The following is a 72,089-nucleotide window of genomic DNA, read 5'->3' on the forward strand; positions in this document are numbered from 1 at the left end:
CCTTTGAAGACCATGTGCTGTCCTACAAGGAGGAACTCTCCAGGACCAAGATCAATTACTACTCCACCCTTATTGACTCTCAGCAAAACCACCCCAGAACACTATTCACCTCCATTAACTGTCTGCTCCGCCCCCTTGCTGCCTCCCATACTGCCGAAGCCCCTGACCTCTGCACCAAGTTCCTCGACTTTTTCCAGGCAAAAGTGGACACCATTCACCAACAACTCCTGGTTCCTGCCCCCTCTCCTCCCAACATGTCCCAGACACTGGGGAGTGTGCCCTCAGCTGCCCCCCTCTGCCCCCAATTCTCTCTCTCTTCCTTCTCCCTCGTGGATGCTCCACTAGTATCGAGATTGGTGACCAAAGCCAAAGGCTCCACCTGCTCCCTGGACCCTATGCCAACGGTGTTGGTGAAAGCCTGCCTTCCTACCCCCTGCCCCTCCATCACAGACATAATCAACTCCTCCCTAGCATCTGGTACAGTTCCCCCCAGTCTCAAAATAGCCTCCATCACTCCCATCCTCAAGAACTCTGGTCTAGAACCTGACGATCTTAACAATTACCGGCCGAACTCCAACCTTCCAATCCTCAGTGAGGTCCTGGAAAGAGCAATGGCCGCCCAGCTCAACATCTGTCCAACCATGAGCTCTACGAACCACTGTAGTCAGCCTACAGAGCACACCACAGCACAGAGACCGCCCTAATCAAGATCACTAACGACCTCCTCCTCGCTGCACACTCCAGTAACATCGGTATCTTCATCCTACTGGACCTCTCGGTTGCTTTTGACACAGTTTCCCACACAATCCTCCTCAAACGGCTATCCAACCTCCTTGGCATCAGCGGTTCAGCTCTCTCATGGTTTAAATCATATCTATCAAACAGAACTCCGTTTGTCAACATCAACGGCTTCTCCTCCCCCCATGCCCCAGTCAACCATGGCGTCCCTCAAGGCTCTGTGCTTGGTCCAACACTCTTTATCATCTACCTGCTCCCCCTCAGCCAGATCATTTGTCACCATGGTCTCAACTTCCACTGCTACGCTGATGATACACAGCTTTATCTCAGCACCTCACCATCCACTCAATTCCCCCCACAGTCTCTGGTCAACTGCCTTCATGCCATAAAAACCTAGATGACAACAAACCTACTCCAACTCAACAGCAAAAAGTCAGAGCTCATGGTTGTGGCCCCAAAGCTGCTGCTCTGGAAGGTTGGAGATCTCCTCCTCCTCGTCGACAGCTATACGATCAAAACATCTCCCGAGGTTCGCAACCTGGTTGTTATCCTGGACTCCACCCTCTCCTTTCAGTCTCACATCAGATCCATCACCAAGTCTGCCTTCTATCACCTCAAAAACATCTCCTGTCTCCGTCCCTCACTCTCAGACTCCATGGCAGAAACCCTCACCCATACTCTTATCACCTCCCGGTTGGACTACTGTAATGGAGACTTGTCCAGGGTTTCCACCAAAGCCCTGGACAGGCTCCAATATATGCAAAATTTGGCTGCCAGGATTCTCACTCAAACCAAGCCCCGGCAGCACATCACCCCCACCCTCATCCACCTCCACTGGCTCCCGGTCAAATTCCGCATCTCTTACAAACTCCTGCTCCTCACATACAAATCCCTTCACGCATTCGCCCCCCAATACCTGTCCGACCTCCTCCACCAGCACACTCCATCCCAGCACTTGTGGTCCTCAGACATGGGTCTGCCATCCATCCCCTGTACCAGATTACGAACTTTCGGGGACAGAGCTTTCAGCGTGGCAGCCCCCACCCTCTGGAACTCTCTCCCTCCTGTAATTCGTAACGCCCTGACCCTGGACACTTTCAAAACAACCGTCAAGACCCTTAAAACCGCAGAAATAAAACACTGAATAGACGGGTTGGTTAATATTCATCAATACACAATTACAACATTAATTGATTCAAAAGATATTTTCACGTTTAAACCTTAAATTTTGGAATGCCAAAATTAAAATACATTGAATAAATACATTTCACATTTATTTTAGTGTTTCAATTTTTAGAATGCGAACACACACATTCCATTCCCTCTCCAGTGAACATGACAAAAGAAATCCCTCTTTGTTATCCTATTTGCTAAGTTTTATACTGTATATCAACTGCTACCTTATTCAATGTCCGGTCGAGATCATTTCTAGAGAAAGAATAAAATAATCATACTGGTCACTTCTCGTTTTTTGTCTTGGCTAAGGCTTAGTGGGTACTGTCTTATTCTAAACAGGTTTTTATCACGTGGGTTAGCCAGTCAGTTGAATAATCGGGAGCTATGCGGTGGGGCCTCTGACCTTCTTCTATTTATTTCCCTTTTTTTGGTTTCATTTCCCTGGCTCCCTATTATTCTACTTCACTATCTTTCGTATTACTCTAACCGTTTGTTGGTGATTGCTTCCCTCTAGTCTGAAGCAACTAGGCACTTCCCTTTCTTTAGCTCTTTTCTCTGCCCTGTTGTAACCTGTGTCTTTGGCTTTGTGATGTTTTATGTTCGAGTCTCCATCTGGTTAAGCTCCACTTGGGACCCTTGCCATCTGCCCTTGAGAGCCGCATATCCCTTTGCCCCTCCCTTGGCGAGCCCCCATACATCCTTGTCGCGCGCTCCTTGATAGAGACCAAAGTATTAGGTATATGTCCAGCTCCCTTGTTCAAATTAGTACAATTATTTTCCCTGTGGTGACTCCGGCTTTGAATTCATTCCTTCCCTTGGGGTTATATTCTAACCATACTGACCCGTCTCCTTTGGGGTGTCTGACTATGCGTGCCCACTTGCCCGTCTCCCACCTAACCCGCCTGAGAGTGACAGTGAGACTCAGTTGGTAGGCGTTACGCAAGTCCAGCTTGCTGAAGACTATGTCACCATGCAGGGGTTCAAAGGCAGAACTGATGAGAGGATACTTGTTTTTAACTGTGATGTTATTGAGTCCTTGATAATCAATACAGGGTCGTGGGCACTTGTCCTTCTTAGCCACAAAGAAGAATCCTGCTCCCACGGGGGAAGAAGAAGTTGAGATGAAACCTGTAGAGAGTGACTCTGTGATGTACCTCTCCATGGTTTCACACTCAGGACAGGACAGGTTGTAGAGATGGCTGGAGGGCAGGGAGGCATCAGGCAGTAGATCAATCGCACAGTCGTACGGGCAATGAGGAGGCAGAGAGAGCTCCCACTCCTTACAGAACAGGAAAAAAACAAATGTATTGGTGGCTCCCAGACAATATGAGCAGTGGGGGTTTGGTCTGTTGTGTGACCTGCTCCAGAAAGCTACCATCCAGTGCACCAACGTTCAAGGGGCTCCACAGAGATGCCGACTGTGAGACTAAACGCAAGTCGAGAAAAATACAATAATAGAAGGGCTAGTAGGTTGTGGCACAGGGTGGCTTGGACCTGCAACCGACGGGGTGGGGTCTGAGGTTCAGTAGTTTCGCTCATGAGTCTCCTCACTGCTACGGCTGAGCATTGTCTTTTGGCCGGACAGGACAGGAAGCCAGGAAATGACTGTCCACAATAAGCGCTCCCCTGCCTTTACCCTCCTTTGCCGTTTGGCAGGTGTGAGGGGGACTCTACCTACTTGTATCGGCTCCTCCTGTGGAGTGTACAAGGTGAGCTGGAGACAGCCTGGGTACTAGGAGTGACTCTCGCGAAAGTTGGGGATGGAGCACAAGAGCTGTAGGTGGAGCAAGAGTTGTAGTGCCTTTCGCGGCATCTCCCCATATGCGGTGGTCCAGCTGGATGGAAAGAGAGATCAGAGCATCCAGCGGGGTTAATGCATGCCGCAGTGCTAATTCATCCTTGAGGATTTCCGTCAAACCATGGAAATATATGCCACAAAGGGGCTCCTCGTTCCACCCGGTCTCTGCTGCCAGAACCCGGAAATCTACTGAGTAGTCAGCAACGCTTTGCGGACCCTGTCAGAAGTTGAGCAGTCTCTTCGCAGCGTCCCCTGCATGGACCGGATGATCAGACACCTTCTGGAATGCATCAAGAAACTCAGAAAAAGGTACAGAATGTCGGTTATTTCTGCTTAGGGTTGCTTGTGCCCAATCTAAAGCCCTCCCCCTTAGCAGTCCCATAACATAGAATAACTTGAAATAGTCTGAAGTGCAGGTGGTTGGTTGTTGGTCAAAGACCAGCGTACACTGGAGGAGGAAACCCCGGCACCTCCACAGATCCCCTTCGTAGGGTGCGGGCACAGGGGGCTCTTGGATGGAGGGAGGCGGCTGACGAGAGGGATCATGGGGGGTGCATAGGAGAAGGGGTTATCTTTTTTTTTAACCTGTGCTGTCAGCATGCCGGGCAAACAACACAGAGGATTTGTATGCTACTGCATCTAGGACAGAGTTAGTCTGCAAGTGAAGTTCAAGTTCTCAACCTGCAATGCGACTCTTTATTAATTTTTAAATCATCAAGAACTGCTGCAGTAACTCTGTCCGGTGGATGACAAGAGCACAGTTTTTTATTGTACAGAGCCCCCACCAATCCCACTCTTTGGTAAACTATTTTACCATGTTTTGGTCTATAAACAACTAATCACTACACCAAGAGGGGGAGAATCACCACAGGTGATACGAATAAACATAGAAACAAACAACATGTACACAGAAAAACATAAACCTCGGATGACAACATATTTCAAAAAAATACCCCATGACCCAAACACCCATGTTGGGGTCAGATCGTTCTGTCATGAACGAGGCTGATAAGACCCAGACGCAGCCGACAGTACGGGGAAAGTATAGAAGGTTATTTACAAAGGGAGAAATAAGATGATGTGGGACTGGAATGAAGGGCACCGAGCGTGGACACATGGCATACAAGACAGATAGATAGATAGATAGATAGATAGATAGATAGATAGATAGATAGATAGATAGATAGATAGATAGATAGATAGATACTTTATTCATCCCCGGAGGGAGATTGTAGTGTATCAGCAGCTCACATCAACATCACATCAGGGGTCAGCGTGGGCACTCTGACCGGACTGCGGCTATGCAGCCCCATACACAGCAAGCTGTGATGCACTGTGTGTTCTGACACCTTTCTGTCATAGCAGCATTAACTTTTTTACCAATTTATTTTACCGTAGTTATTCTGTGGGATCGGACCAGATGGTCTAGATTTCAATCCCTGTGCGCATCAATAAGCCCATGGGCGCCCATGACCATATCGCCAGTTCACCGGTTCTCCTTCCTTGGACCACTTTTGGTAGGTACCAACCACTGCATACCAGGAAGACCCCACAAGACCTGTTGTTTTGGAGATGCTCTGACCCAATCGACTAGCCATCACAATTTGGCCCTCGTCAAAGTGGCTCAGATCCTTACGCTTGCCCATTTTTCCTTCTTCCAACACATCAATTTCAAGAACTGTTCACTTGCTGCCTAATATATCCCACCACTTGACAGGTGTGTTACGACTGTGTACTTATTAAATTATTTCAGAGTCTACAGTGTTATAGCAGTCAGTTATTATAACAATAACAATTGTATCCTATTACCGGTGAATTTCGGAGGGATTTTGGAAAATAACTAAATCATTTGTTATTAACAGATGTAGGGTAATCAGAGGAAATGAGATTATATTTTGGATGGCAATTAAAAACCTTCCTGGCCATTTTACATGCAGGAAGACGCAGAGTGTGTGTGTGCGTGTGTGTGTGTGTGTGTGTGTGTGTGTGCGTGTGTGAGTGTGTGTGTGTGTGTGTGTGTGTGTGTGTGGGGGGGGGGGGTATAAATGGTGTCATGATCAGGTTCCAGCAGGGACGCCCACCTCGCCGGCTCCGTCCCGGAGGTTCCTTAATCCGGTGTGGACGCGGCAGCCAATGGCCGCCGCCGTTGAGCGGGGCTGGGATTAGCGGAGGCGAATGAGTTTCAATTTTACTGGATTACAGAACAAAGGGAGGGAGAGAAGGGGGCAGAGTGCCCTGCGGCGGCGGGGGAACAGAGACGCGAATGGAGGCGCAAACAGAACCACAACAATAATAAACTCGGCGCGGGGCGAAGGGACGAAGAGGCTGCGCTGTTGCTGTGGTGACGCTTCGGGATTACGGCGCTTCAGCGGCGGACGGCGCCGTCCGCTCTCCACCGCGGACGGGGAGGGTGGGGGGGACGGGACCGGGAGAACGTTTCCCGTGGATTAAAAAAAAAACAAAAAAACGGGAGAATATCAACCTATTCCGGGATTGACAGTAAACCGGCCGAGGTCCTCTCTGTAATCGCGAATCGAGGTGAGAAATTCCGACTTTGGCGTTGTTTTCTGTACATATATACACGCCGCAATTATCGGTACCGACGACGGCTCGACACGTGACTTTTCTCCGGTTTGTTCGCGGCGAAACGATCAGATTATAAGGGGATTGTGGGCACCGGCGGACGGAGCGCGGAGCCCCGTGCTAACGCTGCTAGCACCGCGGCTAACGGGTTTAGGATACAGCCAGTTAGGGTGGAGGACGGAGGTAATTAGCTGGCATTGGGCAATGCATGCGTCGCCGATTGGAGTAGTCACGTTTGTTTTATTTTTACTATTGTTTCTTTTGCTCTGCTCAGCGGGCGCCCCCTTTTACCCCGGTTGTCACCCATGGCGTCAGTATTTTGGGGTTTTGTTTGTTTGTTTGGGATTCGCTCGTCTGGCACCAGCAGCTAGCTAATTTAGCCTTTGAAAGACAAATGGCTAGCATTAGCCTTAGCCTTCCATAGCCAAACAGCCTTTTTATTTTATTTTATTTAATTGTATTTAATTTTTTAAGACACATGTTTATTATTATTATTATTAGATTATTATTATTGTTATATTATTATTATTGTTTTTATGATTAGTACTAGTGTTAGAAATAATACCCCTGGAAATCATTTATTTCGGATCGAATTTATTATTAATTGTTTAGGTCAAACCCGACGGTCTGCCATTGTTTTTTGTTTTTGTCGTCCCCCCCCCCCTCACCAAACTTTATTCCAAAGCCAGACAGATAGCGCAAACAACACGTTCAACGTCGAAGTGGGTTAATTTGACTGGTTTAAAAGAAAAAAGAAACTCCGCGGTTACGCTCCCCTCCGTCATGGCAGTTACATTATAATACACCACTGACACGCTTTGTTGTGATCGCGCTAGCTTAGCCCCAGGACCTCCGCCAAACACTTTCTGTACTTCCGAGCGAGCGTGTCCTCGTAATTGATAAACGGTTGCGAACGAAACAAAACCGCGAAATGCTGAAGCCGCTGCACAGTCACGAAACTCCCGAAGTGGTTTGTGACATAACTCGGATCTTGCACCTGGGTTAGAAATGGCAAATTTTACAACAGCCGGGCAGGAATTCGAACAGGCAAGGATGTGCCAACCCTAATGCAGACTCATGTGATGTACGCAGGTTTCAAACCCGGTGTCACTGGAAGTGTTTTCAAAAGTCCACTTTGTGATGAGTGCAGGAAACCAAGTGGAACAGTGGGTTCCCTCCCTACGAGCCCAATGATACTTTACTGTACAAACACACAGCGTAGGGTGGTTATCAATGTACTTCAAAAAAAAAAAAAGAAGTAAGATAAAGCTCTTTTCATCCCTGTGGTGTCACAGCAGCAGAAAACAGTGCACGTCAAGAAAGGGATAATACGACAGCGTGTTAGGGCCACTGTAACCTTTCAATAATATGATGATATGATATTCCCAGATTTAACTTGTACATTTATGCAAAAAGACTCGGATATTTATCTGAGATTAAACTCGTAAATTTACGCGAAAAGGCCCGGATGTGCATCCGAGATTAAAGTCGTAAATTTCCGAGAAAAAAGCACGGAAATGATCCAAGATTAAAGCCGGATAAAAAAAGTTGGAAGTCTCGAAGGTACATAGGCTGCTTCTCTCCATGCATCATGCCTGCAGTAGATTAATGTGTCAAATTATACTTTTCAATTGGATTTAGCAATAAGGACGTACTTGTGTGTTTTGCCCAAAATCACGATATCATCCTGAGCATACAGACTTTGAAAGGACGCTGCAGTGAATTTACGGCTGCAATCTCCACGTTTTTTTCTGGTCAATTTACGAGTCTAATCTCGGATACATACCTACGTTCTTTATCTCGGATACCCCCTCACTATGGGGAAAAACAGTTATAGTGGCCCGACTCGCCGTCGTAGGTTATTAAGGTGGGGTTAAGAAATAACATAGGTACACATCTATCCATAGATTTAACGTGGAGTAGCACTGTGGTAAAAAGTAGTATTAAGCTTGATGTGGGTAAATGGCAGTTACACTAAAGTATGTAAGTACAGATAGTAGCAGCAGATGTGCAATGGGCATCACAGCAGTATTACAGAAATTGTCAAATCAGTAAGTAGTAACAATAGTTATACAAGTATGGTTAAGTATACAATAAAGTAAAGTATGCACGATTTATAATAATTGATAATCTAGAGTGTTATTATAATGACCAAAGTGTAATATATAGTAGTATGAAGTATAGTATGAAATGGCATAGTATATTGTTATGATAATAATATAATATAATGGTATAGTATAATATAATGTTTTGAATAAACCTAGATAACAACTGAACTACCCACTTCCAAATTCATGACAAATTCCAAACATGAAGTGCTCTGGCTAATGCAACTCCTTGCTTATAATATAGGAGTAGGCCTTTGCTGAGCACAAATTAAACCACTCACATAGAAATGTTGATTGCATTTGGTGATTGTGTTTTTACCGCCCTGTCCCTAAAGGTTTACTTACTGCTACTACTGCTCATACCCCCCACAGGAAATGTTGTCATTATTCACAACCCAGTGAACCCAGTGACCTCATTGGGGAACAATGTATATCCCCAAAACACTTCCTGCTAGGAAACTCTGGTGTACCCCATACCAATGCAGCTTCTCTCATCTCTTAACGAATTAGGACTGTGTTTAAAATGCAAAATAACATTCGTTATTAGACACAAATAGAACGTAATGTTCTCGTTGTGTCGCCTTAATTCTGTCTCCCTTTGTTGTCATTTGAATTTATTTTCCATATCTTTGGCAGTGTAACAAATTTATGGGCAGCGATATGCAGCTCTCAACCTGACAGATGTATTAGAAACTAGTGTTTGTAGTGAAGACCAAGTAATGTTTCTTTCATGTGAAGGAGGTTCCTTTGGGGGCAGTGTAGGTCAGGACTATTAGTTGAGAATTGTAAAACCCAACTTAAGACTTTAGATGCTGGACCCATAGGCAATCACATCATCAATAAAACTGGCCAATCATGACATGTCTAGCATATGAGTTTCTATGCTAACAATCTGTTCAAATGATTAAATGCTTGATATAGTCAGTCCTTACACTTTGGTAAAGTGCCTCCCCGTCCAACACATCTAGGTATGTATACTTCGGAGCTTTATGATTCTGCTGCTCATTAAACTGCATTTTTGGTGGATTTTCAATTGGAATAGCAACATGTAATGACAGCGCACTAGAAAAAAACTCAGTTGCAACAACCCAAGGAAAAGTTACATATCCCAAAACATTGACACACCCCTGCCGTGAACAGGTATTTATGCCCTTGTGCATGAAGGTAATTGAAAATTAATAGTTATTGCTAAAAGGGGAATTTAACTGAATATTAACATATATACATATATTAACATATATATAAATAGGTGATTACGCACCTTTTATCTTGCATTCACAGACAAATCGGATGTTCTGTACTTATTGCCAAGGTTGTTCATTGTTCGACACTCAGGTGTCGAAGATGAGAAAGCGATTGTTTGATGCGATGTTCTGCATTGAAATATATAGCAGTGACCATTTTATGTCTGGTATGTGGATAGACATACTCTATTTTGAAATGTTAATGAAAATACTTTTTGTCATCTGCAGAATGTGACCAAGTTAGCAGGCATTAGTATATAGCTGCACGTCAATTGGTGTAAAATCGATGTCACAGCTACTTATCTGCCGTAATTACACCAACAGACGAGCAGCTAAATACAAATGCCATCTCACTTGGTCATGGTCTTCAGGCTCGTGAAAAGAAATGCAGGTGCCTTTTAGGATCTGTCTGCATCTGGCTGTGTTTCCAGCAACAGTTTCACGTTTAAACTGGGCATTAAATTCCTTGGCAAACTTGCTATATTAACCAGTCCAATTATGTGTACAACGTAATCTATGTAGTTAGATTAACTATCATTAGTGTGCACATGCTCCGGCTCATTCTCACTCTGAGAGCTGTTGTTACAGTGAACCATGTAGAACGTAACATTCTTTCCTTCATTACACTGAGGTCGAAAACATTAATTGGAAAACAACAATAAATGTTCTATTGTGACTTAAATGTATATTTTCCTGGGGCAAAACGTTCAATCGCCTGTTCGGGGCACCCATAAGGCACATTCCACTTAATTTTACTTGGAATGAAGGGGGGGGACACCATTAATCTCAACCCCAGGGTTGTATTTGTTAATCACATCAGGTTTTAAGTGGCTTGTAAAGTCTAATGTCTTGCAAACGTTATCAGAAGTTGTGGGAACTGCATCTTTGTTGTAACCTGCTGCCACTATTTTAACCGATAGTATGGTGTTGTGTACGAGTATGAGTCCCATGACTGCAACGTCCCTATATAATGCCTTAGAAATCACCTGAGAACAGCAGCTGCTGCAATAACCTAATTTCCCTGCAGGGATAATTAAAGGTAATCTAATCTAATCTAGCCTATAAATAGATCAGAGGCTGCATGTTTTGCCATCTCTGCTCTCAAAGCCAGTTCCTGTTGCTGCTGTTGTGCTTGGCTTTGGTTTCAAATGGCGTAATAACAGCATTAAAAACAAAAAAAAAACAAGAACAAAGCCTGAGTACACTTTGTTATAATGTCATTTCTTATTTACTGTGCTATGGCTTCCGGACAGAGTAGTGAAAGGATTTTAGCCTCATAATGTATCAGGAACTGTGGAAATAACCATCTAACGATTCATACATGAGCACATATGAAAAAAAAATATATAATATAATAACACAGATATAATATAACAATATAACTATATATATATATAGTTATATTGTTATATTATATGTGTTTCAATATTAAGGTGTGTGTGTGTGTGTGTGTGTGTGTGTGTGTGTGTGTGTGTGTGTGTGTGTGTGTGTGTGTGTGTGTGTGTGTATGTATGTATGTATATATATAATATATAAATGTGTGTGTGTGTGTGTGTGTATATATATATCTATAAAACCTCAGATTCTACTGCCGGTTTGGCAACCCAGACAGTTGGGTTGCAATCTCTCCCAGAAGATTTTTGGTCACCCTGTGAATCACTGACCAGTCAATGTTTGTTCTTTGCCGAGTGGAGTGGCTCACAACTCAATTCCGTTAACAACTGTAGAAATTCTGAACCAACCAGAGCCAAGCAGCCCACTTCAATATCTCTTGAGTGCGATATGTTGTCTGAGAAAAGCTTAAACAGTTATTGAATATATTTTGTAATGTGGTTTGATGCCAACTTTACCAAGCAATACTTTTGAGTCCTAAAGAAACCCACAAATTCCAAACAAATTATACAGAGGAATAAGGAACACAGGAATACATATTTCTTCTGTTGTGCTGCTGCGACAAAGCCAGATTTCCTCTCTTCATGTTTCCACAAGAGTAAAGACATGACGGGTTAAACTTAAAAAATGTTGATCTAGTCTTCATGGTATTTATGGTGTACAGTATGTTTGTGTATGGATCTAGAGCCACTTCCCTGAAGAAGGCTGTCGATCAGCACTGAAGTCTAAAGTGGAAATGGAGTGAAAATCCATTCTGTTCCTTGTCCTGTGGTTCAAACACTGTTCTCAGATGAACAATCCGGAAGTGGAAAGAGCTTCTGTTTGGCAGGGCTGTAAAAGTTCTTCTATAACCGAGACTCAAGAGACGTTTTGTGTTACTATGGATATATTTTATTTTTAACCTCCCTGCCATCATAATAGCCGGCCCACAGGAGTTTGTATTGACAAGAGAACTGTGATCACAATGCACTGTGAAATTTCTGTGTGTTTTTTCCCCCACACATTTGCATTTGAAACACTAGTCTTGAAATGAAAATATGTTCTTGTAAATGATTAGCTCTACAAGGTTAGAAATTAAATCCTCGGCACTACAGGGCCTTCGTAGGCAACAGAGATAATGATATTCCCAAAAGACAACCCTATGAAAGGGAAGGGGATGAAGTAGCATAGTTTATGCCACACCCTTTCCTGTCTTTGGCAATGTTTTCCTGATAGTTTTTCTTTTTTCTTCTTCGTTTTTTATCGCAGATTTAGATTTTGAGACGTTTTTGAGAAATAAGCCCATTAACCAAAGTCCCAATGAAACTGCCGGTTAACTTTTTAAACCACTTATGTACGGGATCGAATCGTGATTTGACATGGCCATGCCTTTGTCTGAGTAACAACAGAGGATCTAAATCAATTCAAATGCAATTTTACAATTGTAGAAAAAAATGTCTTTATTCAAAATATGATTGTGAATTTTTCTGGGATACTTGAAAAGCCAATAAAGTACTTTATTTTAGAACTATATGGACTGACACTGCAATGTCAGGACACTTATGTTTTTCAAGCCTATATCGGACACACGGTCTGACTATGATAATGCTGGCTCTACATTTTTTTAATAGTCTCGGCCTTGGCATGTTTCAATATTAAGGTTTGAACGGATCAAGGCCATTAGGGGTCGACATGGACCTGTTGCTCCTGTATTTGCATTATTCTCATCGCAGTCATACCCAAGAGGGATTTCTTACACAATGTTTGAGGCCAAAGTGGGAGGAAGTGCTTGTGCCTTGCACCATATCACCATAAAAACGTCCTCAAGGTTAAATGAGCTTTTATGAAATGTTACATGACCCATGTGCGCCAGTGGATAAGATATGTAATGGAGTATGCAGATGCAATAATAATGACCCGGAAATACTTTTTTTTTAGCTGGGGAACTTGCTTTTTTGGGTAGTATTAAATGACTGAGAGGCATGGTCAGCGGTCAGTGGTTAGTGCTTGGCAGGTTTCCAAAGTACAGCCGGGTTGTCTTTCAGATTTCTCAGCTGAAACAACTCTTTCTACAAAATGCTTGTTGAGGTTCTTTGCGTTGGAAATGCACCCGACAACCCAATCTGAACCAGTTTGCAATCTTTGTTTCTACCATCCTAGAATGTAACATCAAACACTGTGACCATGTGAAACCTGGCTTTTATCTTATATGATCAAATCTTGAAACCAGAGTACAATATACAATAATATGAACCAGAGTCTGCACTGGCAGCGGCACCAAAACACAGCTGCTGTGCCTCGTTAAATTTGTATTCGAGCCCTTGCATCATAATTTACTGTTGCAATGCGGTGCCAGCGCCATTCCCCCGGGATTATCGAAAAAATCACAGACAAGGGTTGTCTCCATGACGTCGTCCAAAGAGTGTAAAGCCTCTCATTGCTTTAGGAGGTTTTATTTGAAACTACACAGTAAACCTCTCCGGCGTTGGAGGAACACTATACCAATGGCATTAGACCTGAACTTACTTTTACAAACAACAGGCTGTTTCTTAATGCCCCTGTTTCCATAGCTCCTTCCTTAGCCTCATATGTGAGTGAAAGAGGCCATCTATTTCAAGGCCATAATAATTTAGTAGGGGGCTAATGTTTACTGTGGCCTCAGGGGAGGCAGATTTAGACAGGCAACAGACCTGGCATGCAGCTGAGGCCATCTCCCTCCCCCCTACTCACTTTCTGTCTCTCTTCCTCCCTGTCTCGCTCTCTCCTCTCTATTGAGTCTGTGGCTTGGGCTTGCTGGAGGCTAGTATAATGGCTCCCAGTGTCTGCAGAGATTAAAGGCCAGCGCTGCATTGTTCAAATGCCCCGAGATTAGTTTCCAAGGTGACGGATTTCAGTTGCCATGAGAACGCATGGGGCCTGGATTTAGCCTGGTACTTTTTTTTTTTGGGCAACTCTTGTCTAATTCTCTGTCTACTTATATTTACATTGTGTTATTTACTTCACATTTAGATAGTTGTGTGAATAAAGCTTTGCTTCTTTATTCAGTGGTTTACAGCAAGTGTGGTATACTGTATGCTATAGAGGTTCCTATTCATTTTTGGTGCCATATACATTTAATGTGACCATCTTTTTTCCTTGGTTGTTCTTACTCTGCTTGCCAGTTCTTTGCTGTTCCAACAACCTAATTTCCCTAAAGGGATTACTTAAATGCACTGTAATGTAATTTAATCAAATCTAATCTGGTGCACTATCAATAGAAGTCATCACAATGCACATATTGTGAAAGTTTAGGAATGTTTTTGGGGGGGAAATACTGCTATTTTTCTTTCTTTTTTTTTACTGTGGTGCGGTTGCGACATTTCCTTGCACGAACATAAATGAGTGATTAAGGAGTCGCATAACACAATCTGTATGGCCTCTTATGTCTAACTGGCAGACAAAGAGAACGAAATAAATAGCTGATTTTCATATGGATATGACAGATAGGGGTGTTAGTGTACACAATAAGGCTTTTACCAGCACCGCTAAGGCCTTTCAAGGGAGAAAAAGGCCCAGTCTTCTTTTTGTTGCATTCCCGTTTATGTTTTCCCAAAGTAACTATCAGATTGATGCACATTCTCTGTCCATGTTTACCATAGTGCAATTGTGTTCCATGCAGCATTAGGTTAGAGTAGATTAGATTAGAGAGATTAGATTAGATTAATTGAGATTAGTTTGTCCTTGAAATTGAGGTCAGAAGCAAGGAATTAAGGGTTAGAAACATGAGATTACATTAAAGTAGATTAGATTGCCCTCAGACATTAAATCAGCATGCACTGAATTATTGTGCCAGGTGTGAGGGGGTAACTAGGGGTAATAGGCATGGTCTTCTTTTAATGACTTTGTTTTCAACAGGACTGGCAGGTAGATATTCTTTTTACCACACTACACCAAATGCACGACACATGACTAAAGTTTGTTGATCGTTCCCTAAAATACTGGTCAGGGTTGTGGTTCTCAAGTCCCAACTCGGCCTTGAATCCAGCCTTAAGTCCGTATTTTGAAAAACTGTCTTCTCAGACTTGAAAGTGCCAAATTGACAATGAGGTACAGACATTACAGTTAATGATAAAACACAATGTACTCCAATGCAACAGAAAATGTATTTTATTTATTTATTTTCAAGGTGGTGTTCGAAGGACCGTGTGCTATACAATTGGTCACCAAAAGGGCATGAACGAGAGATGTATTAGAAGAAGTAGTATTAGAAGTATTAGAAGTATGAGGTCTCAGGAATGTAGACCTGCCAACCTGCACGCATTTCGTGTACCAACTACGCAATTCTTAGTCAAAATACGCAGGTATAAAATGCCAGCTGAAATTTCCACAAAAATTATGACAATTCTATATAAATAGAAATTTTAAAATAATTGAGATATATATATATATATATATATACATATAATTGTAATATAATGACGGAAATCAATCAGTCAATCAATAAAAAACCATACCGTACATTTATTGGGTATTTAAACGACATCCCTCGGATTGGACCAGATGCTACGACCTGTGGTTCTTTAAGCCCTCCCTCTCCTCTCACTCAACATCCGCTGATTCGCAGCGCATTGAGCAGTACTTTATTATCCACTGAGGTGTAACGCTGCATTGCTGAGGTGAAATAGGAAGTGGGAGAGTTATAATAAAGCACAAAAATGTGACCGTAATGTCAACATGCAAAACGTGAGATTCACCAAACGATCGGCCATGACCGGAATTGAGTCACTCAATAAAACAAGTCGTTCGATTTGATTCGGTTGGTTTAATGCACGGTGCGGGAAGGAGGACTTCCAGTGAAGGGAAGTGAGAAGAGTCGGCCATTTATTTGATTTGTTTATTTTTTTGTAATGATTACAATTTATTTGCAAAGTATCATATGAACATGATATAAAACATTTTTTGCACTTAAAAGTAAAAGACTTTCATTTGAAGTTTGAACTGGACATTTCCATGTTAGTTATATGTTGTGTACTACTAAAACTCCGTGAGAGTTACAGGTTGAATTATACTGAAAATTGGTGACAGTCCCATATTAAATTTTATTGGAACTCAGTGACAGTTTCATGTTCCATTACGGTTCCATGGTGTATAATGAACAATAATAAACAGTGTCAAAATCAGCAATCTCACTGTTGTGGTTACCGAAAATTGCAGCGGAAGTCCGTTTGTGCAGCTGTCCGGTCACGTGAGCATGATCAGATCACGGCATGCATTTGTCATCCACATACAGCAGATCGGAAATCAGAATCGTCAGGTCAGACTTAATAACTTAATAAATCAGAAATAGGAATCAGGAAATCAAGAAAATTGCAATCGGTGCAGCTCTAGTTGATAAACATGTTTGATAACTTTACGAGATGATGCATTTTAAGGGGTTTATGCTAAAGAGATTTATTTGTTTGCTGTATATAGTTAACCATAGTAGCTCACATATGATGTGATTGGCCTTGTTTCGAGACGACTACGGTGTGAATAATTGATGGAGTAATTTAGCTGCAGTAACTCAAACGCCACGGAGACTCCCTGTTACACTATTGTTGTACTCAAAATATTTTCCTAAGGTTGGCAGGTCTGTGGATGGCATACATCTGTTTTGATTTTAGAGTTTAGGACAGGTTAAGATCACTTAGAAATGTCTGGATGTCACTGAAATTGTACTAATTTGGGGTTGAGGCCATGGCATAGATTTAATAGTCTATTGCCATGCCAACTAAATTGTACCACATAACTGTATAACAGACAATTGTATAACATACACTTACAAATGCAGTATGTAAAGCACTTTGTGTACCCTGATTTTATTTCACAAGTGCTGTACAAATAATGCATTATGTATTATGGTTATTAAGGTCATTATTCCACTGAGAACAAGAGTTACTTCAGCTTTGTAACTACAGTTCTATGAAGGAGGCGTAGCCCCTTAGGGGCTCCTATTGGTATACATCCAACCCCGCGTAGCAAAACTACTGAAATTCTTCATGTGCACTCGCTTCAGCCAATCAGGATGGAGCAGCAAAGCCTATATAAACCCTGGAAGTGCCCCCTCAGTCCTCTGAAACCAATTCAGCAAGACTGATGGGGGTCCAGTGGGGTATAAAACCCTAAGGGGCTACGCCTCCTTCATAGAACTGTAGTTACAAAGCTACAGTAGCTCTAGTTTTATGTCAGGAGGCTCCGCCCCTTAGGGGCTGCGCTCCTATTGTTGTACCAGTGGCAGAGACCTGAGATACTATATTCCCCGCTGGACCCAAACATGCCTCAAGTGCGTCACAGTCCAAGGCTGAAGCAGCCAAAGCCAATAGTGAACGCGCTCGCACACATCGCGACTCCCTCGATCCATCGTGCCGAATAAAGGCCAATGGGGAGCCACACACCACAAGTAACACCACATACACACAGTCTGCATAGAGAGAGTTTTAGCCATTAAACACAGACAATACACCAGAGAATCTGAGTATCCTGTGACACAATAAACTCTCTAAGTCCACTCTGCCGCAATGCCAAGCACAGACTGGGAATGTGACCCTGTTGACAAAACCGGATTAATGGAGACAGTGACGGCCAAGATGCCGCCGTACAAATGTCCTGTACTCCGACACCCCTAAAAAGAGCAGTCGAGGCTGCTACACCTCAAGTAGAGTGGGTGCAGAGAACAGTTGGTAGATCCCGAGAGCAGCCGACTCATAAGCCATCGCGTTACAATTACATAATCAGTGAGAAAGGTGCTGAGCCGAGAGCGGGCCGCCCCATAGCACACAAACAGTTGTTGCGACAACCGAAATGAAGCTGTGTGGTCGACGTAGCACGCCACTGCCCGCACGGGACACAAACAGTGAAGACGTTCCTCCCACATATCCTGGTGAGGAGGAGGAAGAACGATATTGAGGGTAACCACCCTCGATCTGTATGAACTTGTCATAACCTTAGGTGTAAAACGTCGGATAAGGACGTAACACCGCACTGCTGAGACCACCATTAATGGCTAAGCAGGCGGGTTGCACGGATAGAGCGCAGAGATCACAGACATGCTCTGCAGAGGTCAGAGCGATAACCAGCAGGGTCTTAAAAGACAGTTTCAGCGGGATCAGAGACAAACTAGGTTTGAAAGGCGCGCTGTGGGTGGAGCGTGTCCAAAACCAGTTTAAGATCCCACCGAGGAGCGACCCTGTGTGTCACAGGACCTGCAGCGCAATTAAGAAACGCTTCGCAAGCGGGTGACCACCGGACCGTTAGCGAACCCCTCATGACAGGCCGACATCGGCGCCAAGAAGCGATACATTGGCGTCGCAAAAGCTCTTCAGACACGCTGCTATGTTAATTGATATGGAAGGCCACACCTAGCAGAAGCATCGTTGTCACGAAAGCGGCATGCTGCAAGGCTCCTAAACCCCTCACATATGTTTTTTTATGCCACTGCAATATTTTTCTGGGGACAAAGCGTAAACTGGAGTGTAGATTCCCATAAAAGTCCATTCAAAAGATATGAAAATATTTAATTACCAAGCCTGGTATGCATCAACCACATGAAGTCGCTCGTGTACGTTCCTAATGTGGATTAATGAGTTAAATTCAACTCAAGTATTATTAAGCAATTCATATGTTTTATGAAATGTGCAAGAATTTATCCATTGCATGTTTTTCTTCATTTAATAATCGAAACCACAAATATTATATAATATTAATAATAATAACTGAGAACAAAAAATAATCAGAAAACACTTAATAATAAATACACATACATTGTGGAAATCTCCTTGCATCTTCCTCCTCTGGGAAAGGGGATGAACCTACCGCTGCAGTCCCTGGCTTCTCCCTCAGACCCACGGAGGAGAACCAGCACCGCCTTCCCCCTGTCAATAGTCGCAATGTATTTATAGATTATTACTCATTCCAGCGATAAAAGGCGTTATATTTATAGACTATTATTCATTCCAGCGACGTGTTGTATTGAAGCCAGAAGCTGCTGTGTGAAATATAAACAATAAAAACTGAACTCACAAACTAATCCAACTACATTAATCAACAAACAGACTCCAAATGCGAATGAAATGAAAAGTAAAAAGTTGAAAACAAAAGCAAAGACTCACTTACCCATTGAAAGTTGAGAGATTTCACAATTTGATGTTTGAAGTCTCTGCTCACGTGAGCGCGTGGTAGATGGAATCGAGACGGACCTGGAAGCAATTGTCGGCGTCAGAGAACAAAGCCGCGGCGGCACCCATTCTCACAGTCTCCCAGCTGCGTAATGGAGTGCTGGTGACCCCACATCCCCATGGCGGTTGATTAAGGCCACTGTAGTCCGGCTGTCTGACCGGACTACGGACTAGCCCCCTACCACCTGATTGTGACAGGTTCGCCCGATCCCGTCAGGGAGGCGTCCCTGAAAACCTGTGTGTAAAGGTAGACTCGGCCCAGATGAGGGTCCAGGAATCTCTCCAATAGGCTAGATCCCTTTCGAGGGATCGTGGTACCACCAGCATCCCCAACCGGTGGTGCACCAGAGCAACGGGCCCCCATCTGCACGGTGTCTAACTGTAGACCTAGCTGGATAGGAAACAAATAACAGTGGTTTATTAACATGCATGTTCACACACTCGCTCTCAGCCTGAGAGGGGGAAACGGCTAGTGGAGTGGCTTGCGCCGTGGCGGCCACATCATCTGCCGGTCCGTCCTGCTCAGTTCTTCCCCCTGCGCACTGTCATTGGCGTCTCTTCCTGGGGACCCCCAGGGGTTAGGGTTGGCCAGGTGCAAGGCACTCCGGCACACGGGCGGGCAGGGGCGACGTTGGGAGCAGACCTCCGCGGCACGCCACTTCCGTGACAGCCTCACTGATGCAGGGCCGGGATTGACGAAAATGCTCTGGCAGCAGACGTGGACCAGGAGCGGGCAGCCTTCTCTCCTCCTCCCTCTTACTGAGGTGCGCGGTGGTTTCAGCCAGAGTGTCGCCGAAGAGTTCCGTCTCCAAGCCCACTTTGTGTAAAGCCTTCTTCACGGATTCACGCATGTCAGTCATGGTCATTCTGAAGCCTTCCACATGAGCATAGAGACATATTCTACCTCTGATGCCGTCAACGATTCTCTGCCAGTGGATAGGTGGGTGAACGAGACTACTAGTATCACTACATTGGACGTCGCCACTACTTGGATCGATAAGACATACTGTATGTATTATAGGCCAGCAGGGCAGTAAACTTGTCCTTTGCCAACAGCAAGTGTTTTCTTGGATGCCCAGGATCCCACTGAGGTCAGGGCAAAGTACTCGAGGTGAGGGATGCCCGTCCTCTGCGCCTTGAATCCCGCAAAGTTCCTGCTGAAGGGGCTATAGCAGGACATAATGGCATGGGCCTCGCAGGGGGACGCCCAGGAGCCACAGTAGTAGCAGGGGAAGGGAGGGCATCGTAGGGACATCGGTTCTGATGTCCGTTCCTGACACGCGTACTCCTACAAGGTTCCACGAGGCCGGCCGTGACATGCTCCCCTCCCAGATAGATGAAGCATCTATCGTGGGCATCACCCGCTACCCTCATTCCCGTGCATACAGAGGGTTCTAGTCGATAGAAGAGCCATTTTCAAGATGCCAAGTCTACTGGTCTACTACGACGGTGATTGATCTAGAAGTTGAACTTGAACTTTAATTTGAAGTTGAGTGCTCATGTATCAGTCGCTGCTGAATTGGAAAAGAGGACAAGGGGACACTTCCGGGGTATATATAGGCTATGCTGCTCAAGGCATGGAGGGTTTTTATGATGCGCGGTTTTTTTTAAGCGTGAGTGGGCATCAAGGTAGTGAATTGTCTGGGCAAGATCCCACAGGGACGGAGCCTTCTGACATAGGCCTAGCATCTTGAAAACATGTTGTACACAGTGGCCTTTTTATCAATGAAAGCCCTAACTGTCCAATGCCTTTACGTTGTTGTTGTGTGATCACATGGCCTTAATGTGTCCCTTTTTGTCATAGACAATAATGAAAGACATGCTTGAAAAATGCTTTATAAACATACTGAATTTATCAATGCAAAAAATTCTACATTTCTAGGGTGACCGGGTCCTGTCGCCGTCCCAGCAGAGGCATGGCTCAGATGCGGAAGTCGCTATGTGAAGGAGTCAGGACCAACTCCCGGGCAGAGCCTCCTGTCCCACTTGTATCAGCTAGACAGGAGATTCTCACCAGCCTGGTGTCCGCCCTTGACTCAGTGGTACGTCCCGATCCTGCCAGAAGAGAGCCAATCAGTAGACGCCCCCTGTTTTTACTTACTTTAAAGTGGAAATCCGTACGATTATTTTGTAAAAAGAAATCCCATATGTTTATTTGCATGTGCTCCTCTATATGCTGTTCCCATTGTTGGGTGGCAGGGTCCGCCTTTCCGCCAAGAATGTAACGATCAGGCTAGCTGCGGTCAGTAAACTGTCAATATGGATGAACATTCAGAAATGAGAACAGCAGCATTGCATTACGTTATATCCCCACCTAGAAGAGGGTGTTGAAAACAAAACAAGACTTGAACTGAGACTTGCTTATCAACTAATGCAAGTACAAAATTGCCTAGTTTTAAGTGTTTGTTTTTACACTCTTATAGAGATAGAGTGCTGTAAGAAGGTAGGCTTGCTTCTGTGGCCTTTTCGGGAGCTTGCGTTCCTGACAGGACACGGAAGGTAACAGGCACCTTGTTGACCAGCATGTTCTCACCCTGTTTTTCGCAGTGCTTGGCCATGTCGAAGCTGAATGCCGAGGTGGCGTGCGTCACCGTTCACGAGGACAGTGTTATTGCTGTGGGCACAGAAAGGGGCCGCGTGTTTTTAAACTCTCGGAGGGAAATCCAAACAGACTTCTACAAGTTTTGCCGTAAGTTGTCTGTGCTCTCCCGTGGGTTTGTAGAAACTCTCCCTTTATGATATTTAGGTATGCACCGATGTTCCTTTTTTTTCACTCCACATTTCAGGCAACGGTAACATGATGCCTCAGCAGTCTGTCTCACTTTGCAAATTTGAGGAGTTATTAAAAAAATGCTTTTATTGTTAAATTCCCTGTTTCCAGGTGCTATTTTCACTGCTGTACAACAGGGTTGTTATGGTGTTGCACCCAAATGCCTGTAAAATTAACAACCGAACACATAAAAAAAAAAAAAGAATTTTAGGGATTACACATTTATCTTGTATTTATATCTATGGGAGCACATTATTATTATGTCAATAGGTCGCATAATTTGATGCAACACCCGTACATGTTACAGAAAGGTGGAAACATAAACTTAAACTCAAGAAATAAGAAATGGTGGACTTTGAACTTGAGGAAGAATGTATGTTATATGACCTTTCTGAATTGTATATGTGCTAACCATAATATGTGCACTGAGTTTTTGCACTGAAGGCAGATTGTGGTTTTGTCGGATTTAACTCTTAGAACAGGCTTGATTGCTGGAGGAATAAGAGCAGCGAGTGTAAAAAAGTGATTGTATTTATGCAACCAATAAGAATGAAAGAGCTGTAGTACAAATGCAGCTAAAGAACAGGTTAGGCAGTTTAGACACATATAAAGTTATTCAACAACAGTCTAAGATATGAAAGATTGTCATTTAAATGAAAATTAAATGACATTTTCGTAATGATTGCATTGAATCATATCGTAAAAACAGTGGAACTAGAAGAACAACCACAGAATCAAACAGGGTTTTTCTTTGTCACACAGACTTCAAAAAATGTTTTTCTGCAAAACTTTTATGAATGTGGTCAACCATCAGAAATTTGTTGCCAGTATGTGATTTTTTTTTTTTTTTTTTTTTTTTTTTTTTTTTTTTTTTTTTTGCCACAGGATGGTCATGTTTGCAAAACCTGACCACAACAAACACACACCCGACAGTTCAGGAGGACGAGCTGTGCAAGCTGAGGAATATGGTGGAGGAAGTCTTCACGGTGCTTTACAGTAAGGAAGCCTCTTATCGCTTTATTTTCATTACAATTAGTCTACTGACACAGATAATCATATCTGATGACATATACGTATTGTCATATTAATAAAAGACATGATGATTGTTATGTTTCATGTATTTTGGTTGTGCACAGATATAGTTTCTGGGATGTTGTCCGATACTGAGATCATGAACTTATACAGGTGACACAGGTCTGATACCTCATACTGTACACAAGACATGCACACATACTGTAGTCGCCTGTTTCGCATTTATTTATTTTCGGGACTTGGTGACAGTTTCACATCACACTAATCTTATCTGATTTTAAATTGGTGATCTGTAAGTTCCCAGTAAAATCCCATCTTTAATATTTATTCCTTATTTATTGAGCTGGCCCTTTATAAGAAACAGCCATTCAATGTATTTGCATTCTGCATGTGTGCCTCTATATACTGTTTCTATTGAAGCGGCATAGCTAGTTGTGGTCAATAATCTGTCCACATTCACAAAAAAGAACCAGCACCTTTAAGTGAAAGAAATATCTCCACCGCCACAATTGAACAAGAAAAATTCTGATATTACAAAACAAATCTTGCCGTTTTGAATGGAATTCTGGGATTTGTAGTGTAATTCACTGTAATGCACTTTGTATCATCACGTACCAAAAACTTTTCTTGTTCAGCACTCGGCCTTGTTTTAAGAGAGACCAAGACCAAGGCTTGTTCTTTTTATCATCAAACTTTAACTTTAACAGTTAAAGAACTTTTTTTTCCTCTTTATGTTGGGTTCCGATCTGCCGCTCTGCTCCATCTGTTTACTTGAATAATCAGTGCCTCTAGCGATCAGTGCTTGATTTTGCAGTGGCTTTTCTCAAAACTTGCAATAAAATTTGAGAAGTTGTGTGTTTTTTTGTTTTTTTTTTTAAGTGAAAAATGATTGAAGTAAAAAACTATTTTTCTTTTTATTAATTACAACCAATGAAGAAAGAGTCACATTACACTTCCTATGATAATACGCATTCTACATATGACACAAACAACTGGATTATTATATTTGAGTACCCAACATTATTTTCAATTATCTAGTAATCTAGTCATCTATTTTCTTATAAAGATCCCTGGGCTCAAAGTTACAAAAACAGTAAATACTTTGCTTTTGCTCGAGTTGTAGTAAGTAAGTACGTCTTTCAATTAAACACACAATAAGCACCTCATAAAATCTGTACTATATGTCGATGTCCTGACGCTGGCGGTGACCTAAGCAACCAGTGTAAACTGTTGTCTGTTGTTCGGGACATTTAATGCAGAAAAGTTGCAGCAATTTAAGATAAATTATCAGCTGTCGCTTATTGTGGAGATTTGTTGAATTTCCATTAATTATTGCAATCACAATTTCCTGTCGAGATGATGAAATAAAATGATAGTTTGAGCTTGAATAGCTGCCCCTCAATGAAAATATTGTCAAACTAGCAGCTGTAAAAACAAGCAAACAAAAAACATTGTCTGTCAGAATAATGATAACTTGTCAAAATACTCTTGTAGTCATATGCTGATGCTGATGTGCAGGTGAAGCCATGGGAAGGAGCAGCCTGGTTCCTGTGCCTTACGAGAGGATCCAGAAGGACCCCAGCTGTGTGGTGGCCCATGGCATGCCCGACGGAGTCAGCCTGAAGAAGCCCTCTGAGTATGACGCCAAAACCCTGATGAAGATCCTGGACCAAAGCCACCACATCCACTTCACGGTGAAAAGGTGACAAAACTTAGTTTGCCACTAATAAGGTTTCTGGGAGTGCACCCCCTCCCCCAAAAAAACAGAACGGGGTGTTTACACTGAGATTTAGCTCATTTGTTGAGATCTGGCTTTGCAGCTTTTAAAAAATAATGCTGCTTAAACACTCTTAAACAAGGATGAGCCTCTATAAGTGGCCAAGGAAACCACCCCAAGCACTGATCTACTTATTTCATTAACTTGTCTATGGGCTAAAGATATCAAAGAAATTTTAACTCAATCTACTCTGCTGCTTGTGTCATGTCCGCTGTTACTTGTCCTGGTCTACAACCCATAGGGGTTTTTCCCTCCGTCTCTGGGACGGAATGGAGTTTAATGTGATTAGTCTGTGTTCAACTTCCGCATGAGTACAAGAGCTTACATGCTGCATACTGGCAAACGGAAAGGAAATCCTTGAATCATGCTTGACTTGATTTCACATGGCTCAGTGAGGTGAAATGAATCCATGTTTAGGGCTGGTCTACCCTTCAGTTAATGCTCACTTCTCCAACAGGGAGAAGCCGTCTTTAGTAGTGAGAAAGGGAAAAGACAGAATTCTGGCCACTTCTTCTCAAGATATTTCATTTGGTGTATCTCCAAAGAAGAGAGATGTGTTATTTCACCTCCAAAATAAATGTTTGCGAAAAAAATACCCTCGACACCTGAGGTGTCCAATTTTTAATTGAACCCCTAGCCACATGGCCATTGTAAATATGAAATGTAAATGGTGATATGTATATATGGTATAACTTCAGATATAGACAACTTTCTGGTTCCAACATTATTAGAATGAGAATCAGAATCGTTTTTATTGCCAAGTAAGTTTACATGCATACAGGAAACATAAATGTAAAGTGGAACAATAGGAAAACAATCTGAAAATATATAAGAACATGCAAAACAAGGCTTTTTTTATGATAAAGAGCTGTACAGTTTGTGCAGGAATGTGCAATTGTTCCGAGTATGAAGTATAACAGTATGTGCAATGTGCGCGGATAATAGTCCAGAAGAATGAAGAATGTGCGTTAATGTAACGCATTGACGTATCCATTAAATTCAAGGTGAGGGTCCGTTTCAAATGCATGCTAGTATTGTCCACATATCCAAACATATGTCAAAAGTCAAAGGCTATGAAAAGATGACGTTGGCAACTTGAATGACTTGAATTGACTACAGTAGTGCAAGGAGGTTATAGGCGTATAATACAATGAACGGCACGTTCCTCATTGGAATTCTATGCAACAGTGACAAATTGTTACCTATTCACTGCAGGTGAGATTATATGCTAAATTATCTCTGTATTGGATAGAAAAACTTGCTACAAACCCAAACAACCTGAAAGCAAGCACGATAGCGACACAGTTCAGAACCGTTATCTTGAATTGAAATGACCGCGTTTCCGATGATTCTACCAGGGAAAGATGTTTCCTAACACGAAAAAAAAAAGCAAGCTGCTTGTCTGCTGTCACTATTTCTCTCAAGGTTGCTCGGTGTTCTGTGATGCTTGAACCCAATTGACCCATTAGCATTTTGACATGCAGTGGTCACAGATGCACTTTGTCCTTTTTCAGCACTTATCAAAGGATGATTTCAATTAAGTCTTGAAAATGAATGACCGCTTACTTTTTTTTAAGAGCTATGTTTTCAGCTACACAAAGGAGCAAAAAGTGGAGGTAGGAGCTGCGAGAACAGATTTAAAAAGAGACAGAGAAACAGAGGTCAGTCAGAGGGTGACAGAGCAGGGAAGAATGCAGGAGGTTTTTCAAGGCAAAGACGGTTGGAAGTAAAGGCAGCTCAGGTCAGCCGTGCCAAGTAAGTCGGCTAAAATCAAGTAAAACCACAAGCACCGTTCACGGCACGGCACTATAAACAATAAAGAGGCTCTCTATCCGTCTCTCTCTCAAAAATAACACAGTAGGCTCTCTGGACGTGTACAGTATAGTGATAATTTACTGGCATCACAGAAGCCTCTGGCTAGGATGAGTTGAGTCAAAGGAGAAGCTATTCATCTGATCAGATAAGATAAAACATTTAAGTAGTTCCCTCTGGGGCAGGGTGGCTATTAGGCAGCAGTAGGGTATTAGCGTACAGGAAATCATGAAGTAAGTTAGAGGACAGGAAGATAAAACTAAAGTGGTTCAAGATCATACGAATAGGAACAACTGAAGGAGCAAAATAAAGGCGTCAGGATACATCACCACAGTGCGGGAGATCTGGAGAACTGTAATGGGTGTCATGGCTATTCATGTCAATATTTTTTTCAACACAGTCTTTTCAACACATTTTCTGCCATTTCCCACACAACAAAAAAAAAAGGTTAAATGTGCAGGGATTAGAGTATGAAATGCACCTGAAGTGTTAACCTGTCGTTCACAGCTCATCTCTGTTTTTTTTTTTTTAAATATACAGTCCAACAGAGGAAACGTCCAGAGAGTCCGTGCCCAGCACAGACGTCAACCACAGCCCTTCCCCTGCCATCCTGCCGCCAGGCAGCCACGGCCCAGCCAAGGCCCAGGGCCACGGGGCTGCGTCGGCCAGCCCCACCTCCTCCAGCAGCTCTGTCCTGTCCAGCTTCCTGTACGGCATGCCGATGTCCTCCAAGCCCCACCCGGACTGCAACCTGGACCTCAAGCCCGTGTCCCTCCTCAACATGGGCAGCGACCGGCTGAGCGCCATGGCCTCGGGGGGCGACATGGGTGTGTCGAGCAGGGACGGATTTATCCATGGTAACATGTCGGTTTACACACGTGAAGTTTATCACCGGGAATTGACGCGACCCTGATTAATATACATACCCAGACATCTGATTTCATATCGAACATCCCATGTTAAAGAGGCAATCAGTAAGATCGTCTACCCTGCTGTATACACCATTAATTCAAACTGCCAAAAATATTTGACCCAATGTCTCAATTTCACGACACACTACAATCAGCCGTACCTACTTGTCTGATATTAATATTTTGATTCAAGTTAAAACACACCACTTATTTTCAGACTATTCTGAAATAGCTTTCTCGGTCATGTTACTCCTCTTATGCCATTCAAAGATAACTTTGATAACTTTGATTTTTAAAATGAAGAGCAAATGGCTTCTTTGTGAGCTAAACTTGAGAGTCAAGGGCGAAAAAATTAGGATGTTTGTTGTAAAGCACATGGAAAGGGTTCATTGTGATGAGTCCTAAGTCCCGTGCTATAGACTGTCCTAGTGTGATACTGTTGCCAACCCAGGATGTTTCCACTGTCAGACGAGACCGCTGGAGTGCCCAACGAGTTAGGCCAGAGCCCCCCAGGTATCCACATCTCCAAGAGGCTCCTCTTTTCCATAGTGCACGAGAAGTCTGGTAAGAAGAATTTTCACACTTTCCCAATAGCAGCATGGTTATGTCAAGATATTTTTGCACAGACAACACTGAAACGGTGCATACGGTTAGATAGCTTTTTCTTTTGGGCATTTTTTGAATGTTGTGTAAGGGTTCCAAATGTGATTTAAATTGATAAGCCTTTAAAATTCTAAAAGAAAATGCTACATGATGTACGAGCAACATATTAGTTAACATTTTGCTGATGTCAATTAAATATGCTCCAGTGAAAAATCTCTCCTCTCTTACGTTGAAAGCTCACCATTTCAATTGGAATACACTCGACCAGTTCTCAACGTGGGGCCTAGGGACCTCCAGGGGTCCCGCAGGAGGTTCCAGGGGATCCCCTCCAAAATTATGAATAGTTAAACGTCAGCATTATTTAATTTACAAGACACGAGAGACGTATAATAAGGGCTGTTTTGTTAGTCCCGTTATCTCCTTAACTACAGTGTAGACAGGTATGGAAGTTGAGACAAAATAATGTCTCTCAATAAAAACCTTCTCAGATCGGGTCCTTGATATAAAAATGTTCAGAATCACTGCCCTCAACAATGCTATAGGGACACCAAAAGATGCCCCAAAAAGTTTGTTGAAGTTGTTTACTGATTAAGAGGAATAAAAACATGCAGGAAGGACATAGCACTGACCCATACATGCCGAGACATGAACAGGTTACAATTGTTTTATTTTCTCAAGTTTATAAACATTATTTTACTATAATAATATCATATATTGGTGTTTTGTATTATGTCTGGTCCAAACTCCCATTTGGTTTTATTGCACCAAAATAAACCATTTTAATCAAGGTCAAACAATACTAACCCTCAACCATTTAGGGCTAAGCTACTAAAATGTCAGGATTAATCTTTTAATAAGATTAGACACATTTCTTAGGGAGACCGAGAAGATGGAAAAGATTAATCCAAAATCTTATTACTCGTGGCAATTTTCTGGGAATGTGGACATGTCTTCTTTTCTAAGTAACGCTCTTGCATTATGGAATACAGCTTCATCAAGAAAATCTCTATTAAAGATTTAATCTGCTTGTGTTAGTGCTCCGTTGGTCCGGTCTGGATCTCACAGATTAGAGAAAAAAAAGAAAGTCCTCGAGTTTGGCCCCCTCGACGTTTCCTCTCTTTTCCTCTCCGCGCAGAAAAATGGGACTCCTTCATCCGGGAAACTGAGGACATCAACACGCTGAGAGAATGCGTCCAGATCTTGTTCAACAGCAGATACGGTGAGGACGCCGCTTCAATCTGACCCTCCATTTAGCCAATGGGGTGGAAACTCACAAGCCATATTCATGAACCTCTACTTCCACCAATCCACATTTGGGAGTTGATGAGAGAATCCACGACGACGTCACAAACGGACATTAAATCCCTGTCCTGGGAGGAAGATTTACTCCAAAATGGAAGTGATATCTGATGTTCCTCCGGAGGAGAGAGACAAGGGCGTCTACTCTTCCTCTACCTTAACTCTACTTCTACGTCCCTCTACTCTATGTACCTCTACTCTACCTCTAATCTACCTCTGCTGTACTCCACCTCCCTCTACCTCTACTCTTATCTCTACTTTTACTCCACCTCTATTCTCCCTCTACTCTATGTACCTCTAATCTACCTCTGCTGTACTCTACCTCCTTCTACTCTATGTACCTCTACTCTACCACTAATCTACCTCTGCTGTACTCTACCTCTACTCTTCTCTTATCTCTACTTTTACTCTACCTCTACTCTACCTCCCTCTCTTCTGCTGCTCCACCGCCCTCTGCCTCTACTCTACAATATGTGCCTCTACCTCTAATCGACCTCTACTGTACCTCTACTCTACTGTATCTCTACTTTGACTCTACATCTACTCTACCTCCCTCTAGTCTATATACCTCTACTCTACCTGTATTCTACCTCTACTCTTCTCTACTCTAACTCTACTCTTCTCTACGATGAATCTACCTCCCTCTGCTCTACCTCAACCCCGTAGTGAACTAATGAGGGAATCCACGATTTGCATCAATATCTAGACAAGCATGATATGGTTTAATTGTTGAATTTATCAATATAAGACATAATGCAGCATAAAATTTGGTCCATTATTTGATGTTTGTCTGTTTTCATAGGCATCAATAAGCAATGTTGATGCACAACACTGTGTAGCGTTTAACAAACTGTTCCCTAAAACCTGATTTCTAAACACCCGGTCTCCAGCCGAAGCTCTGGGCCTCGACCACATGGTGCCCGTGCCGTACCGCAAGATTGCCTGCGACCCGGGGGCCGTGGAGATCATCGGCATCCCAGACCAGATCCCCTTCAAGAGGCCCTGCACCTACGGCGTGCCCAAGCTCAAGCGAATCCTCGACGAGCGCCACGGGATCCGCTTCATAGTCAAACGGTACCGGGAGTGCTTTTTCTCTCGTTTCAGAGCATCACCAGCATATTCGCAATTTTCCTCCATGTGCCTTGTGATAAGATAGGGAGGTGTCCCCGCCAGCTCATTCTGTGCCATCTGTTGTTTGAACAGCTTTCCATTTCTCTCTCTCAGCAGACTTCACCACATCTGACCAATAATGCACTTTCAACCCAGTCCCTAATCACTTGATAGTATTATATTGAGATATATATATATATATATATATATATATATATATATATATCCCCTTTGCTAACTTTATGACACCTTCTAACCATTTTATTGAAGCTGTTTGGTTTAGAAAATATGCGTTTTTATTTAAAAAAATGCGACATACCAGGCGGAAGTTAGTTTTAGCTTAATTAAGACGGATTGGGAATGTGTTTAATTTCAAATTACATCTGTGTTGGTTCCATTCATCATAAACTGTTTTTCATAAACTGTTTTCTCAGCTCGCTCGTTTGCATTGTTGACTGTTATTCAGGAAAATCACTTGTCATTCCACTGATGGTGCGGCTGGATGCAAACTGGGAGCAACCAGAAAATCCAGTTTTCCAATTGACTGTGCCGCAAGGTTTTAATTAGTAGTAAAAAGGCACAGCCAGCAGATGTAACAAGACTAAAAAATTTTGTTAGCTTTTTTGTGTTTCATAGCACTTGCTATGAAACACTTAATTCAGAGATGCTATCTCATTTCCAAGAAAAAGGTTTTCATGTTGTTGGCTGATAAACCTCTCCTTTTTTATTTTTTTTTATTTCAGAATGTTTGACGAAAGGATTTTCACAGGTAAGACTATCAGTTAGATTATTTCATTTCATGAAATTTTTGGAAACAATTGTTTGACTTGTATAATCAGTTCTTTGCCAGAAAAAGCCAAACATTGCGTGGCACATGCTATTTCAAAATGTTTTCTTCTCTCAGTTTTTTACATTTTGTAGAAATTCATTTGACTGAACATAGTTTATAGCAAGTTAGCCAGCAAGTTTATTGAGCCAAATATCCAGGAAGTGACGTAGTGCTGTAAAACGTAACACACCTTTCCCGCGGTTTCAAACCTGAACACCAAAGTTACATAGTGCAAGAAGAGGCCTTTGGGGGGTGGGTGGGAATGAAAGAGTTACCATTCTACATATTACGAGTCAGTGTACCATCAAAATGATTTGGAAGTTGTTATTTTAAGGTAAAAATGGTTACATAGTGTTGCTTTAACATGTCAAATATAATGTCAACCAAAGCAACATTACTTTAATAAAATCCCAGTGTGTGTGTATCTTTGTTTCCTTTTTCTTTCTTAAAGCAGACCGAGAGAACTTAATTTTTTTTTTCAATTATCAAAAAAGGTGACCAGCCCTTAGGGAAAAAAAAACAACCAAAAATGAGACCCGTCACATCCCCAGTTCACATTCTCTGACTCTGTTTCGTCGTTTCATGGAAGCCGCTGGCAAGGTCGCCAAGGAGGAGGGCAGGCACGACGTGGGCTCGGCGCTGGACGACGGCTTCCCCGACTGCCTAGGCGTCCCAGCCGCCACCTTCGAGCTTATCGGCAGGTCAGGAGTTGAGGATACCGCGCGCGCGCGCGCGCACACACACACACACACACACACACACACACACACACACACACACACAATGTAGAATCACAGACCGGAGCTCCATGGACCTTTGTACAACAGTCAGTATGACTATTGATATGAAGTCATGTGACAGAAAAGTTGCAAATGCCGGCTTCTTAACTTGTTACCTTGGGGTCAGTTTTGTTTACTCCTCTCTCTACTATGGAATCCCTGCCCTGGTGAGATCAAAAACAATCTTTCAACACTCAACTATTTTATTGTAAAATTGACATTGAATATGGTCTGCAGTTACCTCTTGAGTGGTAGTTTTCCCTAACTTGTATAAAATACACCTCACTAGTGTACCATGCAGGCCCGTATATAGAGACATGATAGAGGCGACTCCTAATACCTCGTCGACATGTTTTGATTATATATCCACTGGGCCTATTTCTAAATCTCACCATAGCCCCTAATCCAGATGGCTAGATTAAACTTCTATTATTTCTTTGGCTTCTTTCATGTCCTAGATCAAGGAGTACATGTGTGAGTCCGTTGGCTGATTGTGAGGCAGGTGAGTGGCCGATTTTTTTTGTCCATCTTTTTCACATTAACACAAGACGGCGCTCAGGCCTCTCCCTGCTACTGGTGGGCAAATTTTTGGAATAATCTCATGTAGCGATCGGTTCAAATGAAAACCTGCACGCTCTCAGCGTCCATAGCATTATGATATTTGACAACCGGGTCCGGGCTCGATTGTTAAATTTTCTCCGTAGCCCATTTACTCCAAGGGCCTTCTTTTACCCACTTAAATTCTTTCACTCTGTCTTAAAACGAATGCGGCACCTGCACGGTTAAACCTTTTGCCAAATGCACCGTTCTACCCAACGCCAACCGCATCTATATTTTCTTTCTTCGCTCCCCCTCCAGGAACTTCAGGAGATTGCATTCCTTTGAAGAGGATTAAAACTGAGCCTCCCGATGGGGAAATCCTTCAAGTGACAGTGCCAGGTAAGAAGAGTGCATGCACTAACCGCCGTCACCTTTTTTTGCGAGGGCTGGGGGCTGGTGCAAAATCGGAAATCTTCAAGTTGCAAAAGAGGTCTGTGGTAGGTCTGTTGATATGGCACTAATGGGTGAATTTGTCATGGTTACACAGTATCATAGTTCTGTTTCCGCTTCCATCCAATCTACCTCCGTTTGTTGACCCACACCATGAATTCCCAATTTATGTATAATTCTGGTACCTCACATCAGTATTTAATAGCGTTCTCAATTTGTTTATGAACCCGTTGACTCTCGGAGTTGATTTGCATAACAGCGCTCCAGGCTATCAGAAAGGCCAAGGAACTTTGGGACATTTTTGACAGGGATATCGCCTCAGCGCCCGTGTTTAAGGAACATCTAAACTAAAAAAAATATTTTTTCATCTTCGCTCGCTGTGCTCGACTCTATTGGCGTGACACCGCCGCCGTGTTTGTCCTCAGCCTTTTAGCCCTAATACCTTGTGATATTAAAACCCTGTCCATTAACATAAAGTCAGTGCATTTTCTGAACATCCTGTGTATAACGTCACATACTATCAGGTGCATATAAGGAAAGTTTACGGAGCCTTTAAAGATTTCAGCTCGGTCCCGAAGAAACATCTGCATATCTTTTTTTATTCACAGTAGGATTACCTAGTACTATTACCTACCCACATTAACAGAAAATAAATACCCAAAACCCAAACATTTGACCATCCTTTAATACATCTGTAGCTGTAACAGGTGGAGAGGGGAACAGACAGGAGAGAGAGAGAGAGAGCGTGACGGGGAGGGGGCTAAACGCCTACGTAGACAGGTTGTGCAAACAAAACCGGTTGTCCGATGCGCTCCCGTGGAGGTCGTACACCTGACTCCTCTAGGGGGCAGTAGAGGACAAATCTGATCTTGTTGGCAGAATGAAATTCACAATAGACCAACATCCACAACAATCACAAACAAACATGAGTCATCTTGACTTAAGAAAATGGTGAATAGGTCATGGGGTGTGCAGCCCCTGAATCGCTCTGGGAGGAGGGATGTTTCCCAAAAAGGAAATGTTCCAACACTCACCAGAGACTCATTTTGAATATAAGGGATTGAATTAAAAATCAATTAAAAATATGAGCAATATAGGAGATTTGGGAAACTTTCCTGTTGTTATTTGCTGTAGCGCCCCATCACTGCAATGCATGGTACTGCAAGTGATATACGTTACTCTTCCAGAAGAGATGGACGCGGTGTCTACCAAGTCATTATGTGACAAGTTGAAAGTCTCTGTCTCACTCTGTCAGTCTTTCTCTCTCTCTCTCTCTCTCTCTCTCTCTCTCTCTCCCTCCGTTCCAGAGCCCAACAACAATGTGGAGGAGCCCAGCATTTCTGTGGCTGAGCCGGTGGTGGCGGCGACGTGTCCCCCCACCGCCTCTCCCTCCACCCCCCATCACCAGCTAGAGAACCACGCAGGTAACTGCAGGCTTGCCACCTCCACCTTGTCAGGCCAGCTTGTGGCCAGCGCCTGGCCCTCTGCCGCAGCCCAATCCCCAGCAGGGCCTCTCCTCCGGCGCCGGTGCAGCATGCGCTCGGCCCCCTTTTAGGGAGCTATGTAACGCCACACGTATGAAACCACTTTTTTTTAGATACTCTGCCACACTCTACCCCACTCTCCTCCGCCACAAAACTATCGGCCGTAGTGTCAGACCCCACACTGTAGAATACCACCCCCCCCCCCCAACCCCACCCCAACCCCCAGCCACACACACACACATACACCCCACCCCACTCCTCTCTTCACCCAGTCCAGCAACACCGGCAACGCAGCTCTCACTCTGGAAATGAAAACATGGCGCCTCTGGTAACATTTTTGGAACTAATTTGCATAATCCTTATGAGGGCATATGTATGTCAAGTTGTAACTGGGGCTAATCAGGGGAATTTTGAGATGTGTGCATCATGCACATTTCCAGATTTAGAGTTGTGTAGTCTTGCTTCCCAGACATGTTAGCTAGAATTATTTGTTGTGCTGATGTAACCAAATTTAAACTGACCCATTCCCCCTAGCCACAATCTAACACGTTCCATTGAGTAGAATGAGACAAGCTCTGTCTGTAAATGGCTACAAAGAACATTTGAGCGGACATTTTTTTCTGAGCTTCAGCCTCATTTAGTTTAGATGGCTTTTTCAAAGACATTCGGAAAATGTCATCAATTATTCAAATGTCTGTATGTTGGCTTCCAAACAGAACAAACGCTGTCTTATTTCAACATGGAGGTCAGCCAGGGGCATAGTTCATGCCCATTTTTTTTGTGCATTATTACTCACAAAAATGTCAGTTTTGCCATATTCCAGCAACACTGCTGGTGCTGTCTAAATTTGGCAGGCTCAATTGGCATGTTGTTTTCAAGCCCACAAGCCAATTCAGCCAATCTGGCAACTAGATTCTTTGTGCCAGTGAAACGCTCCCGCTTTGCCTTGTCGCTCCATCCAGAAACTCAGATATGCACCGTTTACTTGGACAGTAAGTAGCAGCTGGAAAGTTGTAAACTTTCAACACAGTGGTATTCCACAAAGGACTATCAACTCAGACAACTCGATAACATCAACTAAAAGTGACCAAATGTCTACCACGTAACGGGCTGTGAACATCTCTGTCGGGTTCCAAAATGGGTGTCCAGCCATGAAGTTAACTAGTTATGAGCTGTTTATGGGGATCATACAATAAAACTTTATTTTGCAGTCAGGTTGTCAACTTTGCTATGATGCTTATGAGGCTTTGCGCCAACTAACGCCTTTGTGTGAGTGTGTATACCTCTGTGACGGTAATGTTAAGCAATTTGATTCCATTTGAATGCTACATCATTCTTCTGAATGAAAGTTTCGTCTTGGGGACTCTTAAATCTGAACTGGCCCCGACAATGACGTATGAAAAGGATTGGAATTCAACAGGCTTTTCTGAGCTCTTCTGTTTATTATACAGGCATACTTACATTTGGAGGCGGTAGCTGCTACTATGCAGCTAGTTACTGTATAGCTCAAATAAACTGCCGTTTTCAGTCAGTGGCATCAGTAAGGCTGGATAACGGGATACCTTGGTATTCCCGTAACCCGAGGAGGAGAGTTTACAACTTTTCAAGTGCTGCTCCCCAAGACCCAGGTCAGGAGGTGCTTTTTGGCGCTGCGCTGCTCTGATTGGCTGAAGAGTTGTTGGCTTGACAACACGGTTCTATTCAAAATCCAGCCTCATGCTCCCCTGCAACTCTATCATCCATCGGTGTCAATCCACCGAGTGTGTTCTATTTTCCGATACGTGATTCTTGTCTTCTTAACTTCAGAGGCGTTATTTCGCTCGCCAAATAAAAAAGAAAAATGGCTCAGAAGAAGCATTCGTTTTTTTATTCATAAGAAAAATCTGCTCATGTGGTCTTGGCCTCTAAAGCTTTTCAGGTGGCTTTTGGTTTTTAATTTCATTGATTTGATTGTGCCATGTTTAAGTTTTCTTTTCTTTCACAAATGACCACTAAAGGAATACAATAAAGGTAAGTGTGGTTAAAACAAATAACAAAGTTCCAAGTTTTACATTTTCAACAGTAAAAAGGCCCTGAGTCCTTAAGTCCTGACCAATTACACGCATATTTATTCTGCATTCTCTACTTGTTACGCGAGCCAGAGACCACTTCATGCATAATGAAGGAACCAAGCAACAAGGATGTGTAATGTATGCAAGATAGCGTCGTGTGAGAGGAATCTGACAAGGTTATCACGCAACATCACCCAGCAAGAGGGCGACAATGTTAACTTCACGTTATTCAGTGAGCTCTATATGCTCTTCAGTCAAATATTGACTGATCATTCCGATGTTAGGAGCCTGTGCCGAGATGTCGCACGGCAAATCTTTCACATCTAAATGAAAAAAAAAAAAACCCACACACCCACAGATCCTTTAGGTACAGCTCTAGGATTGAGAAGCTACAGATTCAGACGGTGACTGTTCGGTGTCCAATTAACCTTTCCCTTGCACCCTGCAGCTGAAGCTCTGTCACCCAAAGCAGGAACCCAAGGCATCAGAAGATCCTCTGAAGGTAGGCGCTTCCAAAAAGCCTGTGGTGCTGGGTTGAAAAAAAGAAGATTGAGACTCTGATACAAAATAATATCAATACTTTGTTTGGAAGTAATGCAACTGTTTTCTGCCACAATTAACTGCTATAGTTGCTATATAACTATAGTCAAAATGAATTGAACTATTGCATTTCTGTAATAGACTGAATTTGTTTTGTAATGCATGTCAGATGGAAGGAAAAGTCGGTGCCAATTCTCATCATGTATGAAATGTCAATACATCGATATGAAGGATCGTATCGTGAGCCATTTAATCAACATTAAATTAAATAAATATTGAATTGAATCATAGCCTTCAGCCCTTTGGCCTGCTCATACTGCTCCCGCCGCACAATAAATTGACTTATATGACAAGTATTTCTGTGTACTCGGCTGCTTAGGATTGTTCCATTTGTTTTCATCGATTGTCCCAACAGGGAACCTTGTGGAGGACATCAGTGAAATGATTCTGCAGCTTCGGCGGCAAGTCGAAAGCCTCTTCAGCATAAAGTATGGTAAGCTGCCCTCCGAAAACGGCACAGTTTGTGTCTCCTTATACACTCGTCTCCGCTTTTTAAATATTCCACACTGCATTTCTTTTTCTATGAGCCGTTCACGGTAGTATATAGCAGAGTTTACAGAAGTCTTAATTCTCATGACTGGAACATTTTCATCCATATTAAACAAGCTGATACGGTCCACAAAGTCCAGACCTCAGACATTGATTTCTTCCATTTATTCTACGATATAAAGAAAAGCTACCTGATCCATTGGAACCAAACACAATGGGGATTTTTTTTTTTTTTTTAATGAAATCAAGTGGCGATAGGAAAAGGTACAAAACAACCCCAGAGGAAAATGTATTTCTGCCAGTGAGGATCGGCAGTTCTCTTATTTTAAAACCAACGTAAACATTGGAACCATAAGCTTCACCGACTGTGTGTGACTAACAGTGGGAGACCGTGAAGGTGCCAAGTGGGAGTAGAATTCTGAGAGCGCTCCGAATCTACAAGTAGATAATTGTGAGTCTGCGCAGCACGCCGGTGCTGAGGGCGCGAGTTTGCAGCGGTTTAGTTTGAGCTGCTCAGGGGTTACGGTCCCCGGTATTTTAACGGGACAACTTGTCAGTTAAGATTTAAAGAAGTACCCGAATAAATATTAGTTTCTTTCATCCTCCCCTTCCCTTCCCTTCCCTTCCCCTCCAGCCGAAGCTCTGGGCCTGTCAGAGCCGGCCAAGGTGCCCTTCTCCAAGTTTCAGATGTACCCGGAGGAGCTCTATGTGACCGGGATGCCCGAGGGCATCTCCTTCCGGAGGCCAAACTGCTTCGGAGCCGCGAAGTTACGGAAGATCCTGGCGGTGGCCGGTCAGATCGAGTTTGTCATCAAGAGGTGAGGGCAAAATCAAAGCGTCCGGCCTGAGCGGCATTTGAAATAAATATATACATGTATTGATTTTTAACTTGAGAGAGCTCGCTGAGGAAGAAAATACCACTTGATGAAGGCGTTTAAGCACCGTTTATTGTTCTGGAGTCGTTATTTTTTTAATTTTTTATTTTTTTTTCGAAAATAGGTGATTAAAAATAAATGAAAATTATAATTCTTTTGTGGTTTGTTCCTCTGCAGGCCTGAGCTCCTCACTGAGCAAGTTAAACAAGAGATGCCTTCTATTCCCCTCTCTGGCGCAGGTATAGTTATCTTTACACACCCACTTTTTATGAAATTAATACGCGTGCAGGTTATACGTCCATTGACACTTTTATATTTGCACTTTAGCGTTTACAAGTTTTGAAAACTTGGCAGCAACTCTCATTATGTGTAAAATGTCAAATAGTAATGTACCTATATATACCTAATAAACCTATAAAGACCTCTGCCACAACAGCAATAAAAATGTATTTGAATATTATGTATTACGAATGTATTATGAATAGAATGTATATTTCTCCAGAGATGGACCCGGAAGCTGTCGCAGAAGATGCTGTACCTTTATCCAAGAGACCTGGCTACACCGGTATGGTTTCAGTTGTTTTAGATCCATCATGCATTGCAGTTTTTCAATAAAACCGTAATGTTGTGACACAATATTGATCACGTGTGTTTCATGTGTGTGCCTGAGCTTACAGGGCCCCATATCTGTTCACCTTCATTCCACAAAGTCCCCCAAGCCAATATGTCAATATGTTTCATTATGAGACTACCATGAGAGGAAATCCCAACAATCTAACTTAAAGTTCAACTTTTTTTTTTCCCCACTAAGAAATAGCCAGTTCCTATTTTTTGTATATACATATCTATTTTCCACACAAAGTTTGATCTTTGATCCTTTACGTTTTCTTTTTAGTAATTTTCAAGCTATATGGCTGAGTGACAACAAACCCCGATCAATCTTGGACAGCAGGAAAAGTTTGGAAATGTAAATGGGTATAACCTGAATTAAATAAAAAATAGGTATGGCCCATTCCAATAAGCCCAACACACACACACACACACACACACACACCACCACCACTGGAGTCTGTGAGTGGTCGGCCTCCAATGCAATGAGCTGCGAACACAGGAAAAACACACAAGTCTCCCAGAAAAATACATTTCTCATTTAAAAATCACTCTTTCCAAGGGAAAAAAAAACCCAGATCGATTTCTGTTTTTGGGTTGTTGTTGGGTTTTCGCTGTTAATTGATATTTCAAAATTCTATGGATGTATTTTTGTACTTTTGGTTGTACGACATCTTTTTTTGTTATTTAAAAAGAAAAGTTTTAATGTCTTCTATAAAACATTTTTTGGTCAGTTGAAAAAAAGCCATTGTGGCCAACAAAGGAAAAAAAACAGCATTTAAGGCATGCAGTAAATGGTCATCATCTAAAAGTAATTTACCCTAACACAAAATGAACAGTCTCCGAAAAATCAATGAGTCATCACAGCTGAAATATAGTTATTTTGTTCTGGCTGCATTATTGGTGTGTGTGTGTGTGTGTGTGTGTGTGTGTGTGTGTGTGTGTTGTTATGGTAACTGTAAATATGTGATGATGTCACCCCAAAATAGCCGCTATGTCATCTTAATGTGACCCCTCCCCCCCCCCCCCCCCACCCCCGCAGAGTGCATGGAGGGCAAGGTGTCCAGAGCCGACCTGGCCAACACACTACGGGAGCAGGTGCAGGACCTCTTCAACAGGAAGTACGGCGAGGCGCTGGGCATCAAGTACCCGGTACAAGTGCCTTACAAGCGGATCAAGAACAACCCGGGGTCGGTCATCATCGAGGGCCTCCCGCCCGGAATTCCCTTCCGCAAGCCCTGCACCTTCGGCTCACAGAACCTCGAGAGGATCCTGGCGGTGGCTGACAAGATCTGCTTCACCATCACCAGGTGACCAGGGAGGGAGGGAGGGAAAGGTCGGTCCACACAGTCCCTGGTTTAACTCCTCCATCGTACGAGACCGGAATGTATTCAAAGTTGACTTAAAGGTGTTTTTGTAACGTAAACCTTTTTTTTTTTTTTTTTTCTATCATGAGGTTGTTGCTGGTGTTGCTCACTGTTTTAACAGTTTTTTAAATTGCTGTGTTTGTCCCATCTCTGGCGTTAATTTTGTTTAAAATATTTGGTTTATGATAGGTATGAATGTTATACCTTTATATATTTGTGCAATTTTTTATTCACAAAATATGAACTTAATATTAATAAAAATAAACTTTACATCACTAATAATAAACTTGTTAAACACAAATCGCACAGGGGATGCAACCCAAAGTTCTGAAATAAAATAAAATACAGAGCAGTAAAATACAAAGTTCACAAAGTTAAAGATTAAAATATAATAAAGAGAATAAAACATAATGTGTGCATGAAGCAAAATGTTAAAGGCGACCTATTATGCTCCCCAAGGTCTGTGAGCCAATGGGGTTTGAGTTTTTGTCGTATTTACTCCATAACTTTCACTGGTTTCACCTCATCAGTCCACCAAAATCTGTTTCTGAACAAATTTGAGGAGAGAAATAAGCAATCCAGTCGCTGAATCGTCACTGATTTTAGATCTGCACCGGGACTCTCGACTGGGGGATTTTTTTGTTTCATGTAAACGTTGGAAAATTAAATTGAATTGAATTTAATGAATAAATACTTCTTCAATAAAAACACTGTTTTTATTGGTTTTGTTTGGAGAAACGCACAGCGGATCGGATGGAGCAGATGACCATTTAAAGAAATCTCTGACAAGTCGACGTCAGCTTGTAGAGTCAGAGAGTCAAAAAAACCTTTGCAAACCAAGCGGTCGGAAGCCTGAGCGTTTTGCTCACAGCGATTACTTTGTCATTAGTTTACCTCATTATTTGACACTTTTGACCATGTCTAATATGAACATCCCACATTATAACAATATATATATGACAGAAAATAAGGAAAAGTAGAATAGAAATAAAATAAACTGGCACTGTCATTTAAAGAAAAATTGGAAAACTTCTGACTACATACAGCTAAAGAAAAGCCAAGTCAAAAAGGTCGTTTTCCGCCGACACTGAGACACTGAATCCGCTGAGTTGTCTTGTGTGATGTTTGCAGCCTGCTGTCTGCTGGGAGCGACTTCCATCCTTTTGGGATGTAGTTGCAATTCAAAAATTTATGTCGTATAATTCCTCGAGTCACTTCACAGCTTTTCTTCTAACGCTGTGGCTTTTTTTCGCAGACCTTTCCAGGGACTCATCCCCAAACCAGGTAACAGTCTTTAAAAAACGCCGCCACCAGACGTATTTCACGATTCGATTTGAAACGCAATGAAAAATAACCACTAACAAAACAAAACGTCAACCTGTTTTGCCGTCAGCGCCGAGACGGGTCACCTTGCTGAAGAAGGCCTACGCCTCCATAAGCGGTGAGTCCTTTTTGCCTTTTTTTTTTTTCATGGCGCGCAGGCTCTCTAAGGGGGTCTCCGTCTCCATTTCCTAACGGAGCCGCAAAACTCTTTTTCTGCGTCCGACAGATGATGAAGACATCAGCCGCATGGGGGAGAAAGTCGTACTCCGAGAGCAAGTGAAGGAGCTTTTCAACAGGAAATACGGTAAAACATCGCCCTCTGGCCGTTGCGCGGAGGGGGAGCTTCGCTGGTTTTGTCTTGTTTTTCCGTGACGAGCACGACGGGGGAGCGAGATTTCCAAGCGGTGCAAACTTTCCGCCGTTGTTTCTGTCCTCGCGCTTTTGAAAAAGCAGGATCGCGCCCAACGCCACTTATTCGCCCCGCATCGCCCACGGTGCGACCTTTTCTCCCTATTGATATTCCGACGTCGGTATCCCACTCTTATTAAGTCTGAATGTCCTTCCCTCTCCCTTCTGCGGAGACTGTGTGCTGCACTGATCAAGATAAGACGAGATACGGTAACACTTTCTGAACGCCCAGAGGGAAAGGCAGGCGTCACAGCGGCAAGAAACAGTGCGGTCGAGAAAGAGATACGCGTTCAAAGGAGACGGTACGGCACAAGTTACGGTATTAAGTATTAGCAACAGTCTGAATATTCTTGTCCAATCCTGATCCCTCACTCCTACACCCTTGTAACGGCGCTGTTGAGTGTTATAACGTTGCACATTTCACCACCACGCTCCATTTGCCGCCCGCCTCATGTCAGTTTGCTGGCTGCACCGTGGTAATGATGCTCGCAGACGCCGGCAGACTGTTGTTTATCCCACCTGAAGGACGAGTCACACGCCGTTGCACAAAAACATGTTCTAAATGAGAGTGACCTCATCTCCTGCAAACCCCCCCCCCCGTCGGAGGGGATTTTAGACGCTTCGGCGAGAGAACGGCGTTCAGGTCCCGGGTCCGCCAACGCTGTGGCGGTGAGGCTGAAAAATTCCGTCCAGTTTTGAGGGTAAATGGTATGGCTGGTGCTGGTTTGGTGGTCGATTTATTTGACGTGAACTCACCTTGTAAAAGCCACAAAGGGGATATTGATTTTCAGGGCCGACCCAGCCACGGACACTGAACTTAACGATTACGATTAAGAATTTAGTTGAATGTTCACTTTATATTCATAGTATGCAAATGAGATGTCGCTTTCGGGGCAAGTTCTGTCAGACAACTAGACTGCGCCGCACACTTTCACGCCCTTATGGGCCGGCCTATTTAAGCAGCCAATCCCTCTTGCCCTACCTGCTTTGCTTCCTGCTTTGCTTCCTGCTTCGCTTCCTGCTTTGCTTCCTGCTTTGCTTCCTGCTTTACTTGTTGTATGGCTCCCTCCACCTCCCCTGCCTCCACCTGTTGGGCTCTGCTCTTCTATTCAATTGGGGGTTCCAGCTCATCACCCCAGTATTTCCAGCTCATTAAGCATGCCTATGTTTCTGTACACCTCGCCGGGAGTGATGAGCAGTGGAGCCCAGACACTTTAACAATGCTAAATAAATAAAGATCATTTGAAATTAAATCGATGAGGTGTCTGTTAGAACTATAATATTACAGAAAGGTGAATATTGGAACATAAAAACTTTACTACATTCTTAATTTCCCTCAACCCGACTGTAATGGAGCATTCTATTCATTGCTACATTTCTAACAAGGAACAATATGATATAGAATATTTAAAATATATAGTGTTATATCATTTAACATTTAGAAAGGCCCTCCAATGTTCTTGCGCCACTTTTACATCACAAATATTGGTCGATGCAGCTTTACAAATAACATGGACGAGAACTAGGAGAATATCATCTGCACCACAATTATCAGAATCCGTATTCGTGCATTATCCTACAGACAGTTAGCATTAAAAAAACTTAATAGTCTGAAATTTTTTAATTAGAAAATAGAACAAACTATACAAAGATAAAAACTATACGATATACACAAACAGCCTAAAAATACATGTCGTTTAGCAGACACTTTTGTCCAAGCGTACATTTTGTCACAGTGTCAAAAAAACTGTATATCACAGTCACAGCTTCACATAGTCTAGAAATAAATAGCACTTGTAGAGTAAGAGAGTTAATTTAACTTTTATTTTATTTTTTTGTGAAAGTACATGAGACAGTCAAGTTAAAGACAGACAGTTAAAGACGGTGAAGGAGAAAGAGATCCTCATGAGGTAGACCGGTCAAAAGCACAGAAATGACCAAATGTATTTCATAAATCGACAGAGCATATAGCTGCGGTGATGACTGCAGCGTGTCCCTGTGCTTGAGTGCAGGTGAAGCTCTGGGTCTGGAGCAGCCCGTGGTCGTCCCCTACAAGCTGATCCGCGCCAGCCCGGACTCGGTGGAGGTCGGCGGCCTCCCGGACGACGTCCCCTTCCGGAACCCCAACAACTACGACATGGTCGGCCTGGAGAAGATCCTCCAGGCCGCGGACAACGTCACCATCAACATCAAGAGCCAGCTCCAGTGAGTGACATCCGCGACTGGACCCTTTCCTTGAACCCCAGCTCAGCTCTGATGGGCAGACAAGCAAAACTACAAATGAAGCCAAAACTGTCTAATATAATATTATGATAATTGTGATGGTTAAATTAATCAATATCATTTTGTTTTAATATCATCATTTTGACTTTCCAATATGTAATAAAAAAACCAACGAATAAATTAAATAAATAAATACATAAATAGTATCTGTCATAACATAGTACATAGTAATAATTTTTCATTTTAACCCGATATAACAAATTTATCCTGTGCATAGAATATAATTTTGTATATTCTGTATATTTTTGTGTATTTGGTTATTTTCATGTTCTCTTTTTATTTTATTGTAATTTCTTTTATTATTATTTAGTATTTTTTTGCAGGCTAAGCTTAAACTTTATGCTAATTGCCTGGAGAGAAACACACCTATTCTCATCATGACAAATTTCTTGTATGTGAAAATGTACTTGGTGGAATAAACTCGGCATTCTGATTCTGATAAAAAAATATATACATTTATCTAAACACTTTTTTTTTACCAACATTCTTTTATTTTTCTCACCCAGGCCTTTTGCAGAAATATGTACTGGAGCTTGCAACACAGGTAGGAGACCTTCACTCTTCCTGGCGTCCATATGGAAAACAGAAATTGTGGTTGAAAGCAAAGTTCCTCAGAATACCACAAAACTTTTGTGTGTGTGTATTTTATGTGTGTGTGTCCCCAGAAGGGACAGAAGCTTCCACCAATCGACGCAAGCGCAAACGAGTCCAAGAGAGCAACAGAGTGGTGGACTCGTCCGACATGGGAGTGTCGCCCAATCAGATCCCAGTGATGGTGAGTTGGGGGCGGGGTCAGAATCAACCAAAAGTCGCCAAGTCGACAGACAAAACCAAAAATATATACATTTTTGGTTTATGTTTTGTTTGGTTTTGCTTACTTAATATAATGGTTTATTTTTCAGCTGTTTGCATATATTTGCATTTTTTTATAAAATGTTTACTTTTTAATTGTATTCAATTATTATTATTAGTGTTATTATTATTATTATTATTTATTCAAACATTTCTGACTGTTAAGCTTATTCATGATCATTTTCAAGACTCACCATGTATATGTACTTAATAATAATAAAAATAATAACAATCAAAAACTGACCGTGATACAGGGAGTTAAGATTAATCCCGTCACTGTTTTCTTTTCTTCCGTCTCGTTCCAGCAATGGCCGATGTACATGGTGGACTACAGCGGCATGAACGTTCAGGTGCCGGGGAAAGTCAAGTACTGAGTGGGCGACTCTTCTTCCGCTGACCTCAAAGGGATTCGCATCCGGCGTTTTTAACCCATCCTCCCATCCTCCACTCTACCATCCCTCCATCCCCAGTGTTGAACTACGGAATGTACGTGGATCGTGGGATGGTTTGGAGTCCGTGCCGCCACCAACTCCCACCGTTCCAGCGAGAAAACTCTTCTCATCTCTTCTATTATCAATTCAGCAACAACAACAAAAGGCTGGATATGGGTTTTCCAAAAAGTAAATTTGTACTAACCCCCTCAGTCAGCATCCAAAACCATCAAGTGGATGCCGTTGGATCCGACATGGAGCTCATTTGTTGGCAGGTTTTTATTTTATTTTATTTTCTTATTATTTTTATTTTTATTTTTTTTATAATAACCCGATCCGTTAATATTCAGATGTTTGTACTTTTTATTTATTATATTTATTGAGATATAACCTTATGTGCAGGGATGTAAGATATATTATTCTGTTCTGCCGGTTCTCACGGAACTACGGAAACAACTAATAACACGAGACGCTAATGTGGAGCTAGCGGTTCCAGGCGAGCGCCAAAAAAACCGACCCCACGCCGAGGAGGAGAACACGTCATTTGGAAGTTTGCCTTTCAGTCCACTGTCCCGCTGTACGGTGGGAGTTGCAGTACCTGCCGCAGCCACGGCGCCCGCGAGTCAAATATTTGGTAAAAAAGAAAAAAGACGACGACGAGCAAACAAAAAATAACCTCACATTTTTTTTATGTTAGTAGCACATTAACAATATGTAAAATATCTCATTTTAAGTCAAACTGAATGTATCATGTAAAGGAAACGAGCGTGTTTATTCTGCAATTCTGACCGTCTGGACTAACGATATTTAATAACGCTGTACCTTAACGCCAATTAGGCCTTTGAAATAAAAAGTGTTGCCTTGCACTTTGATATAGTTTTTTCCGTTGTTTCAATTCGACGTTCCTTTTTTTTTTTTTTTTTTGGCTCATCGTGTCATCGTGCTGTGGGGAGGTGGCCTCCAGGGGACGCACTGAAGTCAGGAACAATTCTTACCTGACTTCCAGGTGACCACCACATACGACGTCGCCATTCAGCTGCTCCGCTTCCTTCCAAGCGCGGTGCAGGTTGGTGGCGCCACAGCAGGGAAGCTCTAACCATCCTCTTGGCCTCACAGTGCATTGTGGGATGCGCCCGTCCAGCGTAGCGCGCCGTGTTTAAATACTGCCATATTTTCCCGGACGTAGTGTCTTCCTGGTACTTTTCACATACTATACCCTTACGATATAGAAACATTAAAGGGCCCTATTAAAGGGCACTTCCTTTTCTATTATTAAATAGAAAAGGAAGTGCCCTATATGTGCCCCCACACTAGAGTAAACGTGAGGAAGGCCGTCTTGGTGCTCCTATGGTTGATAGAAAGAAAAAAATCTTTCAAGGCTGTGTGTGTGTGTGTGTGTGTGTGTGTGTGTGTGTGTGTGTGTGTGTGTGTGTGTGTGTGTGTGTGTGTGTGTGTGTGTGTGTGTGTGTGTGTGAGAGAGACAAATACAGATATTTGTGTGAATCGGTTTAGTAAATTGTTGACGTTAGGAAATGCCCTGTAGGGGCCCCTACACCAGAGAAAGTGTTATGAAGTGCACTACAGGATCCTCTGTTCCGAGAGCAAATGCTGTAATATTGCAAAAGAATTGAATAATATCTTGCACCCCCCCCCAAACACACACACACACACACACACACACACACACACACACTGGTGAAAAGTCTTGTTTTTTTTGCCCCTGCAACGTAAATGCTCTGTGCACCCATACACTGTATGTCCATCTACACACTTTACCGAGCACATCTGTCCTATGAGGTGGTGAGTTTATCTTTTGTAGTCACCCTCAAGTCAAGAGAAAAATAATTCATTTCAGAGAAGCCGGGTGGCGGCGGGACTCTGGGGTGTGGCAGGTTCAGACGCCCCGGTTCAGCGCTGCCGTCACAGGTCGGAACCCTGGTACTACAGGAACGATGGCGCTGGGGGAGGTTTTCAGAGAGAAAGCCCTGCCACGTGAACTTTGAACACTCTGGAGCTGACCGTTGCTATAGAGATGGAGTTCCAATTCAACTGACACTGAATGGTTTTGCTTCAAGCTGCAAGTTGCAACCTTTCTAAAGTTATTGTTCATACATCTCATACATCTCACGAGACGTTTCAGATTAATGACAGAAAACTGTACATTTGAGTGATCGTCCTTCAGACATAATATAGGCAGTAGTACGACAGCGGCGATTCTGGCCTTTCTTTTTGGAAGGGAGGCCCCAGGTGATCCAATACTTTCTTGGGGTTAGGGGGTTAGTTTGCATGCTGCGTCGACACAGACACGTGTTACTTATGTGTCCATGACAATCAAACATTCTCACGCGCACCCCTGGCCGAAGCACACCTGACGCGTGTCGGCCCGGCATCTGCAGAGAATTCTCAAAATAAGCGGAAAAGTGCGATGTCTATCAAAATTTGACTTTAAACATAGAAGCCAAGGCATCCAGTGATCACGGACTTTGCCAAGCACCATTGTAGGAGTGGAAATGTGTTGTTATCAGTTAGATAGTGTTTAATAAATTATTGCGTTTTAGCTTTCATTGCTTTCGGGGGCGCTGGTTTGTGAAAGTACATACAAGACATACATTTGGCTGGGGGGGGGGGGCATAGGGGGCCCATCAGATTCCACCTCCCTTCTGGTACTACATCATCGACTATGCAGTGTATGGGCAGCTGTTTATGTTGTTTTTTTCTTCTAGTGACAGCACCACTCATCTCTACACTTGTCAGTCAACCTCAAGGAGGAGTCAAAACTTCAGCCACACACGGTTTTCTGCCAGAAAACCCCCCCAGCGTCAATGGTGCTCGTGGCGGGGCATCAAGTCCCCCCCTAGACCCAGCGGGATTTGTTGTTGTTGCTGCTGCGAGTGGGTCGAACAGATCGCCCGACATCCGTGATTACACGGATCATGCTGCGTTCACACTCAACCCTGGTCTCCAGGCGCTTTTAAACACGGCCTCGACCTTGAACTCTCCGAAACTGAAGTTCCCTGCTCCCAGCAGCTTATCTCTTTGAGCCACTGAGCCTCTCTGAGCGTGGTCGTCTCCAATCATCTGACCTACCAACCTACATTCACAAAATTGAACCCGTGATGGCAGCGGCCGAGCCATGATGCCGCCTTTCGAAAGCTTGTTCGGCATTGAATCCTCGAAGTCTCCGATCCCTGTGACTCACGTACAGCAGCTTAAGTCTTTGAGCCACCGAGGCTTACAGGGTTGATTTAAGGAATTAGAATGATACAGAGCCTCTAGAAATTAACTGTTAGTGGGATTCCAATCTCCACGTATATCTCAAGATTCAAGATTCAAGAGGTTTATTCGTCACATATACATACTTTCATACATATATGCAGTGAAATGTCAGTGCAACGCACCCGGTGATTACACACAATATGTCCTAGACTGAACACGGTAGCTACCTAAGAATTTCTACTTGACGAACTAACTGATTCCTAAAACGTAATGCAGTAAGTCGAATACTACAAATAAAATAAAAATATAATCAAATAAAATAAAAAGTGTGAATGAAGTAGTACTTTAGAACAGTGTTTCTTAAGGTGTTCATATTTATTTCTTATTCATTGGCGAGACATCAGCTTGGTTGTGCTTATAATTATTTCTTGACCCGCCATCAAAAATGATTCTAATATGACTCCACCAACATGTTGATATAAAATAGCCAGTGTGCACGCAATTTGAAAAACAACTTGTGTGCACACTGGCTATTCTATATCGTTACACATACAGATGTAGATTGACGCCCACTCATAATTTAGGAAACATTTCCGTAATTTGTTATGAATGAAGGTAAAACGTTGCAGTCAGTGAAATGATACACGTGCTAAAACATGAAACTGTACCGTTGACGCTGCATTCAACTCAAACTTGGCTTCTGTTCAGGAGAATCCTGGAAACGAAGTTAATTTGCTTGTTTGGCAAACTTGTGAATTCTCCAAGGTACAACATGTATGTTAACATACTCAACTTTCAATGTTTATTAGTTTATTTATTCCTAACAAACTAGAGCTATCAGATCCAAAATTCCTGAAAAAATGAGTCAATAGCCCAATATGTTGTGCGTTTTGGTGTGCATATACTCCATCTCCATCTTCCACTACACCTCTGGCTGAAACCCCTTTAATGCAAATATATAGCTTTAGTTTGATTTAATTACTGTGAAAAATATTCAATTACAAATTTTCATCTCGAACAATCAACTTACAACGGATATTTGGGCACATTCCCAGTTCCCTTGGCCGTTCTAATATGTATTTACAGCGCTGATCTGCTTTCATTGGCTTCCTACCGAGAGCGTTAAGACACAAGGCGGGAAATTGGATTATAGGCAAGACCTGTATTTAATTTCATACTTCACCTGAATAACACGACAAATGAAGAATGGAGTTATGCCACCAAACCAACAGTAGTTTCATTTAAAGAACAGCATCATTCAAATTGAATAGAAAGAAAGGAGGACAGCGCTGCTCTGATGGAAGTTGTTTATTGCAGTTTGTTTTACCCACCCCCACCCCCAAATGATGCCGTGCATACATTTCAAAACTGCAGTATCCTACGCAGAATTTACCAGGGTGAAGAATTTGAAACGGACAACGGCTTGAAACTCATATTTTTGTTTATTTAAAAATTGACCTTTTTTTTTTGTCAACGCCTGGATGACCTTGATTGTCGCAGGGTTTCATGGGACTCGCTTGAGTGGCTTTGACAGTTAAAACCACCAAATGTCGGCGATATTTCAACTGTGTCAGAAGCGACTTTCCTGTCTGGATAAACTGCAACGCAAAGTTGTTGTTTTTTTCCAAGTACATTAAATGACGGGAAGAAAATTCCTCTTAAATCCCATGGAGGTAATTCAGCATTGTGAAGAAACCTCACACAACTGCTTTAAACATATGCTCAGTCAAATTATATCATGAAATAACACACACACACACACACACATATACTGTGTGTGTGTGTATATACATATACATACACACACACACACACACACACACACACACATACATACACACACATATATACGTATATACATACACATATATATGTACATACATAAATATATGTATACACACGCACACACACACACACACGCAGTATTTAAGTACAGAATGTGAGAGAAGTTATCTTTTCCATGTACATTTCGTGTATTTTCCTGAAGTGGCATTTGTGGACACAAGACTGTTTTTAACGTTTTTTTATTACTAGGTTTCATATTTACAAAGTATTGCCTTTTCCCATTAAGTAGGCATACGGAACATATCACTTAGCTACTTAATAGATTTTTCAGTGTGTCCTTGTGCTAAACACAAAATCATTTCAGACAAAAAGCCGCTCTGCTTCTTTTTCTTTGCCTTTTTTTATAATTGCATAACTTACCAATCGGACAGACAAACAAAAGAAAATAACCCCACCCACAACCAGACAAACCACCCTTTTTTAATTAGATGCACTGTAACAACTAAAGTGCTTGACATTTTTATTTCCCACATAAGCTGCCATTTTCATGACAAGGGTACAAGAGGAGCTCTTGTTGGAAAACAAAACAAAAAATTAAAATCAAGGAAAAAGAAAAGATCCTCCCAAAGTTTGTTTACTTTGAGAATGAAGCTCAGGGTCAAAGTGTGTGCGTCTGTTCTCCGTATTTCACAACCACACCCGCTCCACAGTGCCCCCCCGTGGTGCGGAATACAACAACAGCAGGAATGCGCTGGAGCGTAAACTTGGGGACGAACGTTTAGCGGAACGGATATAAAAACATTTTCCAGAGAAGAGCAGGAATTCTGCGTCAGCTCCCAGTCGCCTGTCGGCCGATGCTCAGCTTTCCACGTTTTTATGCGTCTTGGTTTGTATTCTGACGACCGCCCACCTCTCACCAGCGGCCGCAGACTACAATGCAGTTAAAGTTAAAGTCGGCTGGGCCTGAACGAACAGGGTTTTGGGGACGTTTTTATTCGTTTGCTAATTAGTGTTTCCTCTGGGAGTGGTCAGCGATGAACGGGAGGGTTTTGGGGGGCGGGGGCTTGGGGGCTCTCTAGCTGGCGCCCTGCGGGGCTTTCAGGCAGTCCTCGGTCACGCCCTGAGAGGCCAGCTCGGAGAGGACGTTGTCCAGGTAGTTGGGGTCTGGGTAGCCGTGGCCCGACAGGTTGGACATCATCTCGGTCTTGTGGTGGATCTCGTTCCACACCACCGTGTCGGGCTCCCCCGTGGTGCTGGACGTGCCCACGGTGAAGATGAGGCGCCGCATCCAGGCCACCTTCAGCAGCTCCAGCACCTGGAGGGGTTTCGGAGAAGGACAAAGTCACCCAGGGCACGAGTAGAATGACTTCCCGCCACCGACGGGATCCGTCAGAGCTCGGGAAAGGCTTTCCAGACGGCAGCATAGCTTTAAAATCGCCGGTCGGCAGCGCCGGCTACTCCTTTTGATTGAGGTTTCTTCTCTTACTGTCCCAAATCGCTGAAACAACACCAGCGTGTGTTGATGCCCGAAACCCCCATTCAACCTTCCATCGGGAAAATGCGGCACTAACAACTATGTTTTTGAGAAGCGCTTCTTGTATTCAGTTTGACTTTCGAGCACTTGATTTGACATTTCTTCTTTAGGCCGTTGAGTTTTTTGCCTCCGGTTGTTTCTTTTAATGCATTGACCCTTTCCAAACCCATCACATATTCATGTCTAAATTGATAACTTAAATTTAGGAAACCAAATGACTGAATACGCCAACGCTGATCTGTATTTCAAAGTCTGATAAAAAAAACAAACTAACAGGAATTCAAAGTTCATATTTGACAAAAAAAAAGCCAACTTAAGAAGCGTTTGTGTCTCTGCTACTGACTGGACGCGTTCCGTCGGGCTGAGATGTCGGGGATTGTCACGCACGGGTGGACAGATTCAATTTGGTGAGCAGCGCTTTTTCGATGAGGCCTGACCTTGAGCGGCAGCTCACCTTCAAGGAGGCAGGATAGATAATGGTTAAGAAGCAATCAGCAAATGACAGGTTAACCTGGTTCCACTACAGAGACACTGTGTTTGAATAACTTTTGTTAAGGAGAAGGAATCAGTAAAGGAATATACATTTTGAAAGATTTACTTTCAGATATTTTCCTTTGTTATTCGCGATGTCAGGGAATCGTTGTGTACCGTCCCTTGTAATATGTGAAAAGCATATTCCATATCGATGTGCGACATGATCATCGACGAAAGGGAGGCCATTTCTCAAATCCGTTTTTTGTTCCTCACTCAAGCGTGTGTCGTGACATTGGGGAACCCATGTGCTAGTGCCCCAGTACTGTGGAACGCCCTACCTGCAGAAATCAAGAGCTGCTACTTCTGTGGAAAAGTTTACATCAAGACTTTAGATTCAGAGTCCGCTATCTGGCCCCTGTCAGATGTCATTTGCTACCTGGATGGTGCCTGATGACCACTCCGCTGGAGGCGTCTACCTGCGGCGCTCTGCACCAGCAAATTCTCTCTCATATTGTCTAGCTTTGAAATTTCATAGTTCAGAAGTACAATATCCTATGATTTGTCATATTATTATAGTTGTTGCCCACTCGGCCTCTACTGCAGACCGGTCATCCTGAAAGGGGGATCCCTCCTTCTGGGGCATCTTCTCAAGGTTTCCTCCTTTTTTCACCCCCAAAGGGTCTTCTGGGAGTTTTTCCTTGCCCGGATAAGGTCAGACTAGGGGACACCATGATTTCTCTTTAAAATGTGGGTTTTGTGAAGCCCTTTGAGACTGTATTGTGATTTAAGGTCAATACACTGTAAATAAACTTGACTTGACTGACTCTTATCAGACAACAGTAGTCACTGCTGCCACCTCGACACACATTCTTCTATTTGACATTTGTATTCCTTCTCCCTGAAGATAGTATATTCTACCAATTGACCCGCCATCGTGGGTCAAGAAGACTCTTCTTTTCGTACGTATTTTCAATGGCGCAACTTTTTTTTTTTTTTGGGGATTGTGGCTCCATGCAAGCTGTGGAGAATTGAAACAGAGGCTACGGCTGTCAGAGGAGAAACAAACACGACGACTCTCCCTCCACCCGCTTTGACGTTATCGCCACCGCCACCACCACCACCACCACCACCACCACCACCACCACTTGATCCATTTCTAGGGGGACCGCTGGTCTAACGATATGAATAAAGATTCACACTAGGGCTGGATATCCGACAGCACCTTATGATACAAAGGGTCACAGTTTGATCAGAAAACAATTCAGTCCGATATTGATGAGATGGCTCACGATACGAGACTCGATCAATGCCTTCACATTTTGGAAATCATGACAAGTGCCACCACGTTTTCAGTAGATCTGACGTTCACTACAAAAATATTCCACGAAACAGAAAGTTTAATACAAAAATTACATTTTTCCAATTCAGTTGTGACTATAATTTAAACAGAAAACGGTTTCATAACTTCCAAAATGTCAATATTTACAATCTTCAAATGGATTCAGAAGGTTTAACAATAGGATTGGAAGTGTTGATTTTCTTGCTGAATAACAGGGCGGGACAAGCAGCTCGCCCACGCGGACCCAACTCCAGGCTGAGACAACTTTCAATTTAAAGAAAGCCTCTACGCCTCAAAATATCCAGATTTCTGGTGTGGAATCCACACAGCGCCACTGAAAGAAGGCTCCAGATCTCCCCAGAAATGTTTTCAAACCCAAACCGGCGCGACAGAACCACTTTGTTTTTGCCAGTGTAGTTAAGAGACGTCCATCAATTAAGCGCCGTCAGTAGCCAGCGCACCTGCAGAAACAAACAGCTAGAATGTGCGTTTGACTGGAGGCCAAATCTGAGAAAGGCTCCCACTGCGTAAATACACCTCCTCCATCATCTGCGGCCCACGCAGCAGGGGGGGAAACAACCGGCTCCATTGTTTCACAGCCAACGCACACGACGGGGAGGTTGATAATGCATGAAGAGACAGGAGGAAGGGGAAGGCAGGCAAAGTAATGGAATAAAAAAAAAAAAGAAGAGGATCACTTAGGTCTGAGCCAGACTTCCAGCCGCTCTTCATTGAGACTATTTATGGGAGCTGAGGAATGAACAAGGTGGGAAATAAGCTGGGCCGTTTCCGTGGAAACGAGGGTTAACGGCAAATACTAAAAGCACGCGGTGCCCCCTACTGACGCACGATCGGCAAGGAGGAATCTGATTGGCTCACGACAGGATTCAACTTTGAAGGCTAATTGGCTGAAAACGCAAAAAAAAAAAAATAATAATAATGCTTCGCCACGCGGCATCCCGCATACAATTTCGTGGCAGTAAAAATGTCCCAGGGAGCAGTTACTCGACAGTGTAACATCCCCATGAGACCATCCAATTTCAAGCAAACAGGGTTTACCTTCCTGCCCTTGTCGTTGTCCGGGAAGAAGCAGAATCGGGGGAAGCCCCTGCAGGTGTACGGCTGTCCGGGGTTCGGATGCTCAGGACCCTGCAGTGGGAAGGATGGTGGAAGGACATCCCATTACAGGCTCATTTCACTGAAAACTGCTTACCTACGTCGCAAAAAATGTTCAGTGAGAGTGCTAAGCTACAACACCGATAGGAGCTGATTTGGAGGAATAACGCGAAAGGATGTCTCCCTCTACTGCTGCTAATTTCATGCAACGACTGAGGGATACTTGGGCTACAACAGTTATCAGTCATTTCTTATCTGATGGAAAACAAATTACGGCAACTTTCCCCATTTCACTTACAAGCCGTTTAATCCATGGTTATCTATCCAACTATCAAGATTGAAATCAGTTTCTGACCCACTGATTACATTTTTCCTTGACAAGAAATTAAAGCTGTAGAGTAATTGGACATAACGCAACAGGGACAGATGCTTCCTCAGACGGGCACTAGGCTGTATGACCCGTGGCTTCTGCAAAGTCCCTCGTCCATTGGATATTTCTTTCTTGCCTCTGTAATGCGTGTACATTAAAAATAATGGAACAAAAACGCCAGATGAAGGCAATGCGGCTTTGTGGTGGGGACGGTTACCTGTATGCCCGGCGGTATGCTGTAGATGATCTGGATGGTGCCGCAGTCAGGGTGGCCAGGCAGCGACTGGGCAATGCTGTAGATCTCCATCTTGCCTTTGGGCTGCGTGCCCGTCTTCTCCCCATAGATGGTCTTGCACGAGGGGCACTGGAGGCTTCCGTCCTGCGTTTGTTGGAGAAAGGAAAACCGCCCCAAAATAAACAAATAAATGAAAAATTACACACACACAAATATATAAGACAGCATCTTACTTGACAACGTATTGGTCAAACTGTACGGAATTGAATTGTGCAATCGAACAACATATGTGACTTCTGTGAACCCTTTACCAAATTACCAAATCTCTTGTCCATTTTTTTGCTGTTCCAGTACAGTGTGTGTGGAAGCAAGCGCAGCCTTTCTAAAAATCAGTGAAGGAAAACCAGACTTTTCGTTGGAGCTCACACACGTGCCAAATTTGATCAACATGGTTTAGAAATGGGGAAAAAACACTGACCACCTGTCGGATGCTCGTGACTCAAAAATAGTATTTCACATTCCTGTTGTACTGTCGTACCTTGGTTCCATTGTTGTACATGGCCAGCATGCAGAGCATGTGCAGGACGTGTCCGCACTTGACGAACTTGCCCACTGTTTCCGGCAGGACGGTCGGGGCCCCCTCCTCTGTCGACACCGTCTCGTAGCCGGACGGGTTGGACAGATGATCCATGCAGATAATGCAGTCCTGGGGGGGGCGGGGGGTTATGAGACTTTAATGAATCTGTATCTCTTAAAGGAACCACACTGGTGTCAAATTGAGTTACTAGTCAGTGCACACATTTTATATTGGCACTGACCATTGTCCTGGTGATAGCTCACATTTATAGATTTTTTTTATATTGTCAGGTTCTTGGAAAATTCTTAAAGTATGGTGAGAAAAATCAGGTGTCATATTGCGTTTCAGCCCGTTTACTAGTGTGGTTTAACACAGAACTTGTGAAGTTTATCACAGAAAAGGACAAAACAATTCGCCAAGAGATTTTAACTCTGGATGAATTGGGGTTTGTTTTTTTTTCCTCGCTCACATTTTGGACAGAGCATTGTCTCTGAATAACTGCAGGGAAAAAAACAGTGTTAATGTGAAAATGCAATTTGGCAGTCAAATTTGATCAAACTCGAAAATACAATTGAATATATTAATAATATGTAGAAATATAGACCGGCATTCATCTGCAAACAAAAACACAATAACAATAAATAATATGATAATAATAATAATGAAGACTCCTTATCAACAAGTCTCTGAAAACAGCAAAATGTTTACCTCATCCGGCACCTCGGCCACTGCCTCCATGTAGCGCTGAATGACCTCTTTGGGTCTGTGGGAGGAAGCTGAGGGAGGGAGATGAAGAAAGAGCAAATGGGATGTTAAGGCATGAACTGGCTCAAAACAAAAACTCGACCACGTGTCCAGCCGGGCCGCCGGAAAGAACGCCGCGGTCTCGTGAGGTTCTGGTCACATGAGATGAGATGGGATGAGATGGGATTAGATAGGATTTTCTTTAGACATGATCACTTTTTCCCCCCTAGCTCTGACACACACAAAAGTGACGCAACTGAAGATCAAGTCACCAGTGGAACTGTAATATTCGCCTTGGAAAAACAAAAAAAACAAAACTCCGAAGCACATCAACCGTCACTTCGGAAGAAACTGGACAGACCGTGCAAAATAGAGCATGCAAAAAAACTAAAAACTCGACTTCCGGAATTGACAGAATCAATCAAACAGTTCTAATGTTTAGTGTGACAGATATGGTTGCAACAGCGATGGGGCTGTGTGCAATTACACTAATCACCCATCTCTGCCAGTCTCCATTACACATGCACCCGTGTGAGTGTCAAGTCCGTTCTGGAATCTGTAACCCAAGTAAACGCTTGGCTGTTAAAGTCCAGATTGTGAATGTCTGGGAGGGGAGGAAATGTTTGGCGTTTCCAAAATAGTTAGATAAGACTTGCAGATAATACCCTGCAGGGATTTGGTGTTTAGTCTCATTTGGTGGATGTTGGTGGGACACATTTGGTGTTCACAAAATCTATTTGATGTATTAATGTTGAATTATTATTTTTTCTAAGTTATTTTCCTTTTTTAGTAGTGGACTAGGGTATCAGAGGCAGATCGATGAACAAAATGTTTGTTTGTGCAAATTGTGATGATGAAGAAATTAAGGGAAAGGTATGCTGTAATTAGCCAGAACATAAGAATGCAGCATTGAGATGACAAAAGGTAAAATATTAAAATATTTACATTTGCAGGGTTCCACCGAAATGGAATTGGTTTCTGTGAAGGGGGCCTTTAAGCATTCACACACATCTAAGGTTTATCTATATGCCGGATCAGTTCAAGCGGGAGCTCTTCAGTCAACTAAATAATATGTTCGGCTGATGCTACACTGGACAACATTTTATATGAGGAAAATAAAGCAAATGACAACAACTTATTGTCATAGACGATGGGCAATGACAGATTAGCCCCAGTTGCCGAAAACATGTTCAGGTCCTTCAGTGCATTTTCCTAGATATTTGATCAGTGTCTTAATAGCCTTGAACTTGCACTTCGACAGCTATAATAGCAACCACATAGCCCCACCATCATCCAATAGACAATTTGAGTTGGCTGGTTAAGTTAAGATTATTGCCTGCTGATAGCTAATGACTGCCAATAGTAAAAAGAAAATAAAAAAATAAATACATTTCAAAGGCAAAACTTTTTCAGGCTGCCAGCTAGCAGCTATAGTCTCCTGAGACAGGAATTAAAAGGCAAACTCTCTAAATCTAGCCTGGAGGAGGCACGCGAACCACAGAAAGATGCATGATGGTCCAGCGTGTGGCAGACGCTTGCTGGTAGGGGGGTGGACTTGCATGGGATGGGTGGTCGGACCAGCGGATTGGAATGACAGCAAACGGGGAGGCAGGGTGGAGGAGGATGAGGATGGTGGCGTGGTAGCTACCTCTCCTGTGCTGCCTCTTTGCCCTCCTAACTGAATTGCCGCTGCTGCCTGGGCCGCCGGCGCCGTGGGCCTTGCTGGGCCTGTTGCCTGAGGGTAGAAGAGGAGGCGGGAAAGAGAGGGCGGGGGCAGGAGGTTGCTGTTGCTGTTGTTGCTGCTGCTGCTGCTGCGGATGGAGGGGGGCGCTGGTGAAGTGCACGCCAAATCCTACAGCTGACATCAAAATAGAGGCCATGCCTAGAGCGGGGCGGGGGGATGCGTTGAAGGTGGCATTAGGTGAAAGGAGGAGGGAAGGGGTGGGGTAGGGGTAAAGGTGAAGAGCCAGTGGAGGAATGCGGGAGGGAGTAAGGAGATAGAAAATCAAGGGTATGAGATATTTAGGACAAAATAAAGCACTAATGGGAGAGTGAGGTCCCCTTCGGGGTATCTGAACAGTGAAGCCATATGTTTGGTCATTTATTCTGGCACAATGTATTTAAAATAAAATGATCTCTAAAAAGTTATGGCTTCATCTTTTCAGATTTGTGTGTACTTGAATCCTTACTGGGTGAATATGTTCAATTTGAATTTAATTCTTATTACTGCCAAAAGTATTACATAACAAGGATGTAATTTGGATAACATCAATTTCGGTTCAAAGTTTAGCAAGTGCCCAACCTCACATTGAATATGTTAGTCCCCCATCTCAGGGAGCTAAATATGAAAAATTAATAAAAATGTAGCAATATTTTTAAAGTGTTCATATTTCCTACTTAGCTGTAAATAATTTTAATTCAGTGGCTGCCTGGTGCACTCAGCCATCACAAGACACTGGCTACCTTCCCTTTCGATGCTCTGCCAGGCCTGTTCTGCAGCCATCATCAGTTCCTGTTTTGTGTCAGGGCCGCTGGCCTTCAGTTTTGTCTCTAGCAAAGGAAACGCATCCTGGATCAGATTCAACCTAGCTTGTATTAACCTCAATCACTCCATTTCTTGCTTTGAAAAACTCCTTGGTTGCTTTGACCGTAAGTTTTGGTTCAGCATTCTGCTGCAGGGTGAAGCCGGGTACTCTGACATCGGTTTGGTTTAATCTGGGATAAAATGTTTCTATACACTTCAGAATTCTCGTTGCTGCTGTCCTCAGCGGTCACATCACATACCAAACGATGACAAATCAGCCAGCTCCAGGCACAGCTCAAGCCATAAAGATTGTTTCACAGATGTGGTGATATGCTCCTGTCCTTCCCAATCTTTCCTCTACCCATAACTCTGGAACAGCGTAATGGACTGCATCGGTCCACTTTGTGCAAGAAAGTTGTGTTTTCAAGGTTTACCAGTAGTTTTAATCTTACTATAAACCCTCTGAGGTTCTGTAGGTGTTTTATTCTCAGTCTTAGACACATCTCACACAATGGGAGTATTTTTTGGTCATATACTATAGTATTCTGTGGACTACCAGGTTATTTGCTATTGCAGAGTTCTCCAGTAAATTCCCGCTTCTGTAAAAATATATCTCAATCTATGTAATCACATAAACATATATGCACACACATAATGAGGAACACAACCTCATATATCCTCAGTCAAATATCTTTATTTTCCCATGGTTTTTCAAACCGTCCAAATGAGAGTATAGTCTGTCTGCTATAATCTTTTCGGAATTTCACCCCGATGCAGCTGCAAGAGCAAGAACAACACCTCACTGTTCTTGGTGTGTCAAGAGTTTACCTTATCTTAAACACGTATAAATCTGTGACGCCAAACTGACCATATATTCTCTGACGCCCTGAAAATAAACTGTTCGCCTCAGAGAGCTGCTTGAGAGCACATCTCTGACCCAACCCTTGTACAAGTAAAAACCAGTGTCTGTCTGCCTCTTTAATTAAAACCACCAACTGACAAACTGCAGATTAAAGCGACCCTTTAATTTCTGTAACACTTCTAAACAACACAACATTGTTTGATTGCTGATTGATTATTTTTTTGCCTCATATTAGTTTGTTTTACTGGCAGACGCTTCTTTGGTCCTCATGTTGAGAGATAAGGGCAAAAAACTCCAGGTACATACCAACCCGAGAATTTACAATGTCATGATACACAACACCATGAAAGACCTGAGCAGCCAACTTTCAATTAGCCTTTGGTCCCCAAATAACTAACCAAGTATAAAAAAAAAATGCAATTTCTACTGTGTTCACTTGACATTGATGCAAATTAAAGCAGAAACTTTGCAATTGTAGTTTAACCTAATAGATTAACCTTATATATCTAATTTACTGGATTACAGGGCCAAAACAGCAAATAATTGCATCACTGTCAGCAGACATACAGACTGCATTGGTTGCACTCGGTTCAGAAATTAGATGATAAATCTGACTTATGAGTTTTTATGTTGAGAATTTAAAACACCTGAAGGATATCTTCACATCCAACCTTAACTTTAAGTTCCTCAAGTGTTGCCTACTCCGTGTGCAAATGTGTCTCTATGTAAGGGAAAAGAGAAGGTATATATAGCCATTTTCACACATGCTATCTATCCCTGAAATGTTCCAGAATGTTCCTGCATGGGGTCTTGTATGAATATGAGCAGTAATCGATATTCTGGAAAATCTGTACTTGCAATTTCCCCACCTCAAGATCTTGTTACATTTCTGGGAAAATGCCGGTACGGCTGTGTTGTGAATGGAAGCAGTAACATTGCTGGAAAAAGCATATGAAGTAGGGGTGGAGCCGCATCTACCGGACACAAATAGTAGGATTTTATAAATATTTATTTCATACAAATATTTAAAAATGTGATCGGGGATGTTTTTCTCTAGGTTTTTTGGAAAAGAAAAAAAAAAGCCCATTGAAAAATGGCGAGTCCGATCCGACCCGTGGTGCTTGGCTGCAAAGAGGAGAAACTGAAACACGTCCACTCTATACGGAGACAGGTCTTTGTTTCATAAAAATTCCACCCTGACTCTAGAGGTTAGGGATGGAGAGGGGCACTACATGGTGTATGTCAGTTCCGGATGTATGAAGTGCTTCGAGTGCAGTGCATTGCCCCCCATCTGCTGAACTGTCCCTTGCCCCTTTTATTCTGGCAGCATTATGGTGGAGTGAGGCGCCAGACGGAAATGTTCGGGATGTAGCTGCATGTGTGAATAGTGAAATCACTCGTGGTGCAAGAAAGGTTAAACCAGTAATTTACTGGGAAGTATGTGAGAAAGGGGCTTATTATAGTGTAGGCCGTAGGTCAATGCACATGTAGGCATGAGAAAAATCAATTGAGGCATTTGTACCTTGAAAATACCAACTCCATCACCAAACGGTGAAGATATTTTAGCCTTGAAAATATCTTAAAAATGAAATACCCACAAGCTATATTTGCAGTGGATGGACAAACTTGTGAAAATATCACATGAAAAAGGAGTTAAACTTTGAAGTAACTAAATTATAATTACAAGTACAGCTACAATGGTGAATCATAAAAGTTTGATTGCCAATTAGAATGTGCTCACTGGAAAAGAGATCTGAAAATCTGAACTTTGATATGAGCAAAATCAGCCAGCCAACAGAGTTCTTAAGGGGCAACATATTTAGTGCCAAAATTGCAGGTGCATCGGTCACAAAAACTGCAGAATTATTTCATATCTCAAGAGGAACAGTGTCGAAATTATGATAGCATATGCCAAACATGGCCAATCTGCATCCGCAAACATTTTTGGGATAGTGGATAGATACCACAAAAGTACAGTCTCAAAAATGACACATATCTATATATATACAGCTATATATAGTTAAGTTCCATGAGACCAGGTGTACCCCATAATGTTCCAATATTCCAGGATAATACCCCCATACACAGCGCTCAACAAATTAAAGAGTGGTTTTATCAACACCAGGATGCCCACCATGGCCTCCCAAATCACCTGATATGAACCGTTATGAGGGGTTATCATCATCCCTCAAATAACTGGAGGCTTTTCTTCTTGGAGAATGGTGCTACGACACAAAGTTCAGGACTTGACAGCATTCCAAGAAGAATTGCTGTTGTTCTGAAAGAAAATGATGGTCCAACTCCTTATAGGATTCTTAATATTAATATATTGCTGGGTATGTTATTTCGTCCTATTCTAAATACATCATATTATATTATATATAATATAATAAACATATAATATAATTTGTCCGAAATATGAAAGAGGAAAAAACATATCTCAACTCATCTTGAGATGAAGGTGCCATTAATGAAATGACTTGCCTAAATGAGTGGATAAAAGCAGCCATCAATGGCCATTCATCCCTAGTTGGCACGAAATAGGAATAAACGTTATATGACGCGATAATGGAAATGGAAATATTTAGAATGAAACCTTTTAGAAATTATATTAAATTACATTTTTAGAAATGTATCCTACATGTCTGATTGAATGTGTACAGCAAAATAATGCTAATTATGTCAATTTAAAAGAATTGTAAAGAAAATGCTTTGTGAAGCCATAGGACTAAACACGACTAATTGAGGACAAAAACCTAAAAGAATATAAAAAAAACAAGGGTCCCACACCGTAGAACATCATTCCATGGTCTTGATTAAGCACAAAATTCTTTTGTCTTTGCTCAAGGGATACATGTACCTTCACAATAAGAGCCCTTACAAATTTACATAAGTGAGAAATAATATATGCCTTTGAAAAAGGTATTTTTTATCTTTTCTATGGCAGCCAAACCGGAGACAACTTATTGCCCCTTTGTGTGTCATGTTATTCCTAAACAGACTGACACTCACAAGAGCAATTCAGAAAAGAGGCTGAGGGAAGCATTGACCCACATGTCCCTCTGGGATAGATCATGAGCTGTAACCAAGCCAAAGGGGTGACAGGGAACACACTGAGGAGGGTGGGGGGGGCGGGACTCAGGATGGATGTTCGGCGACCTTTTTACCTGCCAGGGCGGAGGTCATACTGGTGGATCCGTTCAGCTGGACAGAGATGGCAGGGACACTGCAGGAAAGAAAGGAAATCAAAGACAGAATGAGACAAAATGACAACGCAGGGAAAATCAAAAGCAGGCTTGGGAAGGCATGGAAAAGTAGGAAAACTGATTGCGTCTGTTACTAGTCAGCACAACCATCTCACTGTACATTACCCTGCATCATTGGAACATTTAAACGATATGGTGAGAAACATGAATTTCTGAGACCATTTTAAACAGCAGAGACGAATAAATAAAAGCTGGAATGTGTGCTTATACTAGTATAGAGAATACAGTTATTTTCATTTTCATCTTAGCAACAAATAAGCAACACACAATAACAATACAATGTCGAAAACACTGGCCATGCGACTATGAGTTAAAAAGCAGGGTTAATGGATTGAGCCACTCTAACTCTTTTTCCAATGACAGTTTGTGCCCCTGTAGAAAGTGGTGTATCTTGAACCGTAAAGGAGTCATTCCTGTTATGCAGTGACTTTTTGACCTCGTAACTTCTGAAAAAAATAAAAATAAAAATCACACACACACACACACACACACACACACACACACACACACACACACACACACACACACACACACACACACACACACACACACACACACACACACACACTTACTTTTCTCTGGAATAACTAGAAAATCAAAAAAAATTGCCATCCATCAGTTTTCTCCATATTTAATAGAAATCAGACTTTGCTTTTGATTTTTGGTTCAACAGAATATTTTACATAAAATAAATGAAAATGACATGGACAAAAATAATGGGACCCTTAACCTAATATTTTGTTGCACGACCTTTAGAGGCAATCACAGTAATTTCTTCGATTCGATTCCTGTAGCTCTCAATGAGACTTCTGCACCTGTCAACAGGTAGTTTGGCCCACTCTTCCTGAGAAAACTGCTCCAGCTATCTCAGGTTTGAAGGGTGCCTTCTCTAGACTGCATGTTTCAGCTCTTTCCATAGATGCTCGATAGGATTCAGATCAGGGCTCATAGAAGGCCACTTCAGAATAGTTCTATGTTTTGTTCTTATCCATTCTGGGTGCTTTTAGCTGTGTGTTTTAAGTCATTTTCCCGTTGGACCTGCGATGGAGACAGAGCTTTCTGACACTGGGCACTATGTTTCGCTCCAGAATGCCTTGATAGTCTTTAGATTTCATTGTGCCCTTCACAGATTCAAGGCACCCCGTGCCAGACACAGCAAAGCAGCTCCAAAACATAACCGCCTCCTCCATGTTTCACATTATTTTCTTTGAAAGCTTCATTTTTTCGTCTGTGAACCTAGAGCTAATATGAATTGCCAAAAAGCTCCAGTTTTGACTCATCTGTCCAAAGGACATTCTCCCAGAAGCATTGTGGCTTGTCAATATGCATTTTAGCAAATTCCAGTCTGGCTTTTTAATGTTTTTCTTTCAAAAGTGGAGCCCACTGTCGTTAAAAAAGCGACGGCTGGTGCGATCAGACGCTGATGTACCTTGACCTTGGAGTTCAGCTTGAACCGATTTGGAAGTTGTCCCTGGCTCTTCGTCTACCATTCGCACCATCCTTCTGTTCAATCTGGGGTCGATTTTCCTCCTTCGGCCGCGTTTAGGGTGGTTAGCTACAGTCCCATGGACCTTGAACTTCTAAATATTTGCAACTGTAGTCACAGGAACATGAAGCTGCTTGGAGATGGCCTGATAGTCTTTACCTTTAACATGCTTGTCTATAATTTTCTTTCTGATCTTCTCAGACAACTCTCTCCTTTGCTCTCTCTGCTCCATGTTCAGTGTGGTGTACACGATACCAAACAGCAGAGTGACTACCTTTCTCCATTTAAATAGGCTGAATGACTGATTATAATATTGAAGACATGTGTGATACCAATTAAAGAAAACAGTTTGAAATATCACTATAATCCAATTATTTATAATCATTTCTCAGGGGTACCAACAAATCTGTCCAGGCCATTTTAGAATAGAATTTCTTTAGCAATAATTTATCTCTTTTCACCGTTTCTTTGCTTTACTCTGACATACCAAAGGCATGCAGATATACATGAGAAAATTGCTTTTCATTTCATCACTTTTCAGGAAGAATGAAACATTGTTTCAATGAGCTGTAAGGGTACCAACAAATTTGTCCACGTCTATATATTGTTCAGACATGGAATGTGAGACTATGCCACCCTGTTAGGGACATATACACAAGTATCCAGAGTGTTAATAATGCAAGTGTATAACAGATTACATTATTATTATTACATACATGTAACATATATTTTGATTTTCGTAGACATTAGATGTCCCTTATTCCCTAATTTTTTTTTCTTCAATCATTACAAAAAAAGTATTATTGAGGGGAACGTGTCTTGTTTTTTGAACACTTAATATGCACCAATTTTTCCACAACAACATTAAGTAAAATCAAAATATGTGTGCAGTTAATTGCTTCCATCTATGCAAATGAACATAAAAACATGCAGTCAAATTTGACAGTCAAATTATTATTTGAAAACACTTCGCTAACAGGGTAGAGTGGAGAATAACTGGGTGGAATTACCACCAATGATGAACAAAAGGTTTGAACAATGACTGATATTGTTTATTAACTTTCAACAGAGTATATTCACTTAAACAAAAGAGGCCACCCACCACAAGGAATGTAAGGCAGAGGCAAATACATCTGTTCAATTGTACAGCTGTACAACAATCGTATAACATTGTTGTACAGCGACTTTCCCCTTTCCCTGGTCTCCATTTTCCACCCCACTATTCCCACTACCCTCCTATTCACTCCATTCATTCTCCTCTTTTTTCCTTAAGGGGGACTCCATAGTTTTCCAGGTGGTCTACTTCTACTCATTGTGGTGTTCTTTGATGTACTGCCACCTTGCCTTATTGATTTGTACAGACCTTTTATTAAGGTCTTCAACTAGGCATAGTACCCGGTTGTCAGCATACCAGCTGACCTTTAGATCTTTACGATGCATGCAATTCACCTGGATATTGTCCTCCTCCACATTAATGATGATGCCTGGGTAGGGCTCACACCACTTGTTAACATGTTCAGCGTGAATGGCATCTGGTCACCGTGGGGTTTCAATGGCGCACACAGATATGGGAACTTTAGATGTGGCAGCTTCTGCTGTTGATCTCGGAGGCACTGTCTACTGAAACAAACAATGGTCACCGCCCAGTGTTGCTCTCTTTGTCAAGAAGCAAAGAGTTTTCTGAGCTAGCCTCTGTAGTCTGTATTCTTTATTATATTTCCAATTGTGGCTTTTGCCTATATGCTGTTTTCTTTCTGTTCTTGTGTTATGGTAATATTTTTTTAAATTTCTTACCCTAAAGAGGTATGCAACAGCAGTTTCGTGCGCATGTTGGCATGGACATGATGTCTTCGAATGTGATTAAGTTACACAAGATTTTTTTTATTTCTTTCTGGATCTGTTGCAACCTCTTCAACCTCTTATTTTAATTTTCTTCTGTAGCCAAGGGAGCTTATTTTCAATTTCTCTCAAAAGCCTTCTCTTGTTATTTTTCTAGCATCGACTTTGTTGTCTTTGCCTAAAACACAATACACACGCACAAATTATTGCAATCAGAAAATATGACCGGTCAATCCACCAATCAGATAAGTATGTTTCCAATAAACCAACCGCTTAATAAATTCATGAAACAATTAGATGGTATTATTGTAATTTGCCTATGACCACATCAAAGTCATGCTGATATACAGTAGTGTATCGCTTGCGCGATATTGCCTAAAAAACAATGTGATAACTCAATGGAAGTCTTATTAATAACATAACAAAGGGCCCTACTTTACCTTGAGGGCCCTGCCACTGGCCGCAGTTCAGGAGGTCAGTGTGGGTTTTCAAGGGGAGAGGGTATAGCTGTCCTAGCTTTTTCCACTGACTTTGACCTCCCTCTTCTCTCCATTTTTTCCTGGAGCCATTTCCTGACCAATGCACACCATTTTACCATCTTTCATTACATTACCATACATTGTGTGTGTGTGTGGGTGTGTGTATATATGTTAAAATAAATTAACAGCTTTAATCAAAATTGGGTATAGTATATCAATATATACAAATATATGCATGCATTATAAATAATTAATTTATCCTTGTTCTTCATTCATTTGCTATTCTTCTTCTGCCCTCATCACGCGTACGTGCACGTAGCAATGCAGCGAGCTAAACACGCTCCCAAAGAGTCCAAAGACAGGAGCTGACTTTAGGTGTTTAAAGGAAGCGGTGTGAAACTGTGGAACAGCACAAAAGTATGCAGATTATCTCACAATGTGTAACACTTACAGATTCTGCTTCCTCACCGGCTATAACGAGGCAGATGAAAAGAGATGGCACAACACTGCCTTTGCCAAATGTAGTATTAGTCCGACTGGCTGATTTAGGATGCCACAGCGTCACAAAGCCGTGACAGCGCTGTCACAGCGCTGTGATGTCACAATGCCGATTTTGAGGGGCATTGTGAGGCACAGTCTTCTCCTGGGAAAGCTCTCATGACATTGATGCAATGTTGTGGAGTCTGAGGTTGGACTGGGCCAACATGTCTTTTGACTTGTCTTTTGTTATTTTTTAGCACAGCAACGGTCTCTGTTGCAGTGGAGAATGATTTCAACCCGTCATCCATGTAGAAGTGCAGTTCCACAAACTGAGTTGCTTCGGCCCCGTATGTATTTTCTCCCTCCATGGCGGTCCTCTTCAGCCTGTAAATGACCGCAGCTTGGGGAGGGGCGGTGTGGACCTTCATGAGAAGTTCTGTCGCTTTGTTGTCCAGATGGTGGTCGCGAAAGCACAGGAAGCGAAGAAAGTCTCGGTGACCTTCCCTGACCAAAAAGCTAACAATAGCGGTGGGAACAAATTTATTCACTTAAGTATCGCATTTTTTTTTTTTTTTTTTTTTTTTTTACAATTATTTTGAATCCAGTTATTCATGCCTTGGTCATTATAATAATAAATTCAATTGCTTCATTTTAGTCTATGTGGAGGTGTAAAGAAGTTGACTTTTATTGTTGTAATCTACGTAATGTCATTTCCATTTCAAGAAAATCAAAGCCGAAGTGAGGAAGCAGAAAATGGCTGCGCAGAGAAACACTTTGGGTCTCGCACACTGCCAGGAGATGCAGAGCTAGACATGGCTAAAGCTGTATGCAAACTCTGTGATGGACAGGTATCGTATTGTGGTAATGCAACTAACATGAGTGCCCAGGCATGGACTGGTCATCGGGAGCACCAGGAGTTTTCTCAGTGGCCTGGCCTGCTAAATAGTCCCCAGTGAGGCCACAACTATGGGCAGCCTGGGCTTCCCAGAATTGGTCATTGCATTGATAAAAACAGTAATAAAATAAATAAGAAAACTTGTGATTATTTTGATTTAAAAAGTTCTTTTAGCTCCCCTCACTTCTAGAAGCTCCAAGAGGACTGTCTGGAGCAGAGTACGCTGTGCTGTGGAGCGCTGGTCATGTCTGACAGCTTGACTGGCAGTTGAATCACATGCGCATGCGCAGTCGGTTCAACATCTCCATGGAAAGGTACGGGGCTGCACCACCATTCTGAGTAAATGTACATTATGAATGGAGACTAAGTATCATCTCTTACGTGTGTGCTTTGTGGATCAAACAAGCATGTCCACATCACTTGACGCCCTTACTTCAACTCAAAACTTTGAGCGCTCGCTTACAAGATGGCAGCATATGGCTGTGCCACCACACGCCAACCAGGTGGCGTTTTTAGGGCCATCCAGCACAGAGACACAGAAGACGGGGGGTTGTAACCACCAGTTTATTATAGATAGTTGGCAAGCTGGAATTAGCCCAGGAGCAGATAGAACATGTCATGACAGGGCTCCTATCCTGAGTGAGTGGGAATGGGGGTTTTATGCAGCCACCCTGATCCCAATCACCTGGATCCAGGTCAGGTGCGGCTGCTCACCACACCATCCCCACACTACATACCCCCGACACCAAACTGAGGCCAGGGAGACTACCTGGCCAAAGCCTACTTTCCCCCACCAAGCAGAGAACAAACAAGCCTCAAATACAGACTCTGACATAGGGTTCCTATACCTTAACCATAGACTCTGACATAGGATTACTATATCTAAAATGCTAAAAACACCGGACTCTGAAACAGGGTTTCCATACAAATGTCAAAAAAATAAATAAACAAATTAAAATTTACTCGTCCCCGCTCAGGGCCCTCCGGCACAGAGACACAGAAGACGGGGGGTTGTCAACACCAGTTTATTGTAGAGAGTGGGCTAGCTGGAATTAGCCCAGGAGCAGATAGAACATGTTATGACAGGGCTCCTATCGTGAGTATGCGTGGGAATGGGGGTTTTAACCTGTTGCTTGTTGGACCAACCAATGTGCAACAGGTATGTAGCCACCCTGACCTCAATCACCTAGATTCAGGTCAGATATGGCTGCTCACCACACCATCCCCACAACAAATAGGCGTCTTCTAAACTTTGCAAGGCTTTAATTAGAATTAAAGTTCTCGTGCTTCTAAGTGATTGGAGACACCTGGGCTTGTTAATGTTCACCAAACAAAGGGGCAGGAGATTTACCACCGAGTGGAACACCAAGAAGGACCAGCTGCTGTCGGTGCGCCAGAGGTCTTAACGGGTCCCAAAATTCAGACCCAACCCCATTTGGACCTGGGACATTGTCCTGAGATTGGATTGTTTTAATACTGCTCTTGCATGCCGATGCATGTCTGAGGATATAAGAAAACGTGGATCCGAACTGGGTGCTGGTCTTGGTGGTCGGGTGATGGTCGACCTCTACGCCAGCCTACTACTGGTCTTATGGTCAAGTTTGAATTGTTGTGTTTATTATTGATGCCAACAGCAGTCTGTGAATTGATGTGGATTGTTTGCTGCTGGATCTACAGTATAATTGGATGAACAGTTGTTGGTTGTTGGTCGTTAGAAAGAATTGACATATTGCCCAACCCTACCCTGGAGGTAATATTGAATAAACTACGAGAAGCAAAATGTATCAAAGTCAATTGCTCATCTTATCTGCAAAGACCTTCATCTGTATAGTGTGGTGGCAAAATCCAGGTTTTTGAAACATGGTTTACACCTTCAGCCGTGGTACGTTACACCATCAAGTTCGTTTTTCTCAGAGACAGCTGTGCCTAACATCTATAACGAGGTTAAGTCAGAAGTAAAAGAATCACTGAGCAGAGCGAGTCACTCTTACCTGCAAGGCATGGACCTCACAAGCCAGAGTCTTATGTCACCATAACAGCCCATCACATTACAGATGACTGGTCTTTGTCCTCTCACGTCCTCCAGGCCAGAGCCTTGCACGAGAGTCACACGGGGGCAAATGTTGCAGAGCTACTTCATAATGTAGCGATTGTATTAGACATCGCTGAGAAGTGCGTATGATATGGTCGAACATTTCCTCGAGCAACAGCAGTCACAGCTGCACTGACCGAGAGAGAAAGAGATCAGCACCTTGACTGAATCGGACATAGCCAATGGGGAGGAGTTCATCCAGGCACTGAAGCCAGTCTTGCAAGTCAAGGAGGCTACATGTGTTATGTCGGATGAGAGTAACCAGACACTCTTTCATAGCCCCCCCCCCTTTACATTGGGCCTCCTTAGAATTACAACCGCCCCCCATCTGAGTATCTCCACCCACGGCTTGAGACCATCGCTAGAGGGTCCGGTGACTAAGAGCTAAGCATGGGAAGTGCTCTGTTGGCAAACAACTGACAATTAATACCAACTGTCTGTGACAAAACTGCAGACGATAGAAATGTAAGTGATTAAAAAGAATGTGTGTATTGTCTGTAACACATGTCGGAACAATCTTTTAAATTAGGCCTTATATTTAATATGAGTGAAGATTTAGCAACTGTAATGCTTATTTCTTGCCTCAAATTTGTTCAGAAACAGATGTTGGTGGACTGATAAGGTGAAATAAGTGAAAGTTTACAGACTTCATACAACAGAACCCAGAACCAAAGCCGAAACCCCATTGGCTCACAGAACTATGGGCATCGGGAGGGTGGTGCCACACCCTGAAACAGAGTCCTGGAACAGGATGGTTTAGAGGCATGTTAGAATGCATAATCTGAGTGGTATTTTCAGCTATTAAAAAAATAAATGAACTTGTTTTGGGGATCTCAGAGACCTTTATTAACTTGTTGACATAATAGGTCCCCTTTAAAGGGG

General features: G+C 42.7%; 2 protein-coding genes across 3 annotated transcripts in view; one reads left to right on the top strand and one right to left on the bottom strand.

Moving 5' to 3' along the window:
* Window positions 1–6,132: 6,132 nt before the first annotated feature.
* On the top strand, window positions 6,133–46,727 carry gtf2ird1 (GTF2I repeat domain containing 1). Its single transcript, XM_080014281.1, has 27 exons — window positions 6,133–6,250; window positions 21,093–21,252; window positions 21,758–21,899; window positions 22,866–22,976; window positions 24,531–24,714; window positions 27,142–27,458; window positions 27,981–28,076; window positions 29,251–29,334; window positions 30,305–30,488; window positions 31,268–31,293; window positions 31,943–32,054; window positions 32,591–32,634; window positions 32,991–33,071; window positions 34,430–34,546; window positions 37,106–37,159; window positions 37,613–37,690; window positions 38,381–38,564; window positions 38,799–38,860; window positions 39,124–39,186; window positions 40,273–40,540; window positions 41,853–41,881; window positions 41,991–42,038; window positions 42,147–42,224; window positions 44,341–44,533; window positions 45,118–45,155; window positions 45,277–45,386; window positions 45,769–46,727. Exons 2-27 carry the CDS (start codon window positions 21,127–21,129, stop codon window positions 45,835–45,837), a joined length of 2,898 nt encoding a protein of 965 aa, XP_079870407.1. The 5' UTR covers window positions 6,133–6,250; window positions 21,093–21,126; the 3' UTR covers window positions 45,838–46,727.
* A 3,770-nt stretch (window positions 46,728–50,497) lies between these two features.
* dtx2 (deltex 2, E3 ubiquitin ligase) overlaps window positions 50,498–72,089 on the bottom strand; it is a 32,615-nt gene continuing 11,023 nt past the window's right edge. The window contains exons 3-9 of one of the 2 annotated variants that reach the window (XM_080014088.1): window positions 63,838–63,896; window positions 58,933–59,166; window positions 57,249–57,316; window positions 56,502–56,669; window positions 55,946–56,107; window positions 55,302–55,391; window positions 50,498–52,210 (exon numbers count right to left, since the gene is read on the bottom strand). In XM_080014088.1, coding sequence (XP_079870214.1) covers window positions 51,971–52,210; window positions 55,302–55,391; window positions 55,946–56,107; window positions 56,502–56,669; window positions 57,249–57,316; window positions 58,933–59,166; window positions 63,838–63,896 — 1,021 coding nt within the window. In that variant the 3' untranslated portion in view covers window positions 50,498–51,970. The remainder of the gene's footprint in view (window positions 52,211–55,301; window positions 55,392–55,945; window positions 56,108–56,501; window positions 56,670–57,248; window positions 57,317–58,932; window positions 59,167–63,837; window positions 63,897–72,089) is intronic. The other variant, XM_080014089.1, reaches the window with a different exon arrangement.

Source organism: Zeus faber (genome assembly GCF_960531495.2).
Source record: "Zeus faber genome assembly, chromosome: 14".
NCBI lineage: Eukaryota > Metazoa > Chordata > Actinopteri > Zeiformes > Zeidae > Zeus > Zeus faber.

Bases quoted from the DNA above. Each gene is read 5' to 3' on its own strand.
- gtf2ird1 (XM_080014281.1), top strand. From the start codon at position 21,127: ATGGCTCAGATGCGGAAGTCGCTATGTGAAGGAGTCAGGACCAACTCC. The intron at 38,565-38,798 runs GTGAGGGCAAAA...GTTCCTCTGCAG, and splicing joins ATCGAGTTTGTCATCAAGAG to GCCTGAGCTCCTCACTGAGC. The intron at 44,534-45,117 runs GTGAGTGACATC...TTTCTCACCCAG, and splicing joins AACATCAAGAGCCAGCTCCA to GCCTTTTGCAGAAATATGTA.